This window comes from Cebidichthys violaceus, unplaced genomic scaffold (genome assembly GCF_023349555.1).
Source record: "Cebidichthys violaceus isolate CVI_PGR_0920_01 unplaced genomic scaffold, fCebVio1.0.p SCAF_198, whole genome shotgun sequence".
NCBI lineage: Eukaryota > Metazoa > Chordata > Actinopteri > Perciformes > Stichaeidae > Cebidichthys > Cebidichthys violaceus.
In genome coordinates, this window is record NW_027176370.1 from 7,599 (window position 1) to 76,383 (window position 68,785).

General features: G+C 43.4%; 7 protein-coding genes across 11 annotated transcripts in view; 2 read left to right on the plus strand and 5 right to left on the minus strand.

Moving 5' to 3' along the window:
• Nucleotides 1-2,742: 2,742 nt before the first annotated feature.
• LOC137875059 (GA-binding protein subunit beta-1-like) lies at nt 2,743-13,883 on the minus strand. 4 transcript variants are annotated; one of them, XR_011103387.1, is made up of 9 exons: nt 13,685-13,883; nt 12,578-12,685; nt 9,410-9,577; nt 8,997-9,191; nt 6,307-6,415; nt 5,876-6,040; nt 5,402-5,523; nt 3,690-4,888; nt 2,743-3,605 (listed from the first exon to the last, which is right to left on the minus strand). XR_011103387.1 is itself a non-coding variant. In XM_068714012.1 (8 exons), the coding sequence occupies exons 2-8, from the start codon at nt 12,683-12,685 to the stop codon at nt 4,424-4,426; spliced, it is 1,332 nt and encodes a 443-aa protein (XP_068570113.1). In that variant the 5' UTR covers nt 13,685-13,883; the 3' UTR covers nt 2,743-4,423. The 4 variants fall into 4 exon arrangements, 2 of the variants coding, with proteins under 2 accessions (XP_068570113.1, XP_068570114.1); XR_011103386.1 differs by having other exon boundaries at nt 3,686-4,888; XM_068714012.1 differs by having other exon boundaries at nt 2,743-4,888.
• Nucleotides 12,072-18,642, plus strand: LOC137875058 (tripartite motif-containing protein 16-like). Its single transcript, XM_068714011.1, has 2 exons — nt 12,072-12,695; nt 16,422-18,642. The coding sequence occupies exon 2, from the start codon at nt 16,565-16,567 to the stop codon at nt 18,224-18,226; it is 1,662 nt and encodes a 553-aa protein (XP_068570112.1). The 5' UTR covers nt 12,072-12,695; nt 16,422-16,564; the 3' UTR covers nt 18,227-18,642.
• Nucleotides 18,643-19,026: 384 nt separating this feature from the next.
• On the plus strand, nt 19,027-33,729 carry ptpn23a (protein tyrosine phosphatase, non-receptor type 23, a). Its single transcript, XM_068714014.1, has 24 exons — nt 19,027-19,221; nt 20,719-20,793; nt 21,077-21,204; nt 21,749-21,825; nt 23,109-23,158; nt 23,256-23,387; nt 23,461-23,541; nt 23,644-23,775; nt 23,984-24,031; nt 24,455-24,511; nt 24,614-24,672; nt 24,765-24,844; nt 25,203-25,317; nt 25,413-25,478; nt 25,750-25,895; nt 26,525-26,845; nt 27,097-27,251; nt 27,332-27,663; nt 27,842-30,338; nt 30,480-30,664; nt 30,794-30,898; nt 31,274-31,412; nt 31,633-31,746; nt 32,377-33,729. Exons 1-24 carry the CDS (start codon nt 19,138-19,140, stop codon nt 32,971-32,973), a joined length of 5,775 nt encoding a protein of 1,924 aa, XP_068570115.1. The 5' UTR covers nt 19,027-19,137; the 3' UTR covers nt 32,974-33,729.
• A 7,714-nt stretch (nt 33,730-41,443) lies between these two features.
• LOC137875061 (uncharacterized) lies at nt 41,444-45,428 on the minus strand. Its single transcript, XM_068714015.1, has 4 exons — nt 44,669-45,428; nt 43,850-44,149; nt 43,532-43,622; nt 41,444-42,559 (listed from the first exon to the last, which is right to left on the minus strand). The coding sequence occupies exons 1-4, from the start codon at nt 45,054-45,056 to the stop codon at nt 42,043-42,045; spliced, it is 1,296 nt and encodes a 431-aa protein (XP_068570116.1). The 5' UTR covers nt 45,057-45,428; the 3' UTR covers nt 41,444-42,042.
• A 742-nt stretch (nt 45,429-46,170) lies between these two features.
• LOC137875062 (uncharacterized) lies at nt 46,171-51,693 on the minus strand. Its single transcript, XM_068714016.1, has 7 exons — nt 51,093-51,693; nt 50,308-50,610; nt 49,495-49,674; nt 48,134-49,198; nt 47,880-48,048; nt 46,858-46,990; nt 46,171-46,643 (listed from the first exon to the last, which is right to left on the minus strand). Exons 1-6 carry the CDS (start codon nt 51,433-51,435, stop codon nt 46,861-46,863), a joined length of 2,190 nt encoding a protein of 729 aa, XP_068570117.1. The 5' UTR covers nt 51,436-51,693; the 3' UTR covers nt 46,171-46,643; nt 46,858-46,860.
• A 1,791-nt stretch (nt 51,694-53,484) lies between these two features.
• On the minus strand, nt 53,485-57,907 carry LOC137875066 (interleukin-21 receptor-like). Its single transcript, XM_068714021.1, has 9 exons — nt 57,895-57,907; nt 57,562-57,655; nt 56,802-56,922; nt 56,518-56,678; nt 56,072-56,223; nt 55,810-55,972; nt 55,319-55,427; nt 55,112-55,196; nt 53,485-54,325 (listed from the first exon to the last, which is right to left on the minus strand). The coding sequence occupies exons 2-9, from the start codon at nt 57,629-57,631 to the stop codon at nt 53,795-53,797; spliced, it is 1,392 nt and encodes a 463-aa protein (XP_068570122.1). The 5' UTR covers nt 57,632-57,655; nt 57,895-57,907; the 3' UTR covers nt 53,485-53,794.
• Nucleotides 57,908-58,535: 628 nt separating this feature from the next.
• Nucleotides 58,536-68,785, minus strand: part of il21r.1 (interleukin 21 receptor, tandem duplicate 1) — a 14,151-nt gene continuing 3,901 nt past the window's right edge. For both annotated transcript variants that reach the window (XM_068714018.1, XM_068714017.1), the window contains 6 exons: nt 67,716-67,897; nt 67,064-67,197; nt 66,760-66,940; nt 66,503-66,584; nt 65,017-65,110; nt 58,536-61,841 (listed from right to left, as the gene is read on the minus strand). In XM_068714018.1, the coding sequence (XP_068570119.1) occupies nt 61,074-61,841; nt 65,017-65,110; nt 66,503-66,584; nt 66,760-66,940; nt 67,064-67,197; nt 67,716-67,897 (1,441 nt within the window). In that variant the 3' untranslated portion in view covers nt 58,536-61,073. The remainder of the gene's footprint in view (nt 61,842-65,016; nt 65,111-66,502; nt 66,585-66,759; nt 66,941-67,063; nt 67,198-67,715; nt 67,898-68,785) is intronic.

Sequence of the window (68,785 nt, forward strand, 5' to 3'; positions counted from 1 at the left end):
AGTTCTAGACCCACAGTTTTAGATGTAAGTATACATAAGTTCTAGACTCACAGTTTTAGACGTAAGCATAAGTTCTAGACTCACAGTTTTAGATGTAAGTATACATAAGTTCTAGACCCACAGTTTTAGATGTAAGTATACATAAGTTCTAGACTCTCAGTTTTAGATGTAAGCATAAGTTCTAGACCCACAGTTTTAGATGTAAGCATGCATAAGTTCTAGACCCACAGTTTTAGATGTAAGTATACATAAGTTCTAGACCCACAGTTTTAGATGTAAGTATACATAAGTTCTAGACTCACAGTTTTAGATGTAAGCATAAGTTCTAGACCCACAGTTTTGGATGTAAGCATGCATAAGTTCTAGAATCATAGTTTTAGATGTAAGCATGCATAAGTTCTAGACCCACAGTTTTAGATGTAAGCATGCATACGTTCTAGACTCTCAGTTTTAGATGTAAGCATGCATAAGTTCTAAAATCATAGTTTTAGATGTAAGCATGCATAAGTTCTAGACCCACAGTTTTAGATGTAAGCATGCATAAGTTCTAGACTCAGTTTTAGATGTAAGCATGCATAAGTTCTAGAATCACAGTTTTAGATGTAAGTATACATAAGTTCTAGACTCACAGTTTTAGACGTAAGCATAAGTTCTAGACCCACAGTTTTAGATGTAAGTATACATAAGTTCTAGACCCATAGTTTTAGATGTAAGTATACATAAGTTCTAGACCCACAGTTTTAGATGTAAGTATACATAAGTTCTAGACTCACAGTTTTAGACGTAAGCATAAGTTCTAGACCCACAGTTTTAGATGTAAGCATGCATAAGTTCTAGAATCATAGTTTTAGATGTAAGCATGCATAAGTTCTAGACCCACAGTTTTAGATGTAAGCATGCATACGTTCTAGACTCTCAGTTTTAGATGTAAGCATGCATAAGTTCTAGAATCATAGTTTTAGATGTAAGCATGCATAAGTTCTAGACCCACAGTTTTAGATGTAAGCATGCATAAGTTCTAGACTCTCAGTTTTAGATGTAAGCATGCATACGTTCTAGAATCACAGTTTTAGATGTAAGCATGCATAAGTTCTAGACCCACAGTTTTAGATGTAAGCATGCATAAGTTCTAGACTCTCAGTTTTAGATGTAAGCATGCATACGTTCTAGAATCACAGTTTTAGATGTAAGCATGCATAAGTTCTAGACTCTGTTTTAGACATAAGCATGCATAAGTTCTAGACTCTGTTTTAAATGTAAGCATGCATAAGTTCTAGAACCACAGTTTTAGACGTAAGCATGCATAAGTTCTAGACCCACAGTTTTAGATGTAAGCATACATAAGTTCTAGACTCACAGTTTTAGACGTAAGCATAAGTTCTAGAACCACAGTTTTAGACGTAAGCATAAGTTCTAGACCCACAGTTTTAGATGTAAGCATGCATAAGTTCTAGACCCACAGTTTTAGACGTAAGCATAAGTTCTAGACCCACAGTTTTAGATGTAAGCATGCATAAGTTCTAGACCCACAGTTTTAGATGTAAGCATGCATAAGTTCTAGACTCAGTTTTAGATGTAAACATGCATAAGTTCTAGACTCAGTTTTAGATGTAAACATGCATAAGTTCTAGACTTAATCCACGTTTTTATCTTTGTCTTGCATTCCGTCTTTTATCAAATACAATTTGTGTATAATGTATTCAATTTAGATTTTTTTTAAATATAAACACCTGAAAAGCAAAAGGTAGCTAGCTTACCTTATCTTAATAACATCGCACACTGCATAAGTCTAAAACTCTGGGTCTGAGGGGGGCTCTCCGGCACTGCAGGTCCATGAATCTCATGAAACGTATGTAACCTCGTGGTGGTGTTACAGGAAAAGTCAGAGGATCACCACAGTCAGCGAGATTGACCCTCTGAGGACCGTGAATGTCTAAACCAAATCTCACAGGATTAAATCTATTCTATTGGATTGTATTTTTTGAAGCGGGCATGACTGCATTTCTAAAAAGGGGATTCTAAAGATGACAGTTATAACATAGAGCCATTCTCCTCAGGCGGGCTGTTCTGAGCCTCGAGGGCCCCGACAGATGAAGCGCCGTCACTCCGGGTCTCTCCTCCGGGATAGCCAGAGGGCCTCCGCCAGGTGATCTCAGGCTGCGACAGTGCTCACACACTGCCTTCAAAAAAGCTGTGAAAGGAGTCCCAGACAAGCAAAAAAAAAAAAAAAAAAGTCAAGATCAGTCCTGAAAACTGCAGGCAGCCTGTGTGAGGTGGATAAAACTCCTAGCTTTAAGTCTGGAACTGGTCCGTCAAGAATTCATGTCAGCCTCAATCTGCTTTGGCCACTAAAACTACATCAGAGGAAGACAGCTGTTCAAGAACACCCCCCCCCCCCCCCCCCTCTCCGCTGAGCCATTCTGTGCTCACATCTCCAGGGTTTCACTAAGACGGCTGAGTGCAACGAGGTTTTTCATCCCGGCGTCCGGCTGTTGGCCACTGGGAGCTGCCCAGTGTAATGACGGCCATTACTGGTGACCATTGGAGAGCTTCACGAGAGCAGCTGGAGAATAAATGCTTCTTCTGGCTGCGGTACAGACACTAAATGGAACATTTACATAAATTATAACTCCACATGTACATAATAACTAGTAAGTGTTGGGCCATGAAGGTACAAGAGAGCATTTTATTAGATAAGATCATGTTTTATTGTTTTAAATATTTCAGATATAAAACCATTTAAATTATTAAATACTATTTTGTTTCATTTTTATTTCCCCAAACGTGTCTCTCTAATTAAAACAACCACCAAAATCATTTAACAAAATGTAATGAGCACTTTTTTTAGGGTGCCTTTTATTGCCTCAATGACAAAAACAAGTAATACATAATTACTTTTTTTTTTTTTTTTTTACAAAACTTCAAAAAACACAAGATATTCTGATGAATAAAGCTCTTAAGTGTAAACAAATGTCCCCTGACAGTTCCAATAATGAGAGGATGGGTTGTATAATTAATGGGGGACAAAAAAACAAAACAATCAAGCTCATGTTATTGATCGCTGCACTTTTTTCCTTAGCGGACAAAAGACTTGCTTTTGCCCGTTTAATCAAAATGTTGTTTTTTTTGGCACAAAAACCCCCCGAAAACCGGCTAATTTGTTTTTCGTCGATAATGGAACTACTGCTGCTCCCAGAAGACATTTGTGAAAACTGTCATGTAAACATGTCGAGAACAATTAACATTGAAATGTCATTTGTCATCCCCCCCCCCCCCCGTTTTGTTTTCCCCCTTTCAGATCAGTCTTGTTCTAACTCCTATTAAACCCACAACATTACACAGTAAAAGAACCGCTCTACATATATAAAAGGTCACAGGTTTGATTCCCAGAAGAGATAACGTGTGTCCCGTCAACTGGCCGTGCATTCCGCTGAAGCGTCCTTTGTGCCCGACACCGAGCTCCTATCTGCTCGGCGCAGGTCACCCCTGGATAAGAGAGCATGAAGTGCTCTTACTGTAATTGCCTCGTGATTATCTCTGACCTCCACTGAGGCACATTCACCGGGCGACACATCACAGCCTGAAGGGGCCCCTCGGCACAAGTCCTGTCATGGCAAAAAAAGAATGTAAACACACAAAGAAATACCTTCAAACTTAAAGGTGCGTAAGATCTGCTGAAGATTACCAACAGAACCCGAAGAGGTTGAAGTGTTGACGTTGTGTCAGCGTCGTCTATCGTGCTGTAATACCAGCTGATCCTTGAGGGGCGACAGAGAGTCACTGTAGCGTCCGGTCTGTCCTCAGTCCGACACGAGAGGACGAAGAAGTAGAGCTTCAATAGTCTTGTCAATAGTACTTCCGTGGTCCGTAGAAGAAACCCAGAAATGTAAAATAATACGATAACGTGTGCGTGACAAAGTTAAGAAACAAGAAAACGACTCGTATTTCGCTCAGTTCTCCGAGCTAATATAAAGCTAAAGCTAATATTGTTATCCTGCTGTTAAGTTAGAGATTAGCTTTTTAACTGATGATTATGAATTTAGATTGTATGGACCCAGTATGTCAAATGCTGTCCTCTATTCGTGAGGCCAGATCTGACACATTGCACTTTTAAAGTTTACAAATTGCAAACGCAGAATGAATGAATTTTTTTGGGGAATTCTTTAGCCAGCACTACACGTAGCTCAGCTACCGTTCAGTATGGAGTCTAGAATTAAATTACAGCCGGAGCTAAGAACCACAAAGAGATAAATAAGTGACGAACTGAAGAGTCCGTGATGATGCCGAAATTTCCTCTCCGGGCTCCTGTGAAGAGACGTAGATCTAAAGTTTGTGCCGCATGAAAACGTGGACATATTTACAAAAGTCTTCCACAAAAGGTTATAAAATGAATTAAATAGATTATAACAAAAAAAGTCGTCCGCTAGTGTCTGCGTCCCCCTCTGCCTCTCCCTCGACTTCTCCCTCGGCCTCGCCGACCGGGGGAAGACTTGTGGGTCGCATCGACCTCCGCGTCCGGCTCGCGCTCGTTCGCAAGAATTGCATCTTCCGGAAGTTCGCAGATGACCTCATCCTCTACCTTCCCGTCTTCCACCTCTTTTGTTCCGGCTTCCTCCGTCGTCTCTACCCGCTCCTGCACCACCATCACCTCCTCCTCCTCCTGCTGCTTCGCTGTGGCGCCGTCGTTTAAGGTGTCCGTCGCCGCGTCGTCGATGCCGTTGTCAACTCTGCTGCTGTTGCTGTTGCTGGTGGCTATGGCCTGCTCCAGTTTAATGCGATACTGCTCGGCCTCCTGCTCCTTCTGCAGGAGCTGCTGCTGGTACTCCTGGGCTTTAAGATTGGCTTCCTGCAGCTGGCGCTCCAGCTGCTCGCGGCTTTCTTTGACCTTCTGGAAATAAAACAAACAAATCAGCAGTTAAAGCATCCGGTAAAATTACATTTTTTCCACAGTCGAATGAACTGAAATGACTGAATAGCTCCAAGGACGTATGTGTAAAACTGTTTTAATGTTGTTTACAGTGAGCTTTAACCAGAGACTAAAGTATATTGTGTCACAATGGAAGCTTTCAACTTGTAAGCCACGTTCATATGTAGTAAAGATGGGAAATATTCTCAGAGTTATGACTGACTAACATAAATACAAACGTATCCGACAACTCAAGATGTCGTAAGATAGCAGAGTTGGTTGTGTGGGAATTAAAAACACCAACGTAGCACTATGTTCCACTACATTTAGTTGTTTTTTTTATTACTTTGAATAATAGTTTTTAAGACCCGAGTCGGACACATGGGACCTTTCAGCTGAACTTCCACAGACAGTAATTACGTGAGCTTGTAAATGAGTCGTATAATAATCCCAGCGCATAAAAGGATCAAACCAGCCGAAGTCCTCCTGGCTCACCTTGTCTTTTAGGCCGATGCGATTGGCTGCGGGGTCGGCCTTCCTCTTGCGCGTGGGCGTGGCCTGCTGAGCCTCCTCCACGACCACCTCCTCCGTGATCGCGCCGGCTGGCAAAGCCACCACTGCAACCGCAAAAAACGGTCACATGAACAAGTCAGTGTAGGGTTAGATTTGTTACTGTTTTTTGTCAAAGGAGTCTTGAAGGCTTCGAAGAGAGAATATCTAACGGCTTCAGTTACTCGCATCTCCTGAATGAATTTTTAATTTAAGAAGCACAAACTGCAATGCTGTCTTTTCCGAGCTTGTCTTAGCAGCAGCGTCTGCAGTCTGCAGCGTTGTAATATTCCAACTGATTGCTAAAGGGTGTATTTTCTTTATTGCAATATTGCTGTATCTGTAACCATGACGTCAACGCGTCCCTATTCTCAGCTCCGCTCCTCGCCAGTATTCCAGAGCACCGTGTTGCCCACTCACTCTGTTGCCCCTGCAGGGTGAAGAAGAGCTGCTGGCCCAGGGAGGCCGGCTGCAGGTTGCCGTGTTGGTCCGTCACGATGGTGATGACCCTCTGCCCGCCGTCGCCCACCACGTGCTGAATGGTTGCTTCCACCGACTCGGCGGCCACGGCGTCCTCCGACTTGCCTGCAGACAACGGCAGGCTTGTATTGTTGGGGAACAGCCGCCGCGTAACGAAATTCCTACATGTTCTAGATGCCCTAGGTGTCCAGTCCAGATGTTTCAGATGTGATTATATGTCTCTCGAGAGAGACAACACAGTAAGTCCCCACCTGCACAAATTTGAATTTTCCCATCCCATCCGTCTGCTGTTTATTCATAATTTTTTTTTTTTTTGTACTTCATCTCTGCACCTAAAACACAACTGGTGGACGGTCACGGGTGAGGCCTACCTGCGCTGGTCTTGCCGGCGGCGACCAGCTCTGAGAGGTTGACCAGCCCACCAGCACGGATGATGTAGTGGGACTCCGGCTCGACGTTCACCTGGTTCTGCATGCCGTCCTGTGAGAACACACACACACAGAGACACACACAGACACACACACACACACACACCCACACACACACACACACACACACACACACACACACACACACACACACACACACACCTGCTGTTAGTTATTAATTGGCTTTTTATGGACCCAGCAATGCTTCCCTCCTCTTTTAATTGATATTTAAATGCAGCTTTGAGGGATAAAGTGTTTTTTTTTTCCTTCTGATTTCCGATCTCTTATTACGTTTTAGATTAAAGTGTAATCCGATCAGATAACAATCATTCCAATTGTTTACACACGAGATAAGAAAAGTAGATAACGTCGGTGTTCTGTGAACCACTTCTATTAGAAAGAGTCTCAGTGAAAACAGGGGGGGGGGTTTGGGGGGGGGTTCAAAAGGTGAATCTGATCTGTGATCATCCTGAGAATCATTTCATTGACGGTACGACTCTCTGCTTCTCTACAATCGGCCATCGTGTGGTTAATGGTGGATGAAATATGACGGCCGCCGTGTAGGCTGAGGTTTGAAACCAATAGTTTTTTTTTTTTATTGTTCATCCACCTCTCATCTGCACACACTTGATAAGAAAGAGAAACCACGTTGTTACGTCCGCGTCTCAACCTAAACTCTCTTTCTCTTTCAATCTCTCTGAAGTGCTTTATTTCATCAGAGCGCAGCAGTGAGTTAAAGGGATCCTGTATTTCATCCACCTGATGAAATCCATATGACTTCACTCTATGTTTAGAATATGTTCACTGCTTTACCTCGCCGTCTGAACGGCGAACCGAAGCCGTTAACGTCCATCCATGCTCTCTCCAACGCCACCAGACTCCTTTGACAAAAACAGTGATTTTTACCTTGGCGGGAGAAAGGTTTTTTACGGCTGCTTCAATCGGTTGGTTTGCTTCTGTCATTGTGTGTATTTGGTGAATGTGTAGTGGAGGTAGACCAGCAACTACTGTGTTCTGAGAGGTAAAAATTAATAGAGAATAGATAACAGCTTCAGCCCCCCCTGTGGGAAAGCTGTGACAACATTCTCAATAGAGCATTCAGGTAAAACGATATTGATTTCTTTTTTAAGCAGCTAAATTACGTTTAAAATTACAGCGGTACACTGCTTTGCTCCTGCCTGCTTCTCTCCCAAACTATCCCTTTTTGAATTTCAGGTAATAAACACGTAAATCGCGGCGCTCTCGCTGTGATTCAGCCCCTTGATTGTGGGCGTTTGTGTGTGTCAGCGACCCTTCTGTACGTTAGCCGTCTCGCACGGGTCAACCAGCCGCTCTCAGCCGGAGGCCCTACTATCTGCATCCTTGTATCCTTGCTGAAGAGGCCTTGTCCGAGGAGAGGAGTTATCTAACTAGAACCTCCTACGCTCCACCTGAAAGGCCCACTCTCACCTCTGTTACGTAAAAGGCCTGAAATGAAAACCCGTTCCCACTACTTTCAACGTAATCCCGCACCTCGATGCTGCTATTTTAATTATCAGGAGTGCGGACTCTTTTGCGTTCGCACCGGAGAAGTCTAATCCGATCTAGTGTGAAATGGTGTCTACGTGCGGGCGTTATGGTGAGAACAACATGGCCGCCTGACAGAGAGAGAGAGAGAGAGAGAGAGAGTCTGCACGGCCACTGAAACCATAGCAACGCCGGTGAGAGTCCGTCTGGAGCTTCTTCTTTTTTTTCGCACTATGAAAACATCAAACGTCTCGCACTTTGTTCTCTTTTTTTAAATCTCCTCGGCTCCCCCATTTCTCCTTACCCCCCCCAATCTCTGTCCATCTTTTCTCCCTCCTTCCCTTCCTCTCTCACAAGCCCCTTGTTTATCCCTCAGTCTCTCTCCTCCCCCGACTGTCTGCTGTTCTGTTACCTTCCTTTATAACCTTCCACTAAAGAGAAACAGAAATGACCTGAGTCCACTCGTCTCTGTTCTGCCCCCCCCCGCATGCCTCACCCTTCCTTTTCCCTTTCAGTTGTCCTTCCTATATCTATTTGTTTCCCCCTGCATCATTTCTTCCTCTCCTTACCCTCATCATCTTCACGTCTCTTCTCACTTTCTCGTCCTCCATTTATATGTCTTCATCCATCCTTCATGTGTCTGTCTGACTTCTCACATGCCTGTCTGTCTCTCTCTCTGTCTCTCTCTTTCTCCCAGTATGTCTCTGTCTATCTGTCTCTCTCTCTCTCCCAGTATGTCTCTGTCTATCTGTCTCTCTGTCTCTTTCTCTCTCTGTCTCTCTCTCTGTCTGTCTCTCTCACTCTGTCTTTGTCTCTCTCTCTCTCTGTCTGTGTCTCTCTCTCTCGTTGTCCTAGTATGTCTCTGTCTATCTGTCTCTCTCTCTCTGTCTCTCATTCTCCCAGTATGTCTCTGTCTATCTGTCTCTCTCTCTGTCTGTCTCTTTCTCTCTCTGTCTGTCTCTCTCTCTCTCTCTCTCTCTGTCTCTCTCTCTCTCTCTCTCTCTCTGTCTGTCTCTCTCTCTCCATCTGTCTCTCCCTCTCTCTCTCTCTCTGTCTCTCTCTCTCTCTCCCTCTCTCTCTGTCTATCTCTCTCTCCCCATCTCCATCCCCTCCCTCTGTCTATCCACCTGTAGCAGTATCATCAGCTCGGTGTTGCTGGTGTCCATGGCTATGTCGAAGGGCGTCTTGTCGAACTTGCTGAGGCAGTGGACGTCCGCGTCGTACCTCAGCAGGAGCTCGGCCACCTCCCTGTGGCCTCGCTGGGCCGCCCAGTGCAGCGGCGTCATCTTCAGCATGTCTTTGGCGTTGACGTCGGCGCCGTTCTGCACGGACGCGCGGCGCCCCCCGGTGGCGAGACAAGGAAACGAACCGGAAAGAGAAGGGGTGACAAAAAAAAAAGATAAGAAAAGATGTCTGTGACTCGGCAGATAGGTGCAGCGTAGTGAGCAGAATCTAACAGTGTTGAGAACAGTGTAACGTGGTTTAAAAATGTCATTTAAGTCTCTGAAGCATCAGAGAAGCTCCACATGTCTCTCCTCACCTGCGCTAACAGGTCCACTATGGTGGAGTGACCCTCCGAGGCGGCCATGTGAAGAGGGGTCTTGTCCACTTTGGTCCGGGCGTCCCGGCTGACCCCGGCACGCAGCAGCACCTCGGCGGTGGAGTGGTGGCCGTGCTGGGCCGCGAGATGCAGCGGCGACGAGCCCAGCTGGAGGAAGCGGAGGAGAGAGAGAGAGAAGAGAGAGAGAGGGAGAGAGGGAGAGGAAGAGAGAAAGAGAGAGAGAGGGAGAGGAAGAGAGAGAGAGAGGGAGAGGAAGAGAGAGAGAGAGAGAGAGAGAGAGAGAGGGAGCGAGGGAGAGGAAGAGAGGGAGAGAGGGGGAGAGAGAGAGAGAGGGAGAGAGGGGGACAGAGAGAGAGAAAGGGAGAGAGAGAGGGAGGGAGAGAGAAAGAGGGAGGGAGAGGGAGAGAGAGAAAGAGGGAGAGAGAGAGAGAGAGAGAGAGAGAGAGAAAGAGGGAAAGAGAGGGAGAGGGAGAGAGGGAGGGAGAGGGAGAGAGAGAAAGAGGGAGAGAGAGAGAGAAAGAGGGAAAGAGAGGGAGAGGGAGAGAGCGAAAGAGGGAAAGAGAGAGAGAGAAAGAGGGAGAGAGAGGGAGAAAGAGGGAGAGAGAGAGAGAGAGAAAGAGGGAGAGAGAGAGAGAAAGAGGGAAAGAGGGAGAGAGAGAGGGAGAGAGGGAGAGAGGGAGAGAACAAGGGATGTAAAGGAGCCGCTAGAGGGGATTTTTTTATTCTCTTTATCCAGGACGAGTTCACTCAAGATAAAGCTTTTGTTTTCACCCAACAATTGTGAAGAATTTAAAGTTAAAAAAGCAATGTTAGTGTGTTTAATAAGTTTATTTGAAGAAGTGTTAAATCATAAAAGTATAATCATTCTATGTATCAAACTATAAAATACAGGTAGTGAATGTTTTGAGGGAAAGAGAGAGCCCTTTGAGACGGGCTTTTCAGATCCGAAAACGACTGTATGGTAATGAGACTTCAGGAATGTGAGGTGTGAACAGTGGGGGAAGGAGATGTATTGATCAAGCAGAGATGTTAATGAGTACAGCCCAGCCTTTTACAGCAGACTGGCGTTTGTCGGCCTGTTGGGGGAGGGGAGCGTTAGAACTCTAATCCTTACTATCGATAGCGTAATTCAGTTTGTAACTGTCTTTTAGCTTCTGTGAATTATTAAATACTTTTTCACTGTGAACCGGATGCAGCTGACTTTTTGGCGTGACTTTTCGTCGCTCAAACAACATCAGAGCGAGAGGTCCGCGGCCTCCTGCGAGGAGAGGTTAACCACCTTTATACGATCCCAAAGTTCGTAATCGCACAGTTGCACGAACACATCGAATCGGAGTTCGACAGCAGCTGGCGCTCGGCGTTTAACGGGAAACTCGTTTAAGAGGGATAAGAGTCTCAATCATCTCTGGGTCAGGAGCTCAACTCTCTGCACTAACTTCAGGCTCTGCCGCCGTGGGAGCCCATCGAGGATTTAGTGTTGCACTGCGATAACGTCGGGAGACAGATCCTTGATATTTAGTCCTTTTTATAAGGGGTCAAGTATCACTTCACAATGCAACTCAATAGCTTCTTTCTACAGACTCTCTGCCAGGTCTGTCGGACTCCACACCTCCAGTCTTGCCGTGGTTAAAACACAGCTCAGGATCACTCAAAGATCACGTGATTTCAGTGCTTTTCTGAGACTAGATGAATTCCCCCCAGAGAAACGTCATCTCTCATCATCTGTTACATTCACACAGTCAGCTGGACTTTGGAGAAGAGGGATGAAAATCTGGTCCGTTTCTCGCCTTATTTTTTTTAAAAAGCAGACATCATGTGGCACGAATCCACTAAGTCATGTGACACAGTGTCACAGGCGACCTCCTAACTTTAAAATGAATCCATGTTGAGACCCTTCAATCTGTGATCTGGTCCTGTACAGTAGAGACACAGGTGGCATTAGGGAAGAGGACATTCATTAAAACTCCATTAGTGATGCGTGAGCGTACCCTGTGAGCGGGTAAATTATAAATGAACGTTATATATATAGATGTTATATATATATAGACGTTGTACATAGATGTGATCAGAAGAGCCAGAACAAAGTGCCCGTGGGCCCAATAAATAAGTACAGAGAGACGATCATCCTGTCAATCTGCAGAACAGTTGAATAAACAGAAGAAATGAATGGATACAAAGACATTGAATGTTCTGTGCTTGTAGCAAACACTCATAACTGTACTGTACATTCTGGTGCAATGGAGCTCTACCTAAACACATGGTGTGTGTGTTTGTGTAAAATATGGATATTTATATGGGGAGAGAGAGGGAGAGAGAGAGGGGGAGAGAGGGAGAGAGAGAGAGAGGGGGAGAGAGAGGGAGAGAGAGAGAGGGAGCGGGAGAGAGAGAGAGGGGGAGAGAGAGAGAGAGGGAGAGGGGGAGAGAGAGAGAGGGAGGGAGAGAAAAAGAGAGAGAGAGGGAGAGAGAGAGAGAGAGAGAGAAAGAGGGAGAGAGAGGGAGAGAGAGAGAGGGAGAGAGAGAGGGAGAGAGGGAGAGAGAGGGAGAGAGAGAGAGAGAGGGAGGGAGAGAGAGGGGGAGAGAGGGAGGGAGAGAGAGGGAGAGAGAGAGTTTGTCATTTGTTTTGTCTTGTGCGTCCGTGAACTGAATATCTTTTAGGTTTTGACGTTTGAGGACATTCTGAAGAAATTAAGAGGAAATTCTCAGTATTTTTTTTTTGTACATTTTAGCAGACGAGGAACAGATTAATCGTTTAACAGGTTTCACAGATATGTGGCGTGACGTTTTTTTTTTTGCAGTGTATAGTCAAGTGTATTTCATGTAACTGAGGATTGCAAATTGCACAGTAAGGTTGTTGGCCTGTACCTACAAGAAGCTTGTTTTACCTTCTCTGAACAGAGAGAAAGAACGTTTGGAGGCACACGACCGAGTACAGACTGAGTATCTTGACTGTGGTTGTTTTCTTTTGACTTTTTCCTGTGTTTTGAGTTCAACGTGACGCCTCAGCATTACCGCCACTCTGCCGCTGCGGGAGGGGGTGACTTAGTCCAAACTGACATTTTCTGTCTCTCGGCAGTTTTTTTTCACTTTTCTGTCATTTCCGGATTAGCCTGAAAGATTATTCCATAATTAACACATTATCAGCCTCACCCAGTCTGTAGTGAACGGAGCCCCGTTGGCCATCAGGGCTTTGACGTCGTCATCCTGTCCTCCTCGCACCGCCTCCAGCAGCTGCTGCCCGAGGAACACCAGTGACATCTGCTGACAGGTAGGAGAAACACCGCGACGGTCAGGCAAGGAGGAACACGAGCGTGTGACTGCTTTGTTGCTTTAGTGGGACATAGTAATATCCAGGATACACAGTATTTCAATTATGGTTTGTCTTATGTTTGTTTTGCCAATGTGTTGCATATCACAAAATCACCACAAATGTTCCAATAGCTTTTTTTTTTACTTCTCAGAGATGAGGATTTGCTACTTCCCTCTGTTTCAATGTCACTGTACATTTAATTTTCTTTTGTTTTGGACTGTTGGTTGGACAAAACAACCAATTTGAAGACATGAGAACATTACGTATTATGCAAAAACTAAAAAATGGTTCCTGTCGGTGTTCGATTATTATCTATATATTACATTTATGGATTATTATTACTGATACATTACTTTGAAGCAGCATTGTATCTTGCAGCTGGTTAAGGTAGAGGCCCTGTTAAAGCAATGCATTGTATTATAAAAGCTCATCACAGGTGAGTGCTGAGTAACTACAGCTGATAAATTCACGAAAATTACTAATATTTTCCCTCTGGAATACAGTAGAGCAGAATTATAAAGCAGCACATAAAGGACTAATTTGAGTAAAGAACTAAAAAACCTCAAAATTGTACACATAGTACTTGAGAAAGTACTTTTACGTCCCACCTTTGTAATCATGTTTTTACTGTTGTTAATGTAACATGTGAGTAATTCATTGTGGTTAGTAAATAAGATCATCCTTTATTGCTCCTTTACCGTTATTATGCAGAACGCGCTATAACGGTAAAAAAGAAGAAGAGCTACGCCGTTAAGTGTGTTGACAGCCTCTAAAGTTCGGTTTGTTCCGGTGGAAGTTGCGGCTATCAGAGGAGCTATTTCCACATCCGCCAGTCTCCAACACATTCAGAGGTCTCTGCTCGGATGTTTACCAATAAACAACGAGGTTAACGTAGAGAGGAAGCGTATTAACACACTTATAGCGTGTAGTTGTCGCGGTATACTTGCCTTTAAAAATGGCGATGTCAGCAGAGTATCTTTTAATTATGTCTGGTTTCTGGTGGACCTCGGATGACTGTTACACTTTGTGTAACTTCTTCGCGAAAACAAAATAAGCCTATCATTTGTGGGGGTTTTTTGTTTTGTTTTTATTATTTGAGGATCAAAAATGGCGGCGACGCGACAAACGTTAAAGTGGGGCAGATTGGACCGGGGGTGTTCCGGTTGGACTTTTCAAAATAAAATAAAAGCTACACCCGCGTCACAATGTGTTTTGGGTGAAATAATACAGTATATGTCACTAAAACGTTTTAGTGTTAAGTAAAAAAAGTACATTTTGTTTTCATCTGAAGCTTCCTACAGGTTTACCTTTAATATAACGATAAGAGATAGATTGAGTCATGATGTGTTTCCCAGGAAGTAAGTTTATTTTTAAGGTAAAATCTGATTTGAACGTCAGTCGGTGTAGGAAGCAAAAATCATCTGTGCAGAGTTGGTCATAGTACATTTATTCAAACGTTTTGGAGAATATCAATTCTTTTCAGTATACTCAATTTAAAAAAAAAAAAGTTTTTAATTTAAGATAATTTTCCAAATTAATTAATACATTACTTTGATTGAATAAACATGCTGGCTGTTCAAATATGAGTTTAGAACTCATCTTTAAACCTGCTCTACATTATGTCCCCTGGGTGTCAAGAAAAAGACACAATTAGAATACATTTTATTATTATTACTGTATAAAGGGGTCATTTAGTTTAGGGAGTAAGTTGAATATACCCTTGATTGTTATTAACTGTATTTTATCTTCATGTAAAAAATGACAAGAAAAGGAAAAACAAAAATAAAACATTATTTGATTAAAAAACAAAAAAAATCAAACAAGCACAACAAATCAAACAATGAAAGTTCTACCTAAGTGCAGAATAAACAGCAAAATAAAACCAGTTACAAGCTTTGTCTCTCAAACAGCTCAATTCTATTCAGATTATGATCAATGGGGCTTTGTTGACATGATAATCAACAGCCTACACATTTCAATTTCCAAAGCAAACGACCAGCCTTTCAACATCCCTCTCCAGGTGAGAGACAGTCGTCAGGATTGTCCTATTGTCTTTTAAAAAAGAAGACCTGAAGTCATTCAGGTCATTGGTCATGTCGGCGCCAGTCGTTGGTGGAGTGGGGGCCCCCCACTGTTGTTGGAGGTTCAGTTGAGTAGAGTCGTTTAGTTTCTCTCACTTCCTCGCTAAACCCGCACATCGACTCCTTTTCTTTCACCCGCTCCTGAATGAGTCCTTCTTTTGCAACCTTTGCTGAGATTAACTGTGAACCATAGTTTACAAAAATAAACAAATATTTAAAAGGATATCCATGATTGGATTTCTATCTATCTTTTTCTCAAACCTGAAGACAATCTAAAGGCCACACTACACAAAACAATATACCAGATACCATTGTGTCGCGGCCGACAGCGTTGAAACTGTGAAATGTGTTTGTGTTGGTGGTTTCAGCAACTCATGTGGTGATTGAAAGGTCAAGTTTTATTATTATCATTATTTTATTAAACCTTTATTGAACCAGGAAAGTCCCATTGAGATTAAAAATCTCTTTTTTCAAGGGAGACCTGGCCAAGACAGGCAGCAACATTGACAATGACGACTCCGAGTTAATTTAAAAAACATTTACATTTTTGGGAACCTGCCTGTATTTCTGTCATTTTAGATTTAAAAGCAGTAAGTGATATCAGTTCTTTGAGTTTTAAATCATTCTGCAACATATTCCACGACGAGGGTGCAGAGTACACAAAAGCCCTTTTACCCATTTCCGTTCTGGCATTTGGGACAGTGAGCATAAAGAAGTCCTGAGACGCAAGGACTATTGTCCGACACGTTTCTGCATGATGAAGACACACAGGTTAGTTTGGGAGCAGACCAAGGATTGCCTTATAAATGAAGGTGTACCAATGACAGAGCCTACGGGTGGCCAAAGCGGGCCATCCTACCCGAGAGTATAACTCACAGTGGTGAGTCAGTCAGAGCTTTACAAATGGCAATGAACCGCAGTGAAGCAGGGTAAGCTGTGTCCACCATACGAAGACAGCAGTTAGCAGAGGCATGCATATAAAGAAGATCACCATAGTCCAACACAGGTAAAAAAAAGTAGCAGCAACTAGTCGCTTTTTTACATTAGTTGAAAAGCACAGCTTATTTTGAAAATAAAAACCCAGTTTTAACCTCAACTTTTTCACCAGGTACTGCACATGTGGCTGAAAAGTGAGGGAGTCCTCAATCAAAATATACAGATATTTATAAGAGCGAACAACCTCTATTTCACTTCCTTCAAGAGTGACCACCGAAGGGATATTCTGTGGCCTACTCCGACAGTTTGAAAACAAAAGAAATCAAGGACTTTATGGCTTTAGAAGATATTCAAGGAATAAAAAATCCCAAATATATCTGAACTTTGACGTCTCAGATTAGGTCAGAAGTCAGGATCCACTTTCAGGGTTTGAGCTGAAGGTCCACAACTCACCTTCTGCTTACCTTCTCTCAAGTTTGAAAGAAACAACTCGAGATGGCTGTCCTGCCTTTATTATATTGTATTTGATATCATTGATGATATTTTGCCTATTATTTCATATTGCTGCTTTGGCAATCAGTTTCTGATCGGTCATGCCAATAAAGCCCTCCCTCTCTCCTCTCTGTGTCCGTGACGCCTTGCTCCTTCCCCCTCACTGATTTGCAAGTGTGAAGATGGGAGTGACCACACCGTGTGATAGGGCAGGAGCTGATTGGCCCATTCAGTGATGATTAGCAAATGAACAGGAACATTTGAGTATTTGAGTCAGAGCACAGACTTGTTTCTCTTCACACCAAACAGTCAGGAGTAATGGAGCTGAAAGTCCAGCTGAACCGGGAAACCTTCTCTTGTCCCATCTGTCTGGATCTGCTGGAGGATCCGGTGACTATTCCCTGTGGACACAGCTACTGCATGAACTGTATTGAATCCCACTTTGACGAAGAGGATGACAACGAAATCCACAGCTGCCCCCAGTGTCGACAGACCTTCACAACGAGGCCTGTCCTGCTGCAGAACACCATGTTAACCGTTTTACTGGTGCAGCTGAAGAAGACTGGACTCCAAGCTGCTCCTGCTGATCACTGCTATGCCGGACCTGAAGACGTGGCCTGTGACGTCTGCTCCGGGAGAAAGCTGAAGGCCCTCAAGTCCTGTCTGATCTGTTTGGCCTCTTATTGTGAGCAACACCTCCGGCCTCATTATGAATCCCCTGCTTTTGAAAAACACCAGCTGTTGGACCCCTCCGGGACGCTCCAGGTGAACATCTGCTCTCGTGAAGAGGAGGTGATGAAGATGCAATGCTGCGACAATCGGCAGTGTATCTGTCAATCCACAGTCTCCACCGCCATGGCAGAAAGGACCACGAGACGGGATAAGATCAAGCTGAGTCGACAACGCCTCAGCCACAGACTCCAGCGGAGAGAGAAGGACGCGAAGGCGCTTCAGCGGGAGTTGGAGACGGTCAATGACTCTGCCGGTAAAGCATTGGAGGAGAGCGAGGAGATCTCCGCCGAGCTAATCCGTCTCGTGGAGAAAAGAAGGTCCGATGTGAAGCGAGAGATCAGATCCCAGCTGAACGGCAAGTTGACTCAGATCACAGAGCTTCGACAGGAGACGGAGCATGAGATCACTTGGTTGAAGAGAAAAGACGCTGGGCTGAAGAAGCTCTCACGCACCAATGATCACAACGAGTTTCAGCGCTGCTACCCCTCCCTGGCACGACTCGGTCGACTTAAAGACTTCTCCGTGGTAAATAAAAGTCACGTGAGGCCCTTCGAGGGCATAACAGGGATCTTGTCAGAAGTCAGAGACAAACTAGTGGAGCCTCTGCGTGAGAAGTGGACCAACATCCCACTAGGAATGACTAAAGCGGACGCTTTACTGCCAGAACCGGAGCCCGAGACCAGAGATGAATTCCTGAAACATTCCCTTGACATCACAATGGATCCGAACACAGCAAACAAACAGCTGTTGTTGTCTGAGGGGAACAGAAAAGCAACGTACGTGTCCAAAGCGCAATCTTATGATAGTCACCCGGACCGGTTCCCTGCTTGGCCTCAGGTCCTGAGTAGAGAGCGGCTGACTGGGATTCATTACTGGGAGGTGGAGAGCAAAGGGAAAGGGGTCAAAGTAGCAGTCGCATTCAAGAACGCGAACATGGGAGGTTTAAGGCGCAGACGTAGGTTCGGAGGCAACAACATGTCTTGGGCATTAGTTTCTGACAACAGCGGATACAAATTCATGTACAACAAAATCACAACTCCCATCCCAGGTCCTCAGTCCTCCATAATAGGACTGTACCTGGATCACGGTGCAGGAAATCTGTCCTTCTACAGCGTCTCCGACACCATGACCCTCCTGCACAGAGTCAAGACCACATTCACTCAGCCTCTCTATGCTGGAATCGGTCTATTCCATGCTTTAGGAGTCACTGCTGGAGGAGACTCTGCTACGTTCTGCAAACTCAAATAGACAGAACTCATCGAAGGGAAAGTGTGTTGAATTATGTTTTTCAAAGGTGCAGTGTGTAGCATTAGGCGGCATCCAGCTGTGAGGTTGCAGATTGCAAGCAGCCGAAACGTCTCCCGTGTGTTTATTGCTAATTTTTTTTTATTGTTTTGTTGAATTGCTTTAAGTTTTTATCCCTCTTTCCTGCGTCTCTGTAGCCTTGGACGCTGTTACTGCTCCTATTGCTTTTTATTTTTTACCTGAACTGAAATTTCTCTGCCCGAAAATGTACACGTGATGAATAAACGAACATGAACACAATATTTGTTTCTTGTCCTCATTCCAGGTTCTCATACAAAGCTGATGGAGAAAGTGTGAACTATATATATATGAGTATGAATGTAAAATTGTTTCCTCTTAAAAACACAAACTAAATTCATGACCTGATATGCTAATACTTACATTTTACAAAAACATTTCAATAATACATTTTGATGTGATAAAAAACTATTTTTAACATGACTTTAAGGATGTTACCTAATTTTTCAAAACTTCTGACTTTGACTACTGATAAAAGTGTCATTTTTCATGTGATCTAAAAGTTTCAATGTTATACTGTTAGATACTTGGCCAAAGTATGTGCGTACTAGATTTCAAGAATTTAGACTAATCAGAACAAATGTTGTGGCAAATTCCCTTAAATATAGGCTAGTCTTTGGGCAGAAAAGGGAGAGGACTGACTACACTTCCCACAAACCCACGCGGCGGCATATAGCAAGCCTACGTCACGCGCAGCCAGCTTCCGGTTGAAGTGTAAATGGATACATGACACAGTTGTTTGGAGGAAAGCTTCTTCTTCGTTCACGTACACAAAACTACCGACGTGGGTTTTGACACTGTAACGGCCGACGGTCGCGTGAGGACTCGGTGCCGCAATGGAGGCGGTTCCCCGGATGCCAATGATCTGGCTGGATCTGAAGGAGGCTGGGGAGTTCCAGTTCAGCCCGGCCGTCAAGCAGGTGAGCTGGGGTGGGGAAATGGAAGCAACAGGGCTGAGGTCGAAAGTCAACCAAACAGGGATTATGGACGACTGGATAACCCAATAAAGAAGCTGACGTTAGCGACCGTTAAAACACACACACTCTGCATGCCGGGATATTTCTTACCCTGGCCAGCTAGCCTTGAATCTGAATAAATCTCCCAGCGACCACCGCCTTTCGTTTGCTAGCGTTAGCTTCACGCTAGCTAATAACAATAATAAGCTAGCAGCTCACGTCGAAGTTAATAAGTAGCGCCAGCACTCCAGTAAAGTGGCTAACTTAACCGCTAGTCGCAAATAAACCCATTTAACGCGTTGAAGGCCGAAGTAACGAGCCGTGGTTCCTCACGGCCCAGTCAGTCTGACGACATGGAGAATAATAAACAGTGATCTCATTGTCACGTGCACCTGACTACAGCAGGTTCTTCAGAAATGTGACCTAGGAGCCCTGCCCAAGGAAAGACTGCTTATCAAATACTATATATTTCATGTGCATGTCACAGAAGAGTCAACACCTTCCAAGAACAAAGTAAAGTAGCGGCAATACCTGTTTACCTGTATGACACAAGCAGGTGATTAAGAGTTGTGTAAAATAGAAAATAAGGAAGGTAACAAAAGTGAGCACTAAAGACAAGAGGAGATATATGTTTTCATATTATAATGATACAACCACCTGTTTAATAAAGGTGGTTTCACAGAGGTGACAACAGTGACAAAGCTCATCCTACTACCAAGCTAAACTGTGTGTGTGTGTGTGTGTGTGTGTGTGTGTGTGTGTGTGTGTGTGAGTGATGTTTACAAGAAAGACAATGCCAATTATTCAAATGCTGCTTGTGTTTCCCTCTCATCTTTGAACCACCTTCCTGGTGCAGATAAAATACCAGATCTTTGCCCTCTTACTGCAACTCCTCTTGGTAATAATCCTGATAACAGTTAGTATTGAACAGCAGAAGTATCGTCGTATTAAACGCTGGATCTCATTTTGGAACAAACAAATATGGGTTAATGAGACATTTCTTATTGGCAAACTGCCTCGATTATCAGTGATCACATTTTGCAGACAGATGGCAGAATAGCTGATATTTGTCCTGTGGAAGTCTGGACGGTGGCTGCCTGTGTCGTTGTGCTTTCTTTCCTGGATGCCGGTGACTCTCCTGCTCTCCATCATTTCATTATAGACAGAAACAGAAGCGCCAGTAAAATACGACGAGAACCTCCGCGGGGTTGCTCACCTCCCGACCCGACGTTAAGTAGCTTGCTTTGCTTTATTAAAGTGGCTCAAAGGGGAAGCCTTCGCAATGCATGATGGGAGAACTCCCGAGGCTACAAGTTCAAACTCTTAGTCTCACGCTCAGGGCAACGGATTAGCACATTGATGAATTAGCGACAGTTTAAAGACATGCGTGTCTGATATTGTATTGTTAAAGCTAAAGCCTTGATAACATATTCATGTAATGATTTCTCTCTTTTCCTCCAGTTCATCTTGAAGAATTACGGAGAGAATCCAGACAACTACAACGAACAGCTGAAGAAACTGGAGACTCTGCGGCAGGTGGGTCGTGTGTGAAACATCACCAGATATCGCTTTTTAATACAGCAGAGAAGAAGAACAGTTCGGTTCACTCCACCTCCCACCCCATACGCTGAAGGTGGAAGGAAGCCTTCCTCCAGTGCTTCACCAAAAACAGAACCCACTCTGATGTAGTGATGAGACTGTAATCTCTAAAGCTTGGGAACTTTAGGCGCACGTAGAATATGAGATCGTGTGTATTTGATGCATGTTAAGTATGAAGACGTGCAGAATATGGTGTTCATGTTCTCGAGTTGATTCACAGAGCGCGGTGAACGTGACGAGAGACTTCGAGGGCTGCAGCACGCTGAGGAAGTACTTCGGACAGCTGCATTACGTCCAGAGCCGGGTGCCCATGGGAACGGGCCAGGAGGCTGCCGTACCCATCTCATGGTAGTCACACACACACACACACACACACACACACACACACACACACACACACACACACACACACACACACACACACACACACACACACACACACACACACACACACACACACACACACCCGTCCTGGCCTGAACCCCGGGGGTCTGAGGCTTATTTTAGTGTCCCACTTGCTGCGGTTTGCTCTGGATAAAAATGTCAGCTCGCTGCTCTGAATCCTCATGTACCGGGGTGGACAAAATAACACGTCGATGAAGTCCACGGGTTTTACTTTAAACCTGTTCATTTATGGGATTTCTTGAGCACGCGATTTGTAAGATGGCGTACGACTAGTTTGTCTGATATAGTCGCTGTTTCATTTTTCAAATGAACCGTACTGTTGGCTAAACGTGTGTGTGTGTGTGTGTGTGTGTGTGTGTGTGTGTGTGTGTGTGTGTGTGTGTGTGTGTGTGTGTGTGTGTGTGTGTGCGTGTGTGTGTACACACTCACTCCACTGTATTGTGATTGTATACCCTGTAATACATCCTGAATTAATCTTTGTTTGCAGGACGGAAATCTTCTCTGGAAAAACGGTCACCCATGATGACATCAGCTACGAACAAGCCTGCATCCTCTACAATCTAGGTGAGCAGTTCATAGTCTTCTTGTTTTAAACTGGACCGGTTAACACAAGGAGACTTTTTTTTATTTGAACTAATTTAACTTTGCAGAATACGTTTAAAAAGACAGTTTAGACTCTGACTGTAACATTCTATGATCTTCTTTGTAAACTGGTTAAAATACAATTTGTCACGTCACAAATTAAAGCAGTTATTTTTTCGTTCAGAATCCCTTAAAACAGCTAAAACTAACTCAGAACATTTCTTTTTAGAAATACGATTATATAATTGCGTTGCATATATTTCACATTTCCAGTGTTGATTGTATCTTTTTCAAATGTGAACTCCTCTGTAGTTGCATTTGATCTGCTGATTATTTTCTTGGTTAATCGATTTGTTCAATTAAACTTCCAGTGAAACGCACCAAAGGTTGAGTTCTCCAAATAACTTTTTTTTAATTCTAATAAACGGTAGAAAACCCTAAAATATTCAGTTTACTGTAATAAAGATCAGGAGAAGCTGGAACATGTTTGGCATTTTTACTTGACGAATGTATTTCATTTAACAGACTAACAATTGACAATTAATTGTCAATTATTAAATGTGATTCTTTTTACTGTCTTTTTCTATGTTATTATTCTGCCCTGTTTTAGCCTGTAGCAAAAAAAAAAAGTAAAGTGCAATACAAATAAAATGTATTATTATTATTATTATTATTAATATTATTAAGATAGGTCGACTAATCCTTTCTGCTCTCGCTACATACATACAGGTGTAACGATACATTGATGAGTCAGCATTGTGTGTACAGATCTGTAGTTTCTCCACAAAGAGTTACACAAAAGCACCACTTTAGATTCAGTGTTTACCAGAGATGTGATCGTACGTTTATATGAAGTAAGTCAATCAGCATCAAAGAAAAATGAAAAAAAATGACAAATCAAGTCAATAACTTTGATATAAAAACGTTGATACATCTTTAAGATGCGCCTTTATTTAGAAATTCCCATGCCACGTCTGTGTCCTCAATTCAGGTTCAGGCGCACCTCCTTCCTCCAGAGCCCAGTAATGAAATGATCGAATCATAATTAGTGTCTTTTTGGGAGTTTAAATCAATGTAACTGATGGTCTTATGATATTGTCTCATTTCGATGAATCAAATCAGATTTTGTATCAATGACTTTTGATGTCAGCAAATATCGTAACGTTGTCCAGAGATTCAATATAATGTAATCAAGTCAACATGTGTAATTTTTGGATTTATGAATGTGGAACTGAACACAAACCCCGTCTGTGGATTCTCCACAGGGGCCCTGCACTCCATGTTGGGAGCCATGGATAACAGGGTATCTGAGGAGGTGAGGCACACACACACACACACACACACACACACACACACACACACACACACACACACACACACAGAGTCCCGCTGACTCTCTGCTCTCCGTCCAGGGGATGAAGGTGTCGTGTACACACTTCCAGTGCTCGGCGGGGGCCTTCTCCTACCTGAGGGACCATTTCAGCCACAACTTCAGCGTGGACATGAGCCACCAGATCCTTAACCTCAACATCAACCTCATGCTGGTAGGTGACACACACACACACACACACACACACAGAAACACGTCTCATCAACCTGTGTGTGTCTGCCTCTCAGGGACAGGCTCAGGAGTGTCTCCTGGAGAAGTCCATGTTGGACAACAGGAAGAGCTTTCTGGTGGCTCGCATCAGCGCTCAGGTCAGCTGCTTACCGTTAGATATGAACCTCATTTAATTATATCGCGACGTGTGAATCGGTGATTCAGATGCTGGAGGTTTATGAGTGGATGTGGTGCTGCAGGTGGTGGATTACTACAAAGAGGCCTGCAGGGCGCTGGAGAACTCTGAGACGGCGTCCATGCTGGGAAAGATTCAGAAAGACTGGAAGAAACTGGTCCAGATGAAGATCTACTACTTTGCTTCTATTGCACATGTGAGTCTAATGAGAGAGAGAGAGAGAGTGTGTGTGTGTGTGTGTGTGTGTGTGTGTGTGTGTGTGTGTGTGTGTGTGTGTGTGTGTGTGTGTGTGTGTGTGTGTGTGTGTGTGTGTGTGTGTGTGTGTGTGTGTGTGTGGTGAGATTTGATGCATGTATGAACGTGTCTGTGTGTTGTTATTTGGTAAGAGTTTGTTCTCTTCACAGCTTCACATGGGGAAACAGGCCGAGGAGCAGCAGAAGTACGGAGAGCGGGTAGGACCAAATTTCCAAATTAGGATTTGTTTTTTTCCCCCTTCCACTGTCGAGGTGCTTTGATTCGATTCGTTATTTTGCTGCTGATCACTGCATTGAACCGTCTCTCTGGGAATTTGCAAATAATAAATGCAAATTAAAGCGCTCCTTGCAATACTTTGCGAGATCTTGCGAGTAATTCAAAATGTATTCTGGTTCCTGAAAGAAAAACGGAAAGAAAGATTGTTCATTTTCCAGCGCTTTTCTGTCTGTAAACGTTCCTGGAATTAAAGCTCATGTTGCGTAGAAGGATGTTCGCTGGTGTTTCCACCTTTCCTAGAAATAAGCATTTCACAGACATCACCGCCGTTGACGTCTTTCTTGGTGAAATGAAACGTCTGCGTGTCGTCCTGTTGCTCACGGTCAATGTTGTGTCTCCATCAGTTGGCGTACCTGCAGAGCTCTCTGGACAAGCTCACTGAAGCCATCAAGCTGGCCAAGGTAGAACGCAGCAACACACGATTAGATGGTTTCAGTGTCACCGTAAACCCCGTCCATAGTTTTGTAAATCAACTCTCCTCCGTGTTTTCTTGGTACAACCAGGGACAACCCGACAGCGTGCAAGACGCCTTGAGATTCACCATGGACGTTATCGGGGGAAAGTGAGCAATGACTCTCATTGGTGTCTTACTTTTTAAAATCAAAACCTGTGGAAATATAGCTATAGTTAGGATGTTGTCTTTTTCACCCGCAGGTTTAATTCAGCCAAAAAGGACAACGACTTCATCTATCACGAGACGGTTCCGTCTCTGGAGACTCTGGCCTCAGTCAAAGGTAACAGGAAGACGCTTCAGTGTGTTCTGCTGCACCGTTTGCCAATGCATGCAAAGCAGCATTTGCATATAGATGTAGTTTGTTGCATGTGTGTGTGTGTGTGTGCATTGGTGTGCTGGTGGTTTGTGCAGCTATGTGACTCTGCAGGTTTCACTAATTTAAGATCTTGTCTTTTATCTAAAATGCTATCGTTGGTTCTCAAACTGGCTGTTGTTGTGAGGACAGACTAGAGAGGCTGTAGCTCCTCTGCTAGTGATTTTGATCCCTCGTGTTCTGTTGATCGATGCTCTTATAAAGTCGAGCTCATGTGTTACTGTGATACCAGTCAAACCAGCTGCTCCGTTGTCCCCCCCCTAAGGTGCCCCGCTGGTGAAAGCTCTCCCAGTCAACCCCACAGACCCCAGTGTTACCGGACCGGACCTGTTCGCCAAGTTGGTGCCAATGGCCGCCCACGAGGCCTCCTCGCTGTACAGGTCGGCACCTTCGGTGGACGCTGAGTATTAGACGAGTGAAGAAGAAGAGTGAGTTTAGTTTACTGATGTTATCTTTTCTTTTCTTTTCTTTCCAGTGAGGAGAAGGCCAAGCTGCTGAGGGACGTCATGATCAAGATCGAGAGCAGGAATGAAACACTAGAGTGAGTGAGTGAGTGTGTGTGTGTGTGTGTGTGTGTGTTAAAGTTCAAAGAGATGAATATATATTGAATTTAAAAAGAAGATGATCATTGGACATCTTGCTTTAAGAATCTATCGTTTTCCAGATGTTGGTACCTTTTTATGGCCTTTTCATCCTCAAAAGTAAAAGTGATTTACTGAAAGGAACAGAATTATTATTATTATTATGATGATGTTTTTAAACCAGACCTCACTGTGTGGGTACGAGCTGACTGGTCTCGTCTCCTCCTGCAGGCAGTTCATGGACTCTCTGGGCTTGGAGCCGGAGTCGGTGGACAACCTGGACATGTACAGCCACATCCCTCCGGTCCTGATGGAGAAGTGTGCTGCTCTCAGTGTCCGACCCGACACCGTCAAGAGCCTCATCCAGTCCATGCAGGGTCAGTGAGCGCGCGCACACACACACACACACACACACACACACACACACACACACACACACACACACACACACACACACACACACACACTTTGACTTAACAAAAAGTCATGATTTATGATCTAATTGTCGCTAATTAGCGAAAACAAATTAACAAACTAACGTTCTGAAGAAAAAAACGTGACTATTTTGAGAATAACGTTATTTTATTTTGACAATTACATTAATCATATGCATCAATTTTTAAGGTAACATGTATAAATCTTGAATGTACTGTAAACTCACATATGTTACGTTTGTCATTCAATATTTATTCCAGCATATTTGCACTAGAGTATTATTTCCAGAAACAGTCTGACTCATACACAGTGTATGTTGTTGTTCCTTGTTGTATCTTCTTTCACTTACTGGTCGGTACATAATTACTACATGCTTATGTTTACTCTAGTGCAGCTGTGCTGCTGCTCAACAAAAAACAGATTTCTGTTATGTGTGCTCTTCTCCGGCCAATAAAGCTGATTCTGATGATCACAAAATAACGTCTCCTGCTGCTTTTTAACTGTGTTCTGTGCCTCATGTCTGCACCCGTACTTTGTACTTGTTATCACAAGCATCTTCTCGCCTCCGTAGGGCTCTCGGGCGTCTTCACCGACGTGGAGTCTTCGCTGAAGGAGATCCGAGACGTCCTAGAGGTGGACGAGGCCGGCAGGCGAGCCCTCCAGGAGGTGGGCGGCCCCGCTGCGGGCGCTGAGGTGCACCCGGCGGCGCAGGCCCAGGCTCTGGCTGAGATCCGCAGGGACCTGGAGAAGTACATGGAGGCCCACGAGAAGGCCAGTTTTACCAACACGGAGCTCCACCGGGCCATGAACCTGCACATCAGCAACCTGCGTCTGCTGGGGGGGCCGCTGGAGAGCCTGAAGGAGGCCCTGCCCCGGCCCCAGCTCAGCGAAGGTGAGAGAGAGAGAGAGAGAGAGAGAGAGAGAGAGAGAGAGAGAGAGAGAGAGAGAGAGAGAGAGAGAGAGAGAGAGAGAGAGAGAGAGTGTGTGTGTGTAATGTAATGTAATGTAATGTAGAAGGTTTAGCACAGTAGCCTAAATTAATTAGTAAATTACCGTGCAGTTTAAAACTAAAGATTATTAACAATAAGTGTGTGTGTGTGTGTGTGTGTGTGTGTGTGTGTGTGTGTGTGTGTGTGCGTGCAGAGGAAGTAGCAGGGCTGCAGTGTATGAAGCGGATCCTGGGGAAGGTGCAGGAAATGAGGGAACAGAGAAGCTCTTTGGAGAATCAACTCCGCGACCTGATCCAGCAGGACGACATCACCTCCACCCTCGTCACCACAGAAAGGGCGGACATGAGGGTATGCTTAAAATTGCACCGGAAGTATAGTAAGTGTTTTTACGCTACACTGACGCCTCTAACTAACCGGTGTCCTTTCAGCGTATATTTGAGGAGCAGCTGAAGAAGTATGAGCAGGTGAAGGTGTACATCGAACAGAACCTGGCAGCTCAGGAGAATATCCTGAAGGCCCTGACGGAGGCCAACGTGCAGTACGCCTCGGTCCGTAAGGGCCTGAGCCAGACGGAGCAGCAGTGGAATGGCACCGTCCAGGGACTGGTGGGCTCCTACGAAGCCTACGAGGACCTGATGAAGAAGTCTCAGGAGGGGAAGGAGTTCTACGACGACCTGGAGGCCAAAGCGTCCCGTCTGCTGGAGAGAGCGAAGACCCTTTGTCAGACCAGGGCCGAGGAGAGGAAGCCCGCCTTGGAAAAGTGAGGCACAATTTAAAACAATAACGTTAGGGTGTGAGGCTCTTGAAGGTTTTGGAATCTGAAACACAAGAAACCTGTATTTTGAGTTGTGGTGGATTACTCTCACAATGAGGATCTGGTGTTGTACTGTTAGATCCTTCATTTACTGATACTCTCTGTTTGTTTGCCTCCTCCTCAGAGAGATCCAGAAGAAGCCCCCGGCACGACCAACGGCGGCCAAGCCCTCCCTGAAGCCAAAGGCTTCGGATGTCGACTCGGCCGGCTCCAGCCTGGATGATCCAGAGTTGGCCCAGCTGAGTGCAGCCATCTTGGCCTTGGGGGGTGACCTCCCAGAAGAGCTCCGCAGCCTCCCGCCGGACATGTCCTCTTACCCCTCCTCCTCCGCCGCTCGTCATCCCGGTCCTGAAGCCTTCATGCCCGCTGCCGCTAGCTCTCTGCCTTGGCCTGGTGCTCCGGCTGCCGGTCTTGCTCGCTTCCCTGCCAACCTGCCTCCTCCGGAGCTCCTGGCGCGGATCGCTCAGTTTCCTACTTCTGGACCTCTGCCACACGGACCCCTCCCTCAGATGACTGCACAGATGCCCCCGTCAGGTTATCGGCCACCCCATCCTCAAGCCCCCCAACCTGGCCTCGTAGCCCCGACCCCAATCCGGCCCTCTACCACCACCGTGGATAGCATCCAGGCCCCTATCCCCAGCTACGCCCCGACACCACAACACCACCCCGTTCCTCCTGCAGCCTCTACTGGCTACAATGTACCGCCACAGATGGGGGCCTACCCCCAGTTTATGCCCCGACCAGGAATGCCCGTTCAAGGCCCACCACCCCAACCACAGCCGCAGAAACAGCCGTACCCTCAGCCCATCGGGCACCCACTGCCTCAGGGGTACCAGCCCGGGCCAAGGGCTATTCCTGGTCCTCACCCTCATCTCCAGGCTCAGCAAGGCTACCATCACGGATATATGCCCCCCCAGCCTGCCGTTCCTCCCCATTACCAGCAGGCGTTCCCGGGGCAGCTGCAGCCACATCAACAAAACGGCTATCAGCCCCAGCCTCAGCTCCCCCAGGGCTACCAGACTGCACCGGGCTATGCACCCCAGCATCACCCTCAGATGATGCCAGGCTCCATGCAGAGGCCACCTCAGGGCCAGATGCCACCTCAGCATGTACATCCGCACATGCCCCCAACTTCTCAGCCAGCACCTCCTGTGTCTCAGCCCTACCTGCCCCATCCCCACCAACAGATGCCCCCTGGACTCCCTCACCAGCACATGTTGCCACAACAGCAACAAATCTCAATGCCCCCTAATGCCCAGCACATTCCGCCCCACCCACAGATGCAGATACCAGGTGGTCCCAGAGCACAAATGCCCCCCACAAGCCAGCCAATGCCGCCAGTCTCGCAGAACTACATGCCCCCTACAAGTCATCCCATTCACTCGACCCTGCGGCCTCAGATGCCTCCAGCCTCACAAGCTCACATGGCCCCCGGTCCTCAGGTCCACCTGCCAAGGGGCCCAATGCCACAGATGCCTCCCAGTGCGCTACCCCCGCAACATCACCCCCACCCTGGACAGCCTCCGATACCAAACATGTCCCAACAGCCCATGCGGATGCCCATCCAGCCCCAGACTCAGCCCCCGCACGCGGGGGGAGTGTGCTACCCTGGAGGGGCTCCCATGATGCCTCAGCAGCCTTTGGCGCCACAGCCTGCAGCTCCCCAACAACCTCAGGCTCCTCTTCCCATGACCCACCCGCAGCCCTCCACTATGTATCCTTCAGCTCCAGGAGCTAATGTGCCTCCAAGTGCTCCACAGCAACCCACCACCATGGGCCCACACGGTCCACACGTTCCCCCCGCGCAGCACATGATCCAGCCGGCTCCTGGAGGTCCTCCAGCGGCTCAACCACCCAACGCTGTCCCTCCTTCCCCTTCGCCTTCCCCCTCCCCATCTCCCTCTCCAGGTCCCACCTCTCTGAGTCTGAACCCCCAGCAGAGACCCACGGCCGCCCCCGCCCCCGGAGGCGCAGCTCCACCCACTCTTCCTTCTCCCTCCGCTGTCTCTCCCTCCACATCGTTGTTTCAGCGCCAGAACTCGAGCACAGACGACCTCCTCTCTTCGAGCCCCGAGAGCCAACCGGGAGGCCCCAAGGCTCCCACCAATGTCCTGCAACCCACCAAAGCTGACCCGCAGGATGGGGAGCGTCGCAAGAAGAGCTCCCAGGGAGTTCTGCTGATCCAGGGTGACCCGTACCAAGCGCCGGAGCGCGTCGCCCGTCTTCACGGCGAACTGGAGCGTTACAGAGCCCGGGTGGATTCTCTGGAGCACCCGTCGGAGAGCGAGGGTGGCCTGTCGGTGCTGGATGCCCGCTGGAAAGAGCTACAAGACCAGCAGGAGAAGGACGCCCGGCAACTGTCCATCGCCATCGCCCGCTGCTACACCATGAAGAACCGTCACCAGGACGTCATGCCCTATGACCTCAACCGCGTGGTGCTGCAATCAGGCAAAGACGACTACATCAACGCCAGCTACGTGGAAGACCTGTCGCCGTACTGCCCGCGCCTTATTGCCACGCAGGCTCCGCTCACCGGCACAGCGGCGGACTTCTGGCTGATGGTGTATGAGCAGAAGGTGTCACTGATAGTCATGCTGGTTTCAGAGCAGGAGCTGGAAAAGGTAGGACATGTTCCGTGTTTTAAATTAAAGTTTATTATTCTACAGAAGCACCCTGTAAAAGTCATTTCCTCGTTCGTCTCCTATCCCGTTGTTGCCGCCTGCGGGTGTTAACGTCGTCTCCTCGATCTCTCTCTCGCTCAGGGAAAAGTCGCGCGCTACTTCCCGACGGAGCGCGGCCAGCAGCTCGCTCAGGGACCAATCACGCTCAGCCTCACCACGCAGAAGACGACGCCCACGCACGTGGAGCGCATGATCAGCCTGCAGTACCGCGACCAAAGCCTGAAGCGCACCGTCGTCCATCTCCAGTTCACCTCCTGGCCGGAGCTGTGAGAGACCACACACACACACACACACACACACACACACACACACACACACACGGCTCTGATCGTGCGTACAGTTTGTCATTAGGATTCATTATTCGAGAGTCATCGTTTATTTATATTTCCCATCAGGGGTCTTCCTGACAGCAAGAGCAACCTGCTGCGATTCATCCAGGAGGTCCATGGACACTACCTCCACCAGAGGCCCTTACACACACCTGTCGTGGTGCACTGCAGGTGTGTGTGTGTGTGTGTGTGTGTGTGTGTGTGTGTGTGTGTGTGTGTGTGTGTGTGTGTGTGTGTGTGTGTGTGTGTGTGTGTGAGTGAGTGTGTTAGTGAGTGTGTGAGATAGCCATGTTCTGATCCATTTGTTGAAATTAAGGCAGATAATAACGTGCCACAAAATATTAAAATAAAAAATAATGAAAAGTAGAAACTATTAAAGAGCAATTGAAGACAAAAGTACAAAAAGTGACAGTGGTGTGATGTGACTGGTAGCAGTAAAGTCAGCAGTAAATCCTAAAAAGCACCTTAAAACAATATGTATGCATCTACAGTCATGTGAAAAGTGTTGCTGAATAATCAGCGGCTGTCCTCTTCTGTCCGTCTCAGCTCGGGCGTGGGACGCACCGGCGTCTTCTGCCTGCTGTACGCCGCGCTGCAGGAGCTGGAGGCGGGAAACGAGATCCCAGACCTCCCACTGCTGGTGAAGAAGATGAGACAACAGAGGAAGAACATGCTGCAGGAGAAGGTCAGACACACACACACACACACACACACACACACCTCGACATACTGCAGAGGATCTGTGTTTTCATTCATACCATTAGGCTGACAGCTGCAGTAGATGGTCATTGTTTACATTTATTCATAAACCATGTACACTCTGGCTTTAAAACTCACCAAGCGCTGTGAAAATAGCAGGATGTTCATTAACACGCATGAATATTCTCTCTTGCGTCCGTCTCCAGCTGCACCTGAAGTTCTGCTACGAGGCCGTGTTGAAGCACGCTGAGCAGGTCCTTCAGAGACACGGCATCACCACCGCCACCTGCAGCAGGAACAGCAGCTCTGCAGCCACAAAGGTCTGACAGCACTCACAACTCTCAGAGCACCAGATGGTCAAATATTCAAACTTTAGAGGTTTGTGAGTCCTCAGACTCTGTGAACCGGTTCACGGGGCCCTTCTGCCACTATGTAGAACTCTACTGACTCCTCAGTGTCCTGTAATCCACTGCATCAGTTAAATGTCCCACCAACAGTCTGAAACCCAGATATATTCCGTTAATGATATAATAAAACCTATATATATATATTATATTATATTCTGGGATTTTTCAGACAGATATCTTAACACCTGTTCAAATAAAACCAGAACTATCCGCATGAGAAGTGAGAAAAAGGTTGTTTTTTTTATTCAAGTGTTTGAATTCAAAATGTCCGCTGTCAGAAAGGAGTAGAGTAGAGTAGAGTAGAGTAGAGCTGTTCCTCCAGTGAACTCTTTGAATTATTCCCCGGTAGCTCCAATCATTCTCACTTTACTGTTAATGTTCTATTATCTTACATTTTGCTCACCTGATTGATCCAAAGGAATTCTACGAGTTGTGGTCAGACGAGGTACTCCTTTTATTTCCAGTAGAGCTGTTAGTTTATTATCATTATTAGTTAGTTTACTATCATTATTAATTAGAGGCTCTTTATTTGTCTCTCTGCAGCCTTACTCCAGACAGGAGTCCCAGCAGGACATCGTCCTCGGCGGGGACATGCCCATCAGCTCCATCCAAGCCACCATCGCCAAGCTCAGCATCCGGCCTCCCAGCGCCACAGACCCGGCCATGGACGCCCCCTTCGGCCCGGAGGGCCCGGTCGGCGGCGGCGTCCCGCCCGGCCTCGACTCGCTGGGTGACGTCCAGCCGCTCCAGGACCCCTTCCCCCCCACAGATCTCCAGCCCCCCTCCTCCTTCAGCCCGCCTCTCATCTCCCCTACTCACTCTCCTCCGCCCAACGGTTTGGACGCCGCCTCCCCCTCCACGCCACCGGCCGCCGACCACCAGGCGGTCCCGGAGCTCACGCCCGACGTCGTCAGCCCGCCTCCGGCCTCCTCGGCCCCGGCGCCCTCGTCCCTGGAGCTGCTGGCCGCGCTGACGCCCGAGGCCTTCTCCATGGAGGGAGGGGGCAAAGGGAAGCAGCGGGTGACCAAGCAGAGCTTCTTGCAGCCGGGCGAGGGTCAGGGTCTCCACGGGACTCGAGGGGAGGAAGGCGACGACCCGCTCAGTAGCCTGGACCCCCTCTGGAGCCTTGGCAAGCGCTGAGACCGCCGCCTCTCTCTCTCACTTCACCACCAGGCGTCAGCGGAGGCCTATAGCTCGTTCTAATCCTGCTTTTTTAAAGACAAGAAACTAAAACACGCTGAATCCCGACAGTGTGAGACATTTTAGCGGTGTTGATTACCAAGACGTGCCTGGTGGCAGACGGTAGGGGTTCAGTTTTGAAGTTTGCTTTAGTGCGGGGGGGGGGGGGGGGGGGGGTGTGTGTGTGTGTGTGTGTGTGTGTGTGTGTGTGTGTGTGTGTGTGTGTGTGTGAGATACCTGAGACACGAACACACACTCTCCATCACTGGTGGCTTCTGGGACCAGATCGCTATGCACTCGTCTGTATTCCTTCACTCCCTTCTGTCGCTCTTTGCTGCTTTTCTTTCCACGTCTAGATGTTTCTGCACACCCAGCGACACATCTGGGGCCCCAATAAAAAACAAAAAAACCCAGCATGCACTCCACTTTCATAGCGCGCCCCCCCCCCCCCCCCCAACACTTTTCCACAAGGTGTGATGGTGTTCTTTCTGCCGCTCCCTTTTGCGCTGGTCTGCGATCGGTTAGTTGACCTGGAGTAACGGATGCATGGAGGCCAGAGGAGCTGCACAGGAATCAGCACGTCCTCACCAAGTTGATTATTGTTCTTCATCTGTAACACTGTAAATATCTTAAATAATGTTAGACTATTCCAAAAAGTTCTTCTGGTATACTTTCACTAATCATTATTGTAAAAAAATAATAAATAAATCCAGTAGACAGACAAACTGTTGTGGTATCAAAGCCTCTTTATTTGAAAATTAGTACAAAATCTTGCGCTTTCTTTGTGTGCGTTACAAAATAGTGACTGAGTTACGTCCACTGCTACAGCCTGTGTAGATCGTAGCCAATGAGAGGAGATCTGAGGATTTAAAGACGGTGAGAAATGAAATGAAACAGAATCTGGTTTCTACTTGTTCAGATGTGGACCACAAAGTGTCACTGTGAGGATGCAGCCGCAGGAAAAAGCTCCTTTTTATTTCATTGTTTTTGCTTTAACAACTCAAAGACTAGAAGGATGTCGCGGCTGCATCCTAAGACTTTTGATAAAGACGACTGAAAGAATGTGTGAAGCGGCGAAAACAAACGATTACTAAAAAATGAGTTGAGCGTATTTATTAAAAGCAGGTGTTGGATCATGGATTGTTACAAGTCCATATGTGATGAACCAAAACATTCAAAAGAAGATTGTATTGATGTCACAGCCGCACCGACCGATCCTCCATCTCTATGTGGAGCATGTATAGCATGTCGAAAAAAAATCATAGAATAACATGTTGGGGGGGGGGGGGGGGGGGGGGAATCATAACATGTCGGGAAAAAAAAGTCATAGTATGTCGAAAAAAAGTCATAGTATGGCATGTCGGAAAAAAAGTCATAGTATAGCATGTCGAAAAATGGAAAAAACAGTCATAGTATAGCATGTCGAAATCAGTCATAGTAAAGCCTGTCAAAAAAAGTAAAAAACGGTCATAGTGTATTATGTCGAAAACAGTGAAAAAACAGTCATAGTATAGCATGTCAAAAAAATTGAAAAACAGTCATAGTATAGTATGTCGAAAACATTCAAAGTATAGCATGTCAAAAACAGTAATAGTATAGCCTGTCGAAAAAAGTGAAAAACGGTCATAGTATAGCATGTCGAAAAAGGTCAAAAAACAGTCATAGTATAGCATGTCAAAAAAAGTGAAAAAACAGTCATAGTGTATTATTTAGAAAACAGTCATAGTATAACATGTCGAAAAAAGTAAAAAAAACAGTCACAGTATAGCCTTTTGAAAAAAGTGAAAAACAGTCAGAGTAGAGCATGTCAAAGAAATTGAAAAACAGTCATAGTATAGCATGTCGAAAAAAGTGAAAAACGGTCATAGTATAGCATGTCGAAAAAAGTCAAAAAACAGTCATAGTATATTATGTAGAAAACAGTCATAGTATATTATGTAGAAAACAGTCATAGTATAGCCTGTCGAAAACGGTCATAGTATAGCATGTCGAAAAAAGTGAAAAACGGTCATAGTATAGCATGTCGAAAAAAGTGAAAAACAGTCATAGTATAGCATGTCGAAAAAAGTCAAAAAACAGTCATAGTATAGCCTGTCGAAAACGGTCATAGTATAGAATGTCGAAAAAAGTGAAAAATGGTCATAGTATAGCATGTCGAAAAAAGTGAAAAATGGTCATAGTATAGCATGTCAAAAAAAGTCAAAAAACAGTAATGGTATATTATTTTGAAAACAGTCATAGTATAGCCTGTCGAAAACAGTCATAGTATAGCCTTTTGAAAAAAGTGAAAAACGTTCAGAGTAGAGCATGTCAAAGAAATTGAAAAACAGTCATAGTATAGCCTGTCGAAAACGGTCATAGTATAGCATGTCGAAAAAAAGTGAAAAACAGTCATAGTATAGCATGTCGAAAAAAGTCAAAATACAGTCATAGTATATTATTTTGAAAACAGTCATAGTATAGCATGTCGAAAAAAGTGAAAAACGGTCATAGTATAGCATGTCGAAAAATTTGAAAAAATAGTCATAGTATATTATGTAGAAAACAGTCATAGTATAGCCTGTCGAAAAAAGTGAAAAACGGTCATAGTATAGCATGTCGAAAAAAGTCAAAAAACAGTCATAGTATATTATGTAGAAAACAGTCATAGTATAGCATATCGAAAAAAGTGAAAAACGGTCATAGTATAGCCTTTTGAAAAAAGTGAAAAACGGTCATAGTAAAGCATGTTGAAAAAAGTCAAAAAACAGTCATAGTATATTATTTTGAAAACAGTCATAGTATAGCCTGTCGAAAACAGTCATAGTATAGCCTGTCGAAAACAGTCATAGTATAGCCTTTTGAAAAGAGTGAAAAACGGTCAGAGTAGAGCATGTCAAAGAAATTGAAAAACAGTCATAGTATAGCATGTCGAAAAAAGTCAAAAAACAGTCATAGTATATTATGTAGAAAACAGTCATAGTATAGCCTGTCGAAAACAGTCATAGTATAGCCTTTTGAAAAGAGTGAAAAACGGTCAGAGTAGAGCATGTCGAAAAAAGTAAAAAAAACAGTCATAGTATATTATTTTGAAAACAGTCATAGTATATTATGTAGAAAACAGTCATAGTATAGCCTGTCGAAAACGGTCATAGTATAGCATGTCGAAAAAAGTGAAAAACGGTCATAGTATAGCATGTCGAAAAAATAGTCATAGTATATTATGTAGAAAACAGTCATAGTATATTATGTAGAAAACAGTCATAGTATAGCCTGTCGAAAACAGTCATAGTTTAGCCTTTTGAAAAAAGTGAAAAACGGTCAGAGTAGAGCATGTCGAAAAAAGTGAAAAACGGTCATAGTATAGCATGTCGAAAAAAGTCAAAAAACAGTCATAGTATAGCCTGTCGAAAACGGTCATAGTATAGAATGTCGAAAAAAGTGAAAAATGGTCATAGTATAGCATGTCGAAAAAAGTGAAAAATGGTCATAGTATAGCATGTCAAAAAAAGTCAAAAAACAGTAATGGTATATTATTTTGAAAACAGTCATAGTATAGCCTGTCGAAAACAGTCATAGTATAGCCTTTTGAAAAAAGTGAAAAACGTTCAGAGTAGAGCATGTCAAAGAAATTGAAAAACAGTCATAGTATAGGATGTCGAAAAAAGTCAAAAAACAGTCATAGTATAGCCTGTCGAAAACGGTCATAGTATATTATGTAGAAAACAGTCATAGTATATTATGTAGAAAACAGTCATAGTATAGCCTGTCGAAAACGGTCATAGTATAGCATGTCGAAAAAAGTGAAATACGGTCATAGTATAGCATGTCGAAAAAAGTGAAAAACAGTCATAGTATAGCATGTCGAAAAAAGTAAAAAAACAGTCATAGTATATTATTTTGAAAACAGTCACAGTATAGCCTTTTGAAAAAAGTGAAAAACGGTCAGAGTAGAGCATGTCAAAGAAATTGAAAAACAGTCATAGCATAGCATGTCGAAAAAAGTGAAAAACGGTCATAGTATAGCATGTCGAAAAAAGTAAAAAAACAGTCATAGTATATTATTTTGAAAACAGTCACAGTATAGCCTTTTGAAAAAAGTGAAAAACGGTCAGAGTAGAGCATGTCAAAGAAATTGAAAAACAGTCATAGCATAGCATGTCGAAAAAAGTGAAAAACGGTCATAGTATATTATGTAGAAAACAGTCATAGTATAGCCTGTCGAAAACGGTCATAGTATAGCATGTCGAAAAAAGGGAAAAACGGTCATAGTATAGCATGTCGAAAAAAGTGAAAAACGGTCATAGTATAGCATGTCGAAGAAAGTGAAAAACGGTCATAGTATATTATGTAGAAAACAGTCATAGTATAGCCTGTCGAAAACGGTCATAGTATAGCATTTCGAAAAAAGTGAAAAACGGTCATAGTATAGCATTTCGAAAAAAGTAAAAAAACAGTCATAGTATATTATTTTGAAAACAGTCATAGTATATTATTTTGAAAACAGTCATAGTTTAGCCTTTTGAAAAAAGTGAAAAACGGTCAGAGTAGAGCATGTCAAAGAAATTGAATAAACAGTCATAGTATAGCATGTCGAAAAAAGTGAAAAAACAGTCATAGTATATTATGTAGAAAACAGTCATAGTATATTATTTAGAAAACAGTCATAGTATAGCCTGTCGAAAACGGTCATAGTATAGCATGTCGAAAAAAGTGAAAAACGGTCATAGTATAGCATGTCGAAAAAAGTGAAAAACAGTCATAGTATAGCATGTCGAAAAAAGTGAAAAACGGTCATAGTATATTATGTAGAAAACAGTCATAGTATATTATTTAGAAAACAGTCATAGTATAGCCTGTCGAAAACGGTCATAGTATAGCATGTCGAAAAAAGTGAAAAACAGTCATAGTATAGCATGTCGAAAAAAGTCAAAATACAGTCATAGTATATTATTTTGAAAACAGTCATAGTATAGCATGTCGAAAAAAGTGAAAAACGGTCATAGTATAGCATGTTGAAAAAAGTCAAAAAACAGTCATAGTATATTATTTTGAAAACAGTCATAGTATATTATGTAGAAAACAGTCATAGTATAGCCTGTCGAAAACGGTCATAGTATAGCATGTCGAAAAAAGGGAAAAACGGTCATAGTATAGCATGTCGAAAAAAGTGAAAAACGGTCATAGTATAGCATGTCGAAGAAAGTGAAAAACGGTCATAGTATATTATGTAGAAAACAGTCATAGTATAGCCTGTCGAAAACGGTCATAGTATAGCATTTCGAAAAAAGTGAAAAACGGTCATAGTATAGCATTTCGAAAAAAGTAAAAAAACAGTCATAGTATATTATTTTGAAAACAGTCATAGTATATTATTTTGAAAACAGTCATAGTATAGCCTGTCGAAAAAAGTGAAAAACGGTCAGAGTAGAGCATGTCAAAGAAATTGAATAAACAGTCATAGTATAGCATGTCGAAAAAAGTGAAAAAACAGTCATAGTATATTATGTAGAAAACAGTCATAGTATATTATTTAGAAAACAGTCATAGTATAGCCTGTCGAAAACGGTCATAGTATAGCATGTCGAAAAAAGTGAAAAACGGTCATAGTATAGCATGTCGAAAAAAGGGAAAAACGGTCATAGTATAGCATGTTGAAAAAAGTGAAAAACGGTCATAGTATAGCATGTCGAAGAAAGTGAAAAACGGTCATAGTATATTATGTAGAAAACAGTCATAGTATAGCCTGTCGAAAACGGTCATAGTATAGCATTTCGAAAAAAGTGAAAAACGGTCATAGTATATTATGTAGAAAACAGTCATAGTATATTATTTAGAAAACAGTCATAGTATAGCCTGTCAAAAACGGTCATAGTATAGCATGTCGAAAAAAGTGAAAAACAGTCATAGTATAGCATGTCGAAAAAAGTCAAAATACAGTCATAGTATATTATTTTGAAAACAGTCATAGTATATTATGTAGAAAACAGTCATAGTATAGCCTGTCGAAAACGGTCATAGTATAGCATGTCGAAAAAAGGGAAAAACGGTCATAGTATAGCATGTCGAAAAAAGAGAAAAACGGTCATAGTATAGCATGTCAAAGAAAGTGAAAAACGGTCATAGTATATTATGTAGAAAACAGTCATAGTATAGCCTGTCGAAAACGGTCATAGTATAGCATTTCAAAAAAGTGAAAAACGGTCATAGTATATTATTTTGAAAACAGTCATAGTATAGCCTGTCGAAAACAGTCATAGTTTAGCCTTTTGAAAAAAGTGAAAAACGGTCAGAGTAGAGCATGTCAAAGAAATTGAATAAACAGTCATAGTATAGCATGTCGAAAAAAGTCAAAAAACAGTCATAGTATATTATGTAGAAAACAGTCATAGTATATTATTTAGAAAACAGTCATAGTATAGCCTGTCGAAAACGGTCATAGTATAGCATGTCGAAAAAAGTGAAAAACAGTCATAGTATAGCATGTCAAAAAAAGTCAAAATACAGTCATAGTATATTATTTTGAAAACAGTCATAGTATATTATGTAGAAAACAGTCATAGTATAGCCTGTCGAAAACGGTCATAGTATAGCATGTCGAAAAATTTGAAAAAATAGTCATAGTATATTATGTAGAAAACAGTCATAGTATATTATGTAGAAAACAGTCATAGTATAGCATGTCGAAAAAAGTGAAAAACGGTCATAGTATAGCCTTTTGAAAAAAGTGAAAAACGGTCATAGTAAAGCATGTTGAAAAAAGTCAAAAAACAGTCATAGTATAGCCTTTTGAAAACAGTCATAGTATAGCCTGTCGAAAACAGTCATAGTATAGCCTGTCGAAAACAGTCATAGTATAGCCTTTTGAAAAGAGTGAAAAACGGTCAGAGTAGAGCATGTCGAAAAAAGTAAAAAAAACAGTCATAGTATATTATGTAGAAAACAGTCATAGTATATTATGTAGAAAACAGTCATAGTATAGCCTGTCGAAAACGGTCATAGTATAGCATGTCGAAAAAAGTGAAAAAAGGTCATAGTATAGCATGTCGAAAAAATAGTCATAGTATATTATGTAGAAAACAGTCATAGTATAGCCTTTTGAAAAAAGTGAAAAACGGTCAGAGTAGAGCATGTCAAAGAAATTGAAAAACAGTCATAGTATAGCATGTCGAAAAAAGTGAAAAACGGTCATAGTATAGCCTTTTGAAAAAAGTGAAAAACGGTCATAGTAAAGCATGTTGAAAAAAGTCAAAAAACAGTCATAGTATAGCCTTTTGAAAACAGTCATAGTATAGCCTGTCGAAAACAGTCATAGTATAGCCTGTCGAAAACAGTCATAGTATAGCCTTTTGAAAAGAGTGAAAAACGGTCAGAGTAGAGCATGTCAAAGAAATTGAAAAACAGTCATAGTATAGCATGTCAAAAAAAGTCAAAAAACAGTCATAGTATATTATGTAGAAAACAGTCATGGTATAGCCTGTCGAAAACAGTCATAGTATAGCCTTTTGAAAAGAGTGAAAAACGGTCAGAGTAGAGCATGTCGAAAAAAGTAAAAAAAACAGTCATAGTATATTATGTAGAAAACAGTCATAGTATATTATGTAGAAAACAGTCATAGTATAGCCTGTCGAAAACGGTCATAGTATAGCATGTCGAAAAAAGTGAAAAAAGGTCATAGTATAGCATGTCGAAAAAATAGTCATAGTATATTATGTAGAAAACAGTCATAGTATAGCCTTTTGAAAAAAGTGAAAAACGGTCAGAGTAGAGCATGTCAAAGAAATTGAAAAACAGTCATAGTATAGCATGTCGAAAAAATTGAAAAAATAGTCATAGTATATTATGTAGAAAACAGTCATCGTATAACATGTCTAAAAGTGAAAAAACGGTCATAGTATAACATGTCTAAAAGTGAACAAACAGTCATCATATAACATGTCTTCCTCTAGGACACAATGACATGAGACTGGCAGCACTGGAACAGGGATCGAACCAACGACCCTCTGATTGAAAGGCGGCTCTGCTCTCCACTTAACCACAGACACCTGTTGAGAACCACTGGCATAGAATGTCTAAAGAAAGTAATAGTATAGCATGTCGAAAAAAGTCAAAAAACGGTCATAGTATAGCATGTCAAAAACAGTCATAGTATAGCATGTCGAAAAAAGTCAAAAAACGGTCATAGTATAGCATGTCGAAAACAGTCATAGTACAGCAATAAATATGTCTAAAATGTGATAAATAAATGTCGAGAATGTCCTTAAAAAGTCATAGTATGTCAGAAAACATCATAGTATAGTATTTAGAAAAAAAAGTCATAGTATAGTATGTCGAAAACAGTCATATAGCATGTCAAAAAAAAGACTAAATAGTCAAACATTTTTAGTGTTGTATATCATCAAAAGTCTTTTGATTAGAATAAAAATAAAATACCACATTTGTATATGAATTATCTTTTATTATCCAACATGTTCCAAAAAAAAGAACCAAAGTACATTTTAAGTCTCACCAGTAGAAGTTGAACAACAATTCTTCATCTTATCATTTACACAGATATGTTGAACTCATAATTTGACCGTCATAGATGCCTTGGTTGTAGTTACAGATGTTGGACTCCAGCGGTGCTGTATTGATACAGTGGCTGTTACATAAGAACGACTGTACAATAGCTTTATTGCCTTAGAATACATTTGCAGTTAGCGTTTTCTACCGGCATGCAATGCAGTATACTAAAGAAGGTTGAAATGAAGAAAAAGAACACAACGATGTGAAATTACAACCAAAAAGTGATACAAATGCAGTGTTTTTCTCAGGGTTAGTTGTGTATTTCAACAATGAAGAAACACAAATTACTTATTTAAAAAAATAATTTCAATATGCAGACCATATCAGAAGACCTGAAACAAATCTCAACTTCATCACTTCAAATTAACCAAAAAAATTGAACAAACATCCACATAGTCCTGTGTTTTACATAATATAACATAATTAAATATACCATTGAATATGTGGAATATATATATAAAAGCTCATCCACAGCATTACTGTCCATCAGCTGCACATTATTCCTCCACTGTTGGTGTGGGATCCTGCTCTGTTAGGTTCCAGTGTGTCTCCAGACGGCTCGATGTTCTGGAGCAGGTGTGCGTAGTGTATGGGCTCCGTTTGGTGGCGAGCGTTCTTTCGAGCATAGTACTTCTTGGACGCGGCTCTCCACGCCTCCCTCTGCAGTGACTGGGAAGCTTCAGGTAACTCGGATATCAGCGTCCTCCTCCTCTTGTCCACATAAGAGATGGGTTGTGTATACCTGGAGTCTGTAATGTGGGGGAAGGGGCCGGAGCGTGACTGGAAGGGGCCTGAGCGTGGGGGGAAGGGGGCTGAGCGTGGGGGGAAGGGGCCTGAGCGTGGGGGGAAGGGGCCGGGGAAGGGGCCTGAGCGAGAGGGGTTTGCCTGTTGGCGGGCTACTTTTCGGGCATAGTAGCGCCTGGAAGCTGCTCTCCAGGCCGCCCTCTTCAGCCTCAGAGCCTCCTCCGTCAGCTCAGACATGGCCACGCCCTTCTTCTTGTTCCTGATGAGGTCAAGAGAAGATAAAGCAGACAAGTAGGTATGCAGTTCACCAAAGCAATTAGTAATTCTGTTTTGGTTTTTATGGGCTATGGGGAACCTCTGATAACAACACACACTTCATTCTCTGCCCAGGTTGACATTACTCCATTGTATCTTTGCATAGCAAATACTTGTGTTCTGCTATATCAATGCTCTGAATTTCAAAACGGAAGGATTTGTTTTTTTGTAATGTTTATGTACTGTAATGGTCATTTTTTTTACGTAGTATATATATTTCTACTCAGTATATTGTATTCATGCATAAGTCATTTTGCTCTGGACTTTGTTGAACTTCACCGTGTCTCTGTTGTGCAGAAGAAGGATTCTCCCTCTCTGTTCACATAGATAACTAACTGTGTTGTATGAGAATGTTCCATGCCGAGGCCTTTGGGCCGCTTGTTTTGGTTGCTGGCTGTTTGTTTTCACTTGTTGCTCCATCAGTCTGAGACCAAAAGTCTGAGACCGAGACGTCTGTAACGTCGGTCATCGGCCCCCACCTTTGCTCATTCTGTATAAAGAAAGCTTGTTCACTTTGTTCTTGGTTCTTCCTCACTGAGACTGAACGCATTCTGTTGTGATGACTGAACCTTCTCTGCGCAGAGAATAAATACTTAAAAGACAACCTGGTTTTTGGTATTATGCATTTCAGCATGAAAAGACTCACGCAAAGCGGGTATAGGATTTTTTTTCCCCCACCACAGTACTGAGGTGGGTCACAAAGATACTGGTATTAAAAAAAGACACAGCTTTTGTATTTAATACACCGTTATAGTTGGTGAACTACATATATTGTCTACATTTGGTTAATTATCCAAATAACACATAAAAGCAGGGATTTGGGGGGGAATTTTCTCTGAAAGAGGTAGACACCCTAATAAGGTAACTGTAGGTATCGTGATTTATTTGGCTCTTTTGTATCTCTGAAATAACTCGCCTCAGGTGTTCTTCATGAGGGTCGTAGTAACCGCCTGGATCTGCATGAGGTCTCTCCTCTGAAGATCTTCTCTCTATGTTCTCTAGGTTATCTAAAGGGATCAGAAGGAGTGAACACTGTCTTAGTCACACAACCCCACTGCCATACTAATTCATTTGAACAGCCACTGCATTTAGCCAGGTCTTTTCTCTTTCCGGCTGTTATACAAGGCTGGGTATTGAAAATACCGTAGCCAAAAAAAAAGAGAGTCTGCATCCAAAACAATACACTTTTTTTGTTGTGTAATAGGGAGAACAAAAAAAAGGTACGGTGCATTACCGTTTACACCAGGGCTCTCTTTGTCCTGGCATAGACTCCCTGTGCTCTCCTGATGCTCCGCGAATCTCTCTTCACTCATTTCCCACTTGATTAAAACCGTGTCGATATCGCACGGCTCTTCTTTGACGACGAGGCCGCTGGGAGACGTCGGCAGATTCCTGACTGCCTCCGATACACCCGAGGAATCGGAGGAGCGGGAGACGCAGGACTGGTCCAGACCCATTTGGCTCGGGGATGACGGAAAAGCCGACTCGTGGCTTTGGGAGGAGACATGTGAGGGGGGTCTTGCAAAAAGGCCCACTGTGGAGAGAAGAGACACAAAAAAAAAAATATGTCAGGGGTGGAAGTAACAGATTACATTCATACCTCTTACTAATAATCAACAAAGTTGTTGTTGTGTATTAGTACATTTTGAGTGTTTATAAACACACACACTTAGATAAATAGATAAATGTTTGACCTAATGTCTGCCAATCAATACAAATTACTGCTTCCTGTTTACACCAGTGCGTGCATGCCCAGTGTACATGAATAGGTATGTGTTACGTGCGCTTTCAGGCGTGGAATTGCAAATTTACCACCACAGAAACACTTGATTGATGTTGAAAATATGATTTTTTTTTTTCTCACACATACAGCTGCAGTGTCTGTGGGATCCCAACCAGTGAGGAAGCAAAGCAAGGGATGAAGTGTAATTTAAGTTACTTGAAAGAATGATTGATGTACTCCTCCCACCCTTTGCCATTATTGTCTATCCGGTGAAAGCTGCAGTAAAGAGGTATTCTTGCTCTAATATCCTGTGTACTCATATTTACGTACAGGAGATGCTCATTTCACACTCCTGCTGCCCTGCTGTCATCTCAGCGTCGATGCAGCTTGGTTCAAACCCGCTCGGCTCTGTCGTCTGTGGGTCACCGGAGGTCTGTGATCCAACGAGGCTGTGCTCTTTTCCCAACAGCTCGCAGGCGCATCCCTGTCGGCGTAGCACCTTTAACTCATGCTGTATCTCTGTAAGACTGCCCTCCAGCCGCTGTATCTCTTTGTCCCTGTCGGCCACCGTCCGCTGGTACTCATGAGTCCTGGCACTGTTGACACCGTACAGCACGTTTATTATCGAGTCTATCGCCAACCGGATGGCATTTTCCACCACGAGGGCTTCCTCGTCGCGCAGGTGTGGGTGCAAAGTTTGGCTTTTCACCAAATTCATCGTCCCAATCGAACCAGGTTTGATGTTGGAAAGCTACGTGGAGAGCGTCAGCCTAAGCTAGCTACGACAATGCTAGGCTATCAGACGCTGCGGCTCACTGAAACACCAGCCGCGAACGCACTGTTTTTATAAAAAACAAACAATAAAGTCACATTTAACACACGAATCCAATGCTGTTCCGTGATGTCAACCAGGTGCAAACAACACGGAGAAAGGCAAACTTGTCTTGAGCTAATGTTGAAACTACTAGACGAGAAACACAGATTTGCTTCCTGTATCCGTCCAACTTCTTCGGCGACAGCGCTTGTCCGTGGATTTTGGTCAGGCGGCCACAGCGCCACCTGGTGGCTCGCATGACCGCTTACACCGACATTAAAGGTCCTATTAGTGATTGCGTAGCCATAAAAAAAAAAAAAAAAATTGTGACAATGTGTCTATATCAGTGGTCTTCAACAGGGGGTCCGCGGAGGTACTGCAGGGGTTCCGCGAAATTTTTGGTTGATTAAATTAAATTATTTTTTTTCCGCATTGTATGCAAGATAACAGGTATGTTTATGCATGGCAGTGGCACTAATAGGCCATCGCTCATTTTCGTTTTCCACATTTATGTTTAAAATAAAAACGTAAATTTGAATAGCTTGTGTGCATGATCATACAAGGTGTGTTTATGAATGGCAGTGGCACGGCCACCCTACTCACTGTACCTTTAAAATAAAAACATGAAGATATATGAACAAGTGTATTATTTGAATAGCTTAGTTTTGAATGCACAATAACAAGGTGTGTTTATACATGGCACCAGGTCCAGTTTAATATAAAACACAATTGTATACAGTATACTGTGTATAGGAGGGTCAGTTTGGGGGTCCTTGGCCTGAAACACGTTGAAGACCCCTGGTCTATACGTTGCTGCAATGCAATTATTATTATTATCATCATTACTATTAAATAACAAAATCAAGTTTATTTTTCTCTTTGTACAATAAAATAACAATAATTAACATAACGTGGTAACAGTGCAGAAGGCAGTGGAGCTAGCATAACAAAACTAACGCCATACACAAATAATGACGTAAAGGAACAGATGGAAAGTAGCAGTGAGTTAAACCAAGTAAGAGCTACGAGTGGGGAAAACATAATGACTTATAACATATAGTACACTTAGTATAGTATCACTTTCAGTACATTTAGTGATGAAGAGTACTATATGTTATATGATGTTGACACAGGGAAGTGCTGGAAGCTTTTGTGGTCCATGTGCTTCTTTAATAACTTCACTGCCTACAAGTTCAACAACAGAGAAATCGCCAGGACTCCATATTTAGAACACATTTCAATCTTTATTACAAACAAAAATGGGTCAGTATCAAAAGTGCAGTGTTAACATTTTTTAAACGGATAATAAATCTCTTGTTTACTGCGTATACATCATGTAGAATTCTTAAACAAATCAGAACGTGGAGGTCTAACAAGACATACAGCATCAACTTACTTTTGGCGTTTGTGAGACCTGAAACTATCGAAACCTTCAGAAGCTTTGGGGGACAGGATGGCAGTCCCCTTCTGTCTGGATCTCTTGCAGAGGAACTGAGAGAGAGAGAGAGAGAGAGAGAGAGAGAGAGAGAGAGAGAGAGAGAGAGAGAGAGAGAGAGAGAGAGAGAGAAATATATATATATATATATTATGGGATAAGGAGTACAGACAGTTTAGTGGAACATCTGGCATCAGGCTTAGTTTCAAAATGACTAGAATTAGTCGGCTAAGAGCTTTATTCAGTGCAAAGTGAGCAGAAGCAACTCACCCATTAAACACTCCACTCGAACTCAGAAATGCGGGTCGTGAGGGTCAGGACCTTCGGGTTCACCACATTGCTCCTCTTGTTTTCCTGACGCTCTACTTTGGAGCCCTTGTCGGGATTGATCTTGAAGATGCACCTTAGTTTAACAGAAACACAAACACTGTTAGATATCAACGAAAACAACAATCTTATGAACCTCAAATTAAAAGATAGAGGGGTGGCGGAGGAGACGGGTGGTGGTGGTGGTGGTGGTGGGGGGGGGGGGGGGGGGGGGGGCATGTACAGTACTCTTCTGACGTACTGTGTGTACTTTTAAAACAGACGACACACATTTTATATTGCGATACTTACTGGATATGACATGAATATGTACGTCTATATCAACGCCTATATGAGAAAGTGAAGGTGACCGTGGCTAAGTGGAGAGCAGGGCCGCCTTCCAATCAGAGGGTCGGCGGTTCGATCCCCGGTTCCAGCTAGTCTCATGTCAATGTGTCCTTGAGCAAGACACTTAACTCCAAAATTGCTCCTGTAGCTGCGTCTACTATAGATAAGTATTGTAAATTGTATATTGTAAGTCGCTTTGGATAAAAGTGTCTGCTAAATGACTGTAACGAGAAAGATAATAATCAACAATTTATGTTGATTGTACATGTTTTCTTAAATGATTAAAAAATACTTTGATGAACAACCATTTGTCTAAATGAATAATAAGATTTCAGATTTCCCTTTATAATCAGTACAATAATACAATCATAGTTTCAATATGAACAGCAATTTACACAGGAGTTGTTATCATGAATAAAGGCGTAACGTACATTCCAGTGGTCTTTCTAATGTTTCACACTACGATATAATCCCCTCTTTTCCCATTCATATTGTGTGAGTTTGATGCATTAAGTCCAAAGTTAAACAGCATAGCGTTTCAGCTTCAAGTGAAGAACATTACGAAAGCAAGCCTGAGACAATCACCAGAAGACAGACCAGAAACATCCTCGATCAGAAGCGACCTCACGCACATTCACCTTTGAAGGAACTCCATGGTGGCCCCGAGTTCCGCTGGGTACTGCAGGTTGAAGACGTAGTAACAGACGAACATGCCGACCAGAGCGTCGGTGAAGCTCGCCAAGTCTTCCATGATCACCTGCTGGTCCACTGCCACCATGAAAGCTGCTGCGGACACTGGACTCGCTCCTGTTAAATAAGAAAAAGAAGATCGATCGGTTCAAATGCATCTATATGCATGCAGGGCACGCGCGTCCCGGTGCCTCTCGCTTACCACGCGCAACAATGCACGGTGTGGGCGGCAGGCGTTCTGTCCGAACCTCGCCTGCGACGCGGGTTTTGTCCGTCATGTGGAACATCCTCGCAAAGTCCTCTTTGAAGTGTGACAGTAGCATTAGCACCGCTCCGCAGGGTCCGCCGCCGGCAGCAGCAGCAGCAGCTGGGGTTCCTGCCCTCTGTCTTGCAGCACCGCTCGACTGAAAATAGTCAAGAACTCTGGCAAGTTTCGTGGCCATGGCCTCCTCAAATCCCTCGTCGATGTCGACGCCAGTTAAGATCTTGAAGTGTGCCTTCATGCCGACCAGCGAGAACAGGTAGGGCCACTCCTCCTTCAGGACGTGCGTGTCCTTACCGGACCGTATGTCATTTCTCTGAGATACGAAAGTGTCCGACATTAACCGGTCTATTCTTTTGGCATCGCTCTCATTGTGCAGGAACATTTTTTGCATGCCTCTTTTCTTCTTCACCTGCGCTTCCACGTTCACAGGCCCAGATTCCCAGTGAATGCAGCCGTAGGAGTTCCTCCGCCGCTTCCTGTCTTTCGCAACAGCGCTGCCGTCCCCTGGGTCGCTTTTCTGCTTACCCAGCTTCCTCTTCCGGTTGCAGTTATCAACTCTGCACTGAAGTTGTTTTGTGACAGAATCGTGTCCACTTCCGACGACCTCATCTTCCATTAAGTCCTTGAAAGACGTTGGATACGCGAGGACCATCTTCCGTGCGATCTCTTCAAGGTGCCGCTTTAACGGGTTTTTGCAAACGGAAAGGATTTCGGCAGCAACGACGCGAATCGTTTCCCTCCTTTCCTTGGCCGTCGGCCGCTCCCGATTGTCTAATTTCTTCCTCAGAATAGTTGGCAGCATGTTCCAAGGGACTTGAAAACGGTAGTGCCAGTCATGGCCCAGTTGTCTCCCAAGTGAGCTTCGAGAAGAAGAAGAAGAAGAAGAAGGTCTGCTTCGTCTTGTTGTGGCGACCCCGGGTGTTTCCACAGGAGTTTGGGGCGACCTGGGGAAATCCTCCTCCATGCCGGAGTGGCTTCCATCGCTCTGAGCTGAAAAGACACCTAAAAACCACAGAGACACATTTACTGAAAAAAGGAACAATGGCCTCCTTTAGCAGGGATACATTACTGCATGTGTACACAAACTACTTTGTAGAAATTCTTGATGAAATGCATTGATGTGACTTTTATTCAAATCACAGGCCTGTATGAAGCTGGTGACTAGCGGACACATTCTGGGTCAATCGATTCAGAAGAGAATTGATTGACCCAGAATGTGTTTTAATTTCTACGACATAACAGCCCAACGATGTCCCTGATGGCAACATACTCATAGTATGTTTTGGGCCTTGACTTACCTTTAACGTGCGTTCGAATGGGTTTGAGAACGCCCGCGAGGTCATCCGTCTGGGTCGGCTTCACGCGGTCAACCGCTTCCACCCCGACGCCGTGGAAGCCAGCCGCCGTCGGTTGCAGTGTAGCTGGCGTGGTTCTCGATAGCGCTTCTTTGATAAGACTGGCTATGTCATCCTCCATGGCTGAAGAAAAAAAAAAAAAAAAAAAAAAAAAGGGGGGGGGGGGGGAATAAATGACAAGTGAACTGATGAAAGGGGTGTTATGATAGCTGCAAAAAAAAAAGTGATGTATGAAACTACGCAAAGCATAATAACTCTTGCAGCTGCTCCAACTTTACGGAGCCCAGACGTTTGCATGCAAGTCCTCCGATTCAGAGTTGCATCTTCACTTGTAACAATTTCGATCACATCAGAAGAAAATGACCGATGAGAGACTCGCAGACTGCAGAGTTTAAAGGCTTCAGAAACAAGGAGAGCCTTGGTAGCCGCATGCCAGGTTGCAGGCCCACTGAGAGCTCACCCGTTATTTTCTGAGGTTATTCTTCGATGAAATAAATGAGTGGTTCACGACCACAACAGCTCATACCTGTAGCTGTGTGGGAGGGAGGCTGTACCACCTGTTATGTCTCAACCTTTTGTGCACATTCATTTCAGAATCAACTGTCGCACGGGACAAAGATCAGAAGGCTGATCAGCGTTCATCACGGTTATTTTTTTTCTTCTGTGTTTTGCAGGTTTTTGCTTTGCAGACACAACCAGAGAGGTCGAAGTCATTCCACCGCTGGTTGTTTAGAGGACGGCAGCGTCTGAGTTTACCTCCTTTTGCACCTTTTTCCTTGCGCGGATATTCCGCTCCACGTTGACCCTCCTGCTGATCCAGCAAACCCTCCTCACACGCCTCCCATTTAAAGTCCGTCTCCAAGTCACAAGATTCCTCTTTAACCAGGGCGGCGATGCAGCAGAAGGGCTGGTCTCCACCTGCTCCTCCACCCTCCCATGAAGGTTTCTCCGCCTCGTTATGTTGGTGGGGAAATGCCTCCACTGTGTCATGGCACTTTGGGGAAATTTGCATGGCTGCTGCTGCTGCTGCTGCTGCTGCTGCTGCTGCTGCACCTACACCTGATGAAGAGATAAATGAACAGAAAGATGAGTGGGTGGACTTCCTGAGCCACATGTAGCTCTTCAGGGACGATGTTGTGACGCCCGCAGCGGTGGAAGAAGTACTCAGATCTTTAACTTCAGTAAAAGTAGCAATACCACAAGGTAGAAATACTAAGTAGACGTTAAGTTAGTTCACAAGAATACGCAGTCATTCAACAGAATCGCACTTTTCAGAACCCTATTAGAACTAATGGTGCATTAATGGAGCTAATTGTAGGCACTTTATATACTGCAGGGTATCTTAATTCATAATAATATAATAGTTATGATAATTAGTGGAGGAAAAAGTGCAATATTTCCTTCTGAAATGCAGTGGGGTAGAAGTATGCACGTGTAAGTGGCATTGAAAAAAAAGTGCAAACGTGTCCAAATTGTACATTAGGTGAGTAAATGAGTTTACTCTCTGCGCATATTGACTCACGCAGACTGATGTTACTCACTCGTTTCGTTATTAGAGCTGTTGACACGCTCGCCATGCTTCATCTCCCTCGCACTGGTCGTGACCGGACCGGAGAGTTCATCCTCAGTGTGCCTCCAGTCCAACTCCAGACTCAACAACCTCACCTCACTTTCACTTTCCTCCAATTTCTCCTCCAGTCGCCCGATCTCTCTGTCCCTGTCGGCCACCATACTCTGGTACTCGCGCACTCTGCGGCTGCACGCGCCGCAGATCACGTCCATCGCAGTGTTTATAGCCGCCCTGATGGCGCTTTCTACGGCCAGAGCCTCGTCCCCGTTGTGCAAACTCGGGGGCCAGTCACACCGGGCATTCCCTTCACTCATGGTCGCTCACTCATGCAGCCGTCACGGTGGACGTGACAGCACTGCTCTCGCGGTTTTGCTCACTTTGACCGCGAGCGAGACCAAAACTGCGACGCGCAATTATTCTGGAGGAATTAGAAACAAGTTTGGTTTCGAGATGTTTTTAGACGTCAGTATTAGTTTCTTACTGCCAGTTGAGGACAAATAAAACACACAGGGGATTAAAACTTCTCTCAAGATATCGCGGTCGTGGGTTGTGTTTATGCTCCGTCCGTCTCTTCTTCTTCTTCTTGTTCTTTATTGCGGTTTATTGGCATTTGTCAAACAATGAATTGGCGCATTACCGCCACCAACTGGTATGAAGTGTGGATCAGGATGTCTAGTACTTACATGATTTAAATAATATAATACTTATTGAGTTATTTTGCAGAATGTCTATTTTATCAAACTCTACTTGTATCCTGCTGAGGTTTCAAATGAGCTGACTTCTTTCTGACAGTGTAGGATAACATGTTCTACTGTTTCCTCTTGCCCAGTAGTCGTGTTTGCATTTAATATATGTTTTTTCTGCTTTTAGTTGTGCGTTGTGTTTGGCCCAATGTGTCCAAATGTAAGTCTTTGATATCACTGCGTCATCTCTGCGGTTCCTTCCTCTACATCTCATTTCTCTCACTTTTCTCTGAACTCGGTAAAAGCCCTTTCTGCCCTCCTTCCGTTGCTTCCGCCACCTTTCCTTCCACCCATGCTTCTACATCCTGCCACCTTTCCTTCCACCCATGCTGCTACCTTGTGGTTGAACCGGGTGCCGGGTCTTCTTTCTCTGCTGTGTTTTTATGAGGTTAGCAGGCTAAAAAAGCCGCACTACCGCCACATACTGGATTGTTGCAGAACTGCAGGTTTTGGTGCATTTGATTTTTCTAAGAAGCGAATTTAATAATAACGATACTTAGCAGAGCCATCATATCAAACATAAAATACTAATTTCACATGAGAGAAAAGCACCTTGAATAAAGAAACCGTAGCAAATAATACAATTGATTGAAATAGGGAACTTATCTCAAGTGTTGTGTTTTTTCTAAGAAGCAGAGGGGGTAATAAGCAGAGCCATCACATCAGGCATAACAACTAAAATATTTATCATAATAATAATAATAATACAATAAATAAAATAAACAATACTATAGACAAAATAAAAAGTCAAAACTACAATTAATCAAAAAAGAAAATGACCTCAAAAACCTTTTACTAGCAGTGGCGGAAGAAGTAATCAGATACTTTACTTAAGTAAAAGTAGTAATATCACAATGTAATAAAAGTTAATCACAGGTAAAAGTACTCTCCTGTGACTGACATGTTATCACATATCTCAGTCATTTTACTGTTACTCGAGTTTTAACTTCTTTATCCACTGTTACGTAGTCTAGTTTTTCCCAAATTGGGGGTCAGGCCTCATCCAGAGGGTCACAAGATAAATCTTGTTTATGTGAAATCATATTTGAAGAGAGTAAACCCTTATTAAAGTCATTCACACCTGAAGGGACTCCAACAGACATTTATTTTGATAAGGGGGTCACAAGCCAAACCGGTTGTGAACCAGTGGTTTAATCCTCAATAACCTATTGTACTCTCAACGGGTTTTTTTTTAATGCAACTACACGCAACTAAGTAACTACCCATTGCTAGTGGAGTAAAATGTAGCCTACAATATTTCCCTCTGAATTCTAGTAGGGTAGAAGTATAAAGTATATAAATGTACAGTTAACTTCAGTTGACTTACCTTCCATCTATAAGAACGACGCCGTCAGCAGCCTTCAAAGTGACCATACAGTTGAATCAAGAGCTTTCTAAAACAGTTTTGACAAAACCTGAACATAATAGCCAAAGACTTATTGCCGGACTGTGTGTATAACTGAGTGTATTTCAGTTTGATTATTTTAAAACAGCCCAGTCTAACACACTGAGCCTTACTTATAGACATTATTTATACACACTATTAAAGATGTATTCCTCTCAGAGCAGTTCATTTACTTTGAGACAAATCTTTATTGATTTATTGATGAAATACTGCATATGGTAAGCATTTGACTTATCAGTTTAGGAGCAACCGGCCTCATTCAGGCAATGTGTAGTTTATCTTCATTTAAAGGTAGAAACACGGGCAAATAGAAAATGGTCAGTTATGCATAAAAAAAAAAATCAAAAAATCATAGAAAGGTGATGGGAAAATCACACACATCCACACATTGTAATTCAAGTGTAACATAGGCAAGTTAGCCAATTCTGAAGCCGGGTTCATGTTCGCTTCATGGAAGGACACATAGTTAGGTACATTGGAATGGTTCATTGCAGGGAAATCAAGCCAAAAAAACAGGACCATTTCTTATTCCTCTTGCGGGGAATCAGATGGAACAATTAGGCTGCTTCCTTTGGACACCAAAACAGGAACAAATCCTCCTGCTGTTTTGTTGAGAATGCAGTAGTCATTACAGAAACACGGTGGCGGAGAGTCATCAACAGGACTGTTTGGTAAACTGCACTCTGGGCTTTCGGTCGGAGCCAAAAAGCTGCAGCCAGAATCTACACTGCTGATGTTGAAGAAATCTTCAGGCAGCGTGGAGACAACTTCTACCTCTTCAATGCCAACACCCCAGATAGAGCAAGGGAGCCGAGTGTAAGAGGTTTGCCCCGGAGGAACCATAGCTAAAGGCGGGGAGGCCTCATGTATCGCGGGTAAGCCTATATAGGAGGTCTGGCATTGAGCTAAGCCCGGTTGTACTGTCGGGTCGAAGAGGACCTGGTTCTCCTCTGGGTCCTTTGTAACGGGTCTTGGCACAACAATCACGGCATCGGTCGTCAGGATCTCCTCAGTTTTGTATGTTAGCACACATTTGCCTTGAGATGAAAGCCATTCCTGCAAATTCAGAAGCATTGAAATACATTACATTCACTGTAGCACATGTTACACACAAGATACGATCATATGCTAAAACTAATAACTACCGACTGTTATTCACCTTTGATAAATTGGATAATTTCAGCTGGTATTTTTAGCCATATATGGTTCTGCTGGTCTGGTCAACCGGCTTTTGTCCCGGCTAAAATCTAAGCAACTATCGGATGGATTGCCGTGATATTTGGTTCCCGTATTCATGGTGCACAGAGGATGAGTCCTAATCATCCCGGCGGACTTTTCATCCAGGTCAAATTTGAATTTTGTTCAAAACTTTTGCCCCACAACGCTGTGTTTGGCTAACCGCTAACAGCGAAAGGCACTTCTAGTACACACACCTCTCTACCTCCCCACAAATCAGCCGCTGCTCGGTGACTTTAAATGAGTTTTTAGCAACATTGTATGAAATGTATTATACAACGACTTCGAGACGATTGCTGGCATACATCTCTCGCTTGTTTTTTCAGAGTTAGACTGAAGTGTGTTTGAGGATGCTTTGCGGCGATGCTGGGTGGAGTCATTTAATCAAACTTTACAGCAGTGGTCGTTGCAGACGCCACACTCTACTGAGTGCAACCTTTCTACTTACTTATGTGTTGTGCTTTCTTTTGCACTTTGCATGAAATAAATAACACAAAAAGACAGAGAGAGAGAGAGAGAGAGAGAGAGAGAGAGAGAGAGAGAGAGAGAGAGAGAGAGAGAGAGAGAGAGAGAGAGAGAGAGCGCAAGAGGACGTTGCCACCTCACCTGGAGATTGCCTCCATGTTGTTGAAATAGAGGTTGGAAGAAAGGGGCTGGCGTTGGTGTGTGGGACAGAGTCTTTATCTTCATCCTGTAACACAAATCAAATAACATTTTACTCGTCATACTTTTGCTTATTCAGGGCAGATTATGTTGATTATGATACTCTTAAATGTACCCTTTGGCCAACATTTTATAAGACAGATGAATTACCTCACAGCAGGACGGTAGAGTAAAATCAGCATGACTCCAACAGCCACACACACTGGGCCCAGAGATATGATCAAAGTGACTAACGTTTTATCTTCTTCTTCTTCTCCTTCTGAGAAAGTGTTGTGGAATAAGACAGAATTTGTGAGTCACACTGCAGAGATGACAGTAAATATATTAGGTGGCTGATGAATTATCAGTATTATTCTACGAAGGTGGTGATTCATAAATAAATAAAAAAGGGTGGGTGGTGGTGGGGGGGGGGGGGGGGGGGGGGGTTTGAGATCTTTGAGCCTCTGACTCAAATCATTCATACAATATGCAACACTTGTTCTTTATGACACCGAGACACAAAGGCACAACAATAACTCACACTGGGAAACAGCAGACCGTACATATTGTATGTATATCCTAACATCTACATGCTGTCAGTGTGCATCATTGTCAGTCAGTGCCATGAAGCCTGGTACTAAAGAAGGAACAGTGGCATTTACCGTCTCCTGCTTTATTTTCCCAGCATGTCGATGGACCCCATTTACTCCAAATTCCATTATAATCCTGATGATCCGGTTTAGATCTCACTTTGATGCAATATGGAGTATGTGGCTTAAGTCGTGAGCGTGGAATCCATTCAGACTCCCTGAGTGATTTGAGAGTCTGAGGAAAAGTTGAAACGATCAAAGAAACGATTATTGTCAGATCTTATTACGGCAACACGTGTTGATTGAAAGTATGGATATTTATAGTGGAGCTTACGTCGGTCTCAGTGCTTTGAGGTGTTTGAAGTAAGAGTTCGTAGCAAAGGACACTTTTGAGGTACATATGGTCTTCATACCCACTTTTCCAAGTGACGTTGACGGTCTCTGGTGTTTCATGAATCTCAGGTTGATGCGGTGGTGTCAGCTGAACTGATCACAAACATCAAAGCATATTTATCAAAGCATATCCACATATATGAAAATCCTTTCCAATACAAACATTTATTCAAAAGCATAACCTAATGTTTGCTATTCAGTAGCTCTCCTGATTAATAAATGTGCTTGACTTTGGAAATATCCTAGTTTCTTCAGACGTGTGATTTTATAGGTACAGACTGACGCACAGACGTCTGCATACATGCATGCAAACCAAGGACAGACATCAACACACACGTCAGCCACTCAGACTTTATCAGTTAGTGATAACAATGAATGCATGCTTACTGTTGTGTCGTGGCATATAATCAGTTGTTACATTATGACAGGCAGATTCGTGACAAAGCTCTATGTCATATAAATCAACGCCTAAATCCCCTTCGTCCGTGACTTTGCAGACACCGGTGTAACTGTGATTCATCACCGCGAGCGGACAGGAAAAGACCTCCCTAACATAAAAACACAACAACAGAAAATGACCATTTGTTTGTGCGGCACAGACACAAACATTCATTTCTAAAAGAAGAATTGAACATTTCAATGTATTCATATAACCCAAGAAATGGAATTACCCCTCAAATTCAATGAATTTCAGGCTGTAGGTGGTGTTGGACTGTCCTACGGGATTACCAGTGATGTTCAAGACGCAAGTAACCGTGTCCCAGTAGGCACTCACACAGGAAAATCCATCGACTACAGTATGGAAGTGGGAGGAAAGGATTATTGTCATGTACACAATTTATGATATTTACAAAACAACGGCAATACAACATATTTCAATTTACTCAAAGACAGAATGATCCAGAGGTGGAAGAAGTATTTAGATCTTTAACTAAAGAAATAATAATAAAAAATAAGTTATATAATTAGCTATTACATCATTAGATATATACAGATATCTAAGTATCATTTTACTGCTGTAGCTGGTTGAGGCTAGTGGAGTAAAAAGTACAACATGTATCTTATTGTAATATAGATATTATGTTAAATAACATTGAAGTACTCAAGCAAAGTACCTCCAAATTGTACTTAAGTTCGGTATTGAGTAAATGTACTTTGTTACTTTCCACCGCTGGTGTAATCAATCTTTTACTCAAACGTTAATCACAGACAGATGAGACAACGTGAATTTCTACTTGACATTTCCCACAGTTTGACATTTCCCTTGAACCTCCTACTGTGGGCACGGTTATTCATACAGAGGAAATCATTTGACCACGTGAATACTGGCAACGAGATGAGATGTGTCTGAAGGTGCCTTATTATAGAATCTCCCACAGACGAAGTTCAGAGCGAAACGTCCGCCTGTGTGTCCAGACGAGTGAGCTGTACCTCGGATGCAGCTGGTCACTGCCAGGATGCTGGAGCAGCAACACGCCAACAGCAGCTGAACACCCTTCATGACTCCATGGGTGTGAGCATCACACTGTGGACATGGGTCAAACATTTCGGTTATATCTACCGCTTCTGTACCGCTGGACATGTAGCATTCCACTCTAAGCCAACATGAATTTATCTTTCTATAATACACACGTATGATATGCATACAAGACAGTCAGAAATAAAAAACTATATACCTCAAGCTTACATTATTTGAAAAAATATAAGAACATCATTAGTTGCCATGTGTGCTATTGTGTGTAATGAATGAGAAAGTGCGATTACCTCGGGGGCTCTCCTGGTGCTGTTGGTGCCTCAGACAGTGAATGAGAGATGGAACTGAGGTCTAACTTATCACTGGTTACATCACAGGAAGTCACATCTTATTCGTCACAGAATCTTTTTTTTCTTTATACCTTTTTGATTTGTTTTTTTGGCACCAGCTCTTTTTTCTCACTGTGCCAGCCAAACAATTTAGTGACTGAAGATCATTATTTTCTATTTGATGCAGTGTAGAGTGAAGCGTTGCCTTTGTGATTAACAGGATTTAAATGCGTGTCCTTTCTTTGTTACTATTGTTACTTATTGCTTGCTGTACTGTACTGTTTTTAAATCATGTTTATGTTGTAATTGAAGGATTTTAAGAATCGACTTTGTCCAAAACATGCATTGTTGAGATCAAGGCCAAAAGAGCCAGGCTTCCTCTTCTTTACTGGAGGGATGAACACCATTCTTCCAGAAGGTATTTCCTCATTTGAGGTTTTGATGATGGTGGTGAAGAGCGCTGTCTAACACATTTCCTCAAATCGACCCAGCTGAACACCTACAACACCAGCTGTGGGTGTTCAGCTGGGTCGAGACCTGCTGACTGAAAAGCATAACACATGATTCACTCATCATCAAACCACTCAGTGACCCCTCACGGATGCCTGGAAACACATCAGTTTATTCCTTTAATGTGTCATCTGTCTACATATACTGACCAAAACAGACAGAAGGAAGGACAAGCAAACATCACATTAAGCATGAAAAAACATTACATTACAGTCATTTAGCAGACGCTTTTATCCAAAGCGACTTACAAGTGTATTCAACATAGGTATTCAAGAGAACTACTCGTCACCAGAAGTCATGAGTGCGTCTCCTTTTTTTAAACAAGCATCTAAGAGCATGAAGCAACGCAAAAGTGCAGTCCGAAAAAACAAACCAATACGAATACAATAAGTGCAACAAACTAAACATTTACACTTAAAAGGAAAATAGACGAAAATGTTCTCATCCGCAATAACCACTGGACTAATACTACTGTGCAAAGAAGGCAAGCGCATTTCATACCCAAAGGCGACCCAAAGTGCTTTACAGATTACACAAGAAACAATTATTAGCATTATTAGTAGACACAATACACAGTTTCAGTTTTCCACAGATGACGCACAACTATAACTTCCTGTCAAGCCTACTGGTTCCTGTCGCTTGATCGTCCTCAAAGCGTGGTGACACCAAGTGCTGGATGTCTTCTAAGTTTCTCCAGGTGAACAAGGACGAGGCTGAGATAATTAATTACATTTGCTCTTTCCAACCCGACAGTCGAAATGAATGGAAAAGTTGGCTTCGTGCCACAGTAACCTTCGACAGCACAAGGTGTTATTCAACCCTGTTATTATCAGTTGACAAGCAAAATCAACCCCTTTCTGTCGGCCTGGAGAATAACATTAATACCTTCATTTCATCCCATCTGTATTACCATGAATCAATATTTGTCATTCAGCAAAAAAAAAAAAGAAAAAAAAAAAAAGCACTAAATCGTCTACAATTAGTCCCAGAATGCTGCTCGAGAATATCCCATGTTAAGCATCCCTTCAGTGGCTTGCCATCGAGTCCAGAATACATTTCAAAATTATAGTAATCACTTACAACAATAAATGGATTTGCCCAAAGCCATATTTCTGATCTGCTCAGCCCATGTGTACAAAGCAGCGCGCTTAGTTCAGCAGAAGAAGCTCTTCTCACAGCTCCTACAGTAAGTCTAGACTCGCAGTGCAGTTATCCGTATGAAAAAAGGAGGCTGGTCTCTCCAGATCTCTGGCCTGTTCCGATTACCTCTCGGACAAATACTTGGGAAGACTCTCGTCCCATTGGGTGAACTGAAACTTGTAACTTAGACCCTCTCAGAGCAACCTGTGACTGCTACCGGTGCGGTTTGTATGTGATTATGTGCGACCGGCTGTGTTTTGCCTGTTCTTATTTCTCCCGCAGTACTCGGATCTCTCTCAAAAGACTAAACTTAATATGTCTTAAAAGTTTAGATACCATTGCAACACGCGGACATGTGTGGTTCCGTCAAATAGCAACATATCTTTTGAGTCAAGGACAAAAACGAGAGGACCTCTGGAAGTCGTTATCTGGAGTTCGCTCAGGGGAACATGAACAGGTCGAGGAATGATTCGGTGGGAATCTTGCGAGCTGCAGTTTCTTCATTGTTGATATGCTAAAACCACAAAATAACAAACACTTAGTAGCTGCAGCTGTTTTAAGTCGTGTGCGGCAAGTCAAAGTGACGTCACAAGTCTCGCAAATGAAATGCCGTTCAAGTTTCTCAGTGCTGACTATCACATTTAAAGTGTCATCTCCACAGTGCTGTCACTTTTTTTCTGTTAGGAGGAGGCTATTTCCTGGTTACCTACGCTCTGTTAACTTAGGTCAAAAACTAATAGTGTTTATTTATGAACTACTGATTGGTGTGTTGGTGGTGTTGTCATTGTTTTCTTAATAAATACAAATTTTATTGAACAGAGGATAGCCATTTTCTCCAAGTACGCTCTTTCTACTGACGTTAAAGTTGCAACAGGATGGATGGTTACTGTAGTTACTGAGAAAATGCATGTGCTAGGAAAACAGACACTATCTGACATCTTGATAAGGTAGCATGCATGCCGGTGCTGCTGTACAAGCCGATGATGCATGCATGACCATGAGAATATGAAGCTGTAAATACAGTGACAAAAAAAAATAATTAAAAAAATCATCCTCCAGCAGTACGAATCGAGGCAGTATTTCCATCCCTTGGTGCGTGTCTATAGAGGGTGACGACCCCTCCCTTCCACTTGGGGTCTTGAGTCCTGTTTTCTGGCTCTAATGTGTCTTTCAGGGGTTTGTCTTTCCACACCTGAGCCTGGCAGACTTCCAGCTATGTAGTCTCTCCACCCTGTCTTTAAAATGGTCAATTAATAACTGATGGCCTGATCTGCATGTAAGTCAACAACAAAACATAGAATTGTTATTTTGGCACACTCCAGTCTCAATAAATGTCATCGCTGTCTCTCCAATCAAATCTCGAACATAATAACACATGTTTTTAAAAAAACAGGGAAACCTGATTATATACAAAGTGCACAACTAAAACATTTCGAGATGAACAGAATATACAGGACTACTGATCGCGTCAGTGAGTCGGCGCGCGATAATCACGGCGCTTCATGGAGTTCGGTGTCCGAGTTGCTGAAGTCGTCTTGAATAGTGCTACATATCATCCACTGCTTGACGTAGTTAGAATTCAAGCTTTTGTGCTCATGGAATAAATCGGAGTGCATCTGCTCTGCTGCGTTTGAGTCTGAGGCTCGAGGGCTGCCGCACTCTCCAAAACCACTGTCAATAGTGTCCAAGTCCACGTGAGGGTAGCCGTCTTCTGACAGGTCGTTTGAGGAGAACGAGGCCAGTGACACCCTCTCTGGTTCATCGAGCCGGGCGTGTGGCTGGAAGTTTATATTTTCCATTGACAAGTTATTCAACATTTGGTTTTCGTGTTGTGGCGATACCCCACTTTGCCTATGAGGTCCCTCTAAATCACAACCAGCATGTTCTGTGTTGGCTTCCTCAAATGAACCAACGCGTTCTCCATCTTGGTAACTTCTGAGGGTGTTTACAGAGCAGCGCGACGCCACTTCCTCCTCGAACTCCTCTTCTCCAGATAGAGTCACGGTGTGGATGGACACGTGTCCGGTGGAGTGTCCGGTGCCCTGTGAACTGCCGCCGTCCTGGAAGAACAGCAGCGAGTTGCTGTGAGGCTGCGGCGCGTGGAGCAATTGGCCGCCCCGTTTGATCTCGCCGTCCTCGCTGTAGCATTGTTTCTCGTTGTTCCATTGAAGGACGTCGTGCTGCTTCTCGCTCGTCATCTGAGTGTGGGAGTTGATCTTCAGGTAATCGTACTCGCTGAATACGGGCTTCACCCACTCCTGCAACAGAACAAGTGGAAAACATTCATCTGGAGTAGTAGCTTCAATAAGTGGCAAAACAGGCCAATACATATTTAGAGGAACAGTTGCTTATTTTCATTCTTGCTGAGGGTTTGATATAGACGATTAAAACCACTCTCATATCTCATATATGAAGCAGGGTTAGCTTAGCATGAAGTCAGGGAGGAACTGTTAGCCTGGCTCTTGGGCTGATCATGCATTAGTTCTAGCACCCAACTCCCAGAGAACCAACTGTTCATCTAATCTTCTTTTCAGTATATGTTTTACTCACTAATACCGCTTGAAGTGTGAGACGTGACTACTTGGGGATTTTCAGCAGGATCCATCTGAACATTACGTCTATAATTAGCCCAGTGCAGACGCAACATGACACTGAAGTAAAGGAAAACATTCCATGGGGTGCCTGAAGTGAGTTCATCAGTAAAAATGAATATCTTATATATATGTTTGGAATAACAATAAAAGGCTCTAACCTTGGATTGAATACATCGCTACTTCAGGCATGAAACGAGATGATTTTCAGAGTCTAGCTGTCAAATAAAACGTTGGCAGGCTGCAAGGATTCAGCCCCTTTTTATGTTTTGCGCTCAACTAAGAAGTAATATTGTACAAATCTCCCCACAAAATCTGCATGGCTGCTGAAACGTGAACCGTCTGCAGCTGCATATGGCCTCCATTCAGCGAGGCGATGGCCAGATAAGCCTTAATCTGTTTCTTCATGCAAAGGTCACCACATCCTGAGGTACAGAGCTCAGCATCACCGGGTTGTCTGTGATCTGCTGAGAAAGCCTAAGCAGTGTGCACCGCAAGAGTGAGAGAGGCGCAGTCGAACTAGAACAATGCTTTCAAAAAAGAGCCGGTACAGTCTGTTCCAGTGCTCCTGAAGATGTGATATAAAAGTACGAGAAAAAAAAACAGCGCAGAGAGTAACAAGAATTATACCTCACACTGTCACCTATTTTCACACCAGATTTAGAATGATGTAAATTAAAATCCAGTTTGATGAATTTGAGAGTGCAATATCAACACTCTATCACTCTCTTTCATTTAAAAAAAAAAAAATACTCGTTATGATGGAGGACTGGTGGGGAAATGGCCTTGTGGAGTATTTCAACGTATTTAGAACTAAACACAGAGGACTAAATCTCACATCTGTCATCAATACATGAAACTTGTTTGACGACAGATGTGAGATTAGTTCAAATTCTGACAAAAGGGTGAGCAGCATCTGCACTGTCTGCCTAAAGTGAACTCCTTTGGAGCAGATTGCAGTCCAAAGTCCACTGATTAAGTCTTCAGAAAAGGACATACGTGTTTATCAATGACCCGACAAACGTCTTCTATGTCCTCAATGAACTAATGTCATCACAAATATGTTTTTATTTAAAACACATAGAAACAAGTTACATTTTCTTCCAGAAGCCACAAGACTCGTGAACAGAGAAGACAACAGACATCATCTCATGAAATCATATTTTGAAAGAATTGCTCATTCTGTGTCTTTTTATGTTTGCAAACAAGCTTGCAAAGACCCATGAGGGACATCGTGTTTTGAATTGAATCTAATTAGAGCACAACATGTTCCTCATTTAGCCCAGTCTAGCACATTCTGCAGAGTGACGCAAACGGAAAGCAGTGCTAAATAAAGCACAACTATTTCCTTCTCTCTCTAGTACTTCCTGATCTCTGTGTTATTTGCTGCAGCAGCGCCCTCTGCAGGACCGACATTTGTAACTGCACACAGATCTCCAGCCACTGGGTCTTCTGAGCTTGAACTGGTTCACTCAGGAGTAACATCATCCAGATGTTTTTTGACAGAATACAGATGATGTGATGCTATTGTAAGGGTGACTATATGTGTTTTTAATAGATACAGTATTTAAACATGACATAACTCTTAAAAAGCGATATGATACCAGACAACATCTCCGGTACATCCTTCACTATACTGATACTATTGTGATACACTACACAAAACAGCAACACTCAAATCTGCAGCTGAAGTTGGTGAAAAGTCTTTTTAAGTTTGTTTGAAACCTTGAAAACTTGATTTTGTTTCCTGGGTTTCGACTGCTTAACAGCTGTTCTTGATTGACTGTAACTTTGACTGTATTAACTGTAAAGCATTCATATCCATCTTTCTTCAACTTTCTAACCATTCTTTGGTTTTACTGCGCTGCATCTGTTCAGTGTACGTCGCACATTTGGCGAATAAAGCCATTCTGATTTATCGGACACTTCTGCCAAGCAGATGCTCAGTCACTGTAATCATGTTTGTTAATTTTAGAATACTTGTATACCATATATATTTCTAGGTACTTTTAGATAAGACATTTTGGACATGTTTTGGGTTTCTTTTGCAATGCAAGAGGGAAATTCTACTAGTTCTAGTCCCTTTTGGCTACATAGTCCTGCAGAAATCAAAGCTGCGTTCAAAGCTGCATCGTTTACTTTTAATACATTTTGCAGCTGCCCTTAGAAAGAATGTACCGTTGCATGCGGTTTGCATTCAATTGAGACAAACTACGTCACAACATGGCACCTTAAACTACTTGCTCATATATCTGCTGCTCAAAGGATCGTGGGTTAGGCATGTTGGCCAAATATAAACTGAATTAGGACATAGAAATGATCTTTTTGGCATACTAAATCGTTCGTTAGTTTGGGTATTGGAACACAGACATGGTCTGCTCTCCATCAGCCTTAACATTAAATTAGCACACATGAATGAAGTGAGTGCGTTTCATTGAAAACAACAATCAGTCTGTTTGTCAAACGATAGGAAGAAGAATTTAAATTAGGGGAAAATGTTTAAAAAGGTGATGGAAAAGATAATCATAAAAACATTAGCATAAATGAACAAAAACACAATGATGCTGATCAGTAGCAGGGGTATTTTCCACTGGGGTTGAAGAGGTCGGGCTGTCATAGACGCATATCTACCCACAGCATGTCGGATAGATGCAAAACGAAAAGCCTCTTGAAGCCCCTGCACACTGAGTCATTCACATCATCAAGGCCCTTAAATGTGAAGTCAAGGGAAAGTCCCATCAAGCAGGGGTCCAGATGTGCTAAAAGTCCCCACTTGGGCAACACCTGCTGGGTACTTTGGAAATTACACACAAAGCCTAACGTTTGTTTTGCTTCCTCTTACCTTAAAGTTCCCCCCATAGATCAGATCGAGGGGCTTGAAAAACTCCTCCGCCTTGGGGATGTATAAAATCCGCTGGAGTTTTTGCTGCCACCACCTGAAACGAATATGAAATGACTTTCAGGAAGAAGAAAAAAAAAAAAAATGGAAATAGAAAAAAAAAATAACACAACATCTGTAATTCACTTTTGATGAGGTGATTTCGTTTTCGGCACCTGAGCTGTGCAGAAGTGAAGTTCGTGACCAAATAATAACTAGTAATGCTGAAAGCGCTCCACAGCACAAAGCTGAAGTCGACTCAACTTTGGGATTAAGTTTTTAGTTTATTCAGGTCAAAACGGTCCACATATGTCATTCCCCATTGTTGTAACTATGTGCTCATTTGCAGTGTTAGTTGCCAATAGTGGTGAGAATTCACATAGTCAAATCTGATTGATCTTCAAATCTTTTATTTGCCCTTTTTTATTCAACCTTTGTGTATCTATAGAGATAAGGATGCTAATTTTAGTTCCCCCCCTCCCTGACAACAGCATGTCCTCGTTAAACGCTAAGATCACTTAAAGGGGGGGGGGGGGGGGGGGGGGCTGTGGGTGAAGTGCTAACAAGCCGCCCAGCTGCAACCATAAAAAAAAATACATAAACAGGTTAAATCAATCATTCAGCGCCTGCTGCAGCGTACGCGCAGAGCAGGCAAACTGTCCCCAGGTCACCCGTGTGAGGAGGGTTAGTGCATGTCTGGGATTCAACTTCATGGTCATTTTGGAGGCTGCAGTTTGTGGTGCGGTTGAACTGAGGCGTTTCTAGTCATTTGTCTGCCCTCGTTGGTACAACAGCAGCTGACAAAATATTGAGAAACGTCTGCAAGCACAACACAATACATTCACTTTCTTCAGCTTGTGTTCTTTCTCGCCACCGTTAATAAGTGAGGTGTCAGCTCTCACACTGATGCTACAGCGTGACTTCCTATGTCTGCTAGCCATTTCAGTGCAAAGTGCCGCTGCACGTACAGCGCAGCGGTGGTTTCTGTACATGTGGGAGGCAATGCCAGGAAAGTGTAGATTGAAGCAGTGAGAAGCTTTTGCTGATCATTTACTGGAAGACAAAAGCGTTGCTGACCTTAGGGCGCTTTCTCTGTGCAATGAATTCAAAAAGGAAATCCTACCTTTTAAATATGATTTGCACATTTTATTTTTAGAATGATAATAGTTGGTTCAGTCCAAAAAAAAAAAAAAAAAATCCATTTCTACAAGCTTCTCCAAACAACTAGAACTAATGACTGAACATCGAGGCCCAGCAGTTTGAATGAATACGGCTTTTGAGTCGGCGTGGTAAACGCCGTTAAGAGAATTATGGAATAGTGGACCACTTAGATTTGTTAACCAAGGTTCTGCTGGTAGCTCAGCACCAACAGCCCAAGACTCAAGGCTCAGAAAAGGAACAGGGTCAGATCTGCATACTTGAAGGAAAAGACAGTGTTTTCAGTACTCACGTTTTTTTAAAATAACCCAGCAGCAGGAGAACAAGGACAAGAATGACGGACAGGGTGACGTACCACCAAAGTCCATTAATTCCTGTAAAGGAGACATAACGTGTCAAATATGTACTGACAGAAATGGTATGACTATGCAGAAACGCATACTCGTATGATGGTCTGAAGCATGTAAACAGAAATAACATCCGTGACTAGCATGAGACCAAAGCTGATTATTTCACGGCTCCAGGCCGGAGGGTGCACTGATCTTCTACCTTCATACGTTCCTCTAGTCCTCCAATGTGCAGTGGAGCTCCACTCGCTCCACGGACCGAGATGGGGATTGTCAGGACACATTTTGGCCTGAACGTCCACAGCGTAGATGACGTGCGGTTGCAGATTCCTGAGGTCTAACAGAGCGTTCTTCTCTGTCACAAAAAGGGAAAGAGCTGGATCCTGTAAGAAAGGGAATGAAAACAGAACGTCTTTGGACGGGTGTCGTGAGCAGAGACAACTGACGATAAGGAGCTGCAACAGCCTCTCGCTTTTTGTTTTGGTTTGTTTTTGCTCACATATCACCTTCGAAAAGTCTTTGTTGTCTCTCACGCGCACCCTGTATGTGAGACAATCGTCTTGGTTGCTGTGGTCCCAGGTGATGTTGTAGAACACGTCGGTGTTTGTCACACGGACGTTGACAGGAGGCGAAGGTTTCACTGTGAAAGTGAAGTCCCATGAGGACCAGGGGGGGGGGGACATTATGAAAGTGAAAATGTGTGCATGCCAACAATACTCTACACCACTACAGGCAGTTGAACCTTATTTTTAGCTGTCGTCTTAATCTGGAGGGCAAAGCAGGTGGTTGGAAGTTTGCTGCCAAACAACAATTTAAGAACGCCGGGAAAGTTTGTCGGTACGATTCCTGTCATCTCTGACTTTCAAACCAAACAGAAAGTGGTTCACTGTGCAGTAATGTGATGGCTGTATTCAACAAGAGGGAAAGGGTTTTACAGTTGTTTAAGCTGTGTACAATATGCACGCTGGAAGAAATTTAAAGAACTTAACATGGAACTTCTTATTAATCCTTTTTAGACACATTTTAATTTGACTGTAATATAAGGGACGTGATTGCTCCGTGACCTCTTGTCATTTCCGTGTTATCCTCTCATCTGTTCAGCAGGAATGACTGAATACAGAAATGTCAAACCTCTCAGTGATTATCAGTTTAACTTACCCACATCACACAGGGCCCATTCGGGCGACACACTGGCGTTCGCTCGATCGCCCTGTTGACTGGCTGTCGCATTGCACATGGTGTCAATGAATGCAACTTCTTCAAGCTTCTCCGGATACATTACGCACCAGGATTGAGGGGGTTGGACTTCACAGCTTCCATGAACCACAAGTTCTTCGTAACTGCGACAGATAAAAACAACAGTGCGGTATTATCAGCGATGCCCTGTGACTTCAGATGACGTCTCAGCACCAAACGGTTGTGGTTTCCCAATGCGATTGTTTTAAGAGGAGGACCGATGCAAGGCAGTTCTATGAAAAGCTCCATTTCACATCACGAATGTCTACTTAGAGCAAAAATACAGCAGAGAGACAAACTCAAAGCCTGGCGTCGCTTATCTGTCCACCTGTTTCATAGAAAGAAGGTGAGCCATCTCACAGCCACGCTTCTTATTAGTGTGCTTCACTGAAGCAGAGCCCCTCTCCATATTCAGCCGCTAAAAGAAGCTCTTTCCTAGAGCCTGACTAAGAACATCAAACAACCATTTCATTATGGGAAATAACAATATGTCTGATTATAATTTATTGAATTATCCATTTGTCAAAGAAATCATAAAAAGTCAGAAAATAGTAAAAAAAAAAAGTATTGTAATAATCTCCCACAGTCCACGTGATGTGTTCAAATTGATTTATTGGGGTTGGTCTGTGCCGTAGTTTAGAAACATTAAGATAAGATACAACTTTACATTACTTAGTTTGTCCACCAGGAAGCACTTGCGAGGTTATTCATTTAAAAGTGAAATGTTGCCGCTTGCTTGCTACATATCTTGTTTGCAATCCTTGAACAACCAAAACATATTCATGGCATACTTTCATGTTTTAATAAATAACAATCATCGTTATTGCGTTATTTTTAACTCTCAAACATCAAAATCAATTGGGTCCACTCCTTCCACCGATGAAAATAAAACACGAGATCAATTTCACGTCATGGTCTCAGTGAAGGATGTTTGTATTGAAACCATTCTGATGGGCGACGCTGTGAGGAAAGTGATATAAAGACAACCAACT

Coding starts and splice junctions, on each gene's coding strand:
- LOC137875058 (XM_068714011.1), top strand. CDS start 16,565: ATGGAGCTGAAAGTCCAGCTGAACCGGGAAACCTTCTCTTGTCCCATC.
- LOC137875062 (XM_068714016.1), bottom strand. CDS start 51,435: ATGAGTGAAGGGAATGCCCGGTGTGACTGGCCCCCGAGTTTGCACAAC. Junction 50,611..51,092: donor CAGCTCTAATAACGAAACGA/GTGAGTAACATC, acceptor TCTCTTCATCAG/GTGTAGGTGCAGCAGCAGCA. Junction 49,675..50,307: donor GGAAAAAGGTGCAAAAGGAG/GTAAACTCAGAC, acceptor TTTTTTCTTCAG/CCATGGAGGATGACATAGCC.
- LOC137875059 (XM_068714012.1), bottom strand. CDS start 12,685: ATGTCACTGGTGTTCCTCGGGCAGCAGCTGCTGGAGGCGGTGCGAGGA. Junction 6,416..8,996: donor AGCTGATGATACTGCTACAG/GTGGATAGACAG, acceptor GTGTTCTCACAG/GACGGCATGCAGAACCAGGT. Junction 5,524..5,875: donor CACCCTGCAGGGGCAACAGA/GTGAGTGGGCAA, acceptor TTGCGGTTGCAG/TGGTGGCTTTGCCAGCCGGC.
- LOC137875066 (XM_068714021.1), bottom strand. CDS start 57,631: ATGAAGGGTGTTCAGCTGCTGTTGGCGTGTTGCTGCTCCAGCATCCTG. Junction 56,224..56,517: donor TTATATGCCACGACACAACA/GTAAGCATGCAT, acceptor GTTTGTGATCAG/TTCAGCTGACACCACCGCAT. Junction 55,197..55,318: donor CTCTACCGTCCTGCTGTGAG/GTAATTCATCTG, acceptor TTTGTGTTACAG/GATGAAGATAAAGACTCTGT.
- ptpn23a (XM_068714014.1), top strand. CDS start 19,138: ATGGAGGCGGTTCCCCGGATGCCAATGATCTGGCTGGATCTGAAGGAG. Junction 24,673..24,764: donor ATGGACGTTATCGGGGGAAA/GTGAGCAATGAC, acceptor TTTCACCCGCAG/GTTTAATTCAGCCAAAAAGG. Junction 31,413..31,632: donor AGAACATGCTGCAGGAGAAG/GTCAGACACACA, acceptor GTCCGTCTCCAG/CTGCACCTGAAGTTCTGCTA.
- LOC137875061 (XM_068714015.1), bottom strand. CDS start 45,056: ATGAATTTGGTGAAAAGCCAAACTTTGCACCCACACCTGCGCGACGAG. Junction 43,623..43,849: donor AGAGAGCCCTGGTGTAAACG/GTAATGCACCGT, acceptor TGATCCCTTTAG/ATAACCTAGAGAACATAGAG. Junction 42,560..43,531: donor CCTCATGAAGAACACCTGAG/GCGAGTTATTTC, acceptor TGACCTCATCAG/GAACAAGAAGAAGGGCGTGG.